At 39.4% G+C, this 72,089-nt stretch overlaps 3 protein-coding genes across 4 annotated transcripts in view; all 3 read left to right on the forward strand.

The window, feature by feature from the left end:
• The window catches only part of shprh (SNF2 histone linker PHD RING helicase), a 55,296-nt gene extending 50,452 nt beyond the window's left edge, over positions 1-4,844 (forward strand). For both annotated transcript variants that reach the window (XM_087289778.1, XM_087289779.1), the window contains exons 29-30: positions 367-447; positions 2,137-4,844. In XM_087289778.1, the coding sequence (XP_087145904.1) occupies positions 367-447; positions 2,137-2,233 (178 nt within the window). In that variant the 3' untranslated portion in view covers positions 2,234-4,844. The remainder of the gene's footprint in view (positions 1-366; positions 448-2,136) is intronic.
• A 6,000-nt stretch (positions 4,845-10,844) lies between these two features.
• Positions 10,845-35,382, forward strand: si:dkeyp-110a12.4. The gene is made up of 9 exons (XM_087290080.1): positions 10,845-11,117; positions 16,430-16,518; positions 18,070-18,174; positions 21,820-21,980; positions 22,281-22,416; positions 24,182-24,276; positions 30,492-30,660; positions 31,128-31,242; positions 35,083-35,382. The coding sequence occupies exons 1-9, from the start codon at positions 11,018-11,020 to the stop codon at positions 35,253-35,255; spliced, it is 1,143 nt and encodes a 380-aa protein (XP_087146206.1). The 5' UTR covers positions 10,845-11,017; the 3' UTR covers positions 35,256-35,382.
• A 2,555-nt stretch (positions 35,383-37,937) lies between these two features.
• Positions 37,938-46,130, forward strand: fbxo30a (F-box protein 30a). The gene is given in 3 exon segments (NM_201151.1): positions 37,938-38,000; positions 40,581-42,636; positions 45,797-46,130. Coding segments are annotated over 2 exon segments (2,223 nt in total). The 5' UTR covers positions 37,938-38,000; positions 40,581-40,617; the 3' UTR covers positions 46,001-46,130.
• Positions 46,131-72,089: the final 25,959 nt, after the last annotated feature.

The raw sequence follows: 72,089 nt of genomic DNA on the forward strand, positions 1-72,089 counted from the left end.
AGCTCCTTCACGGGACTCCACACTTGTAAACAATCGCTACATTGGGTTCGCGCCATTCGCGCGGCTTTCGGTCCCGCCCAGACTCGTCAGCGCTACCAAGCCGACCAATCACAGAGCTTGCGCTACGAGTTGTTGCGACGTGTAGTTACATTTTTTGAGAGGTGCACGTCAGTGACGGCGACAGCCACGGCGAAGGGCTATGCGTCAGCGCCGTAGCATACGCCGCTGTTTGACGCAAAAGTATAAATCAGCCTTAAGTCCTAAAGCCTTAAAACCACTAGAGGGTGAGTAAATAGTGTGAACTATCCTTTTAAACCTTGTCTCTGAAACTATGAGTTGACTTAATAATTCTTATCTATTTTGCAGACCCACATTTGTTCATCGGTTTCTGATTAAGTCCACCATTGAGGAACGGATGCAAGCCATGCTGAAAACAGCAGAAAAGAGGTGAGTCCCTGATGAACGAGGAGGCCATATTATAGTACATGAAATCAAAATGAAGGTCACAATGAAATCAAAAGTTTTGCACTGATTTGTTTGTGCACAGGCCCGGATTGGCTAATCGGGAGCACCGGGTGAATTCCCGGTGGGCCGCTCCGTTTTTTGGCCATGAGGGCCGGTGTCCCTAGCTGCTTGCACTCTCAGCAGTCACACTTTTTTTTCATCTATTTATTTATTTGACCATAGCTTCACTCTTTTTATTCATTATTTTGCCGCAGCGCCGCTCTTCTTATTTATTTTCTTGCAGCCTCCTGAGCAAAATGCAGCCTGCAGGTTAACTAACATAATGATGATGTAACGTTAACTATCATCATTCGACCCCAAACAGCGAATTCGAGAATTTGAATAATCAATATTAATGAATAATACACCTGCTCAATGAAAATCAGATGATTCACTACATTAAAAATCTGACATAACTTGATCAGAAATCTAAAAAGTGGAGAATAAGATTAAGCCATGAATAGAAAGTAATACCGTGTCTTGCGGGTCACAGTGAAATACTTATTTTTTATTCCTGCTGAAATAGCGCTATGGGGTATATGCTGAAGCATGCTAATGGGACTTTTAATTTGCCATTAACCTGGGTTAAGCGCTTCCGGCGAATTGAATGCCAATGCAAAATCCGGTGCGTTTAAGGTCTCCACTAGCTGAGTGATGTCCGATTTAAAGTGGATCTCAGATTGTACAAGAAGCACTGCGTTAAATTACATTTCCCCCGCCATGTCTTTATTTTATGAGCATTTATTTTACCCCAGTATATTCGATGGAGCTTCTGCGTTAGCCTGCCGATTCTGACGAGCGCGTGCGAGTAAACAGCTTTTTGTCTTGTTTTAAGCTTGAGCAACTAAATAAGTGCTAAAGTTTATTTAACTGAATGTATTTTAATGACATTACAACATCGATGCTGTAAAAGGAACCGTATAAAATGAGAAAAAGTTCACAATAACAGGTCACCGGAAGTGTATCAGCATAGGAACAGCACTAGCTCGGCATATACCCTATTGTGGACCAGTGGTAAAAACGTTGTAGTATGATGCTGCCGACCCGTGTTCGAATCTCACCTGGAATATATATATATATATATATATATTTTTTTTTTTCATTTTTATTGTTAAGACATATAATACTCTTAGGGCTTTTGAACATTTGAATTTCTAAAGCAGCTGTTTTCTTGAAAAAGACGTGACAGTGTCATTAGAAACTGAATTGGAAAGGACCTTATTTTAATATAGTCAGTCGTGAACTGAGGTGGGCCGGTCTGGCTTGAAACTCCAGGGCTGAAAATGAGTCCCACTCCGGCCCTGTTTGTGCACATTATTATTTTTAAAGATTGATGTGCCCTCTTACAATGAAACGGCTCCAAATGAGCATATTAAGTCATTTGGGGATTTTTTTAAAGGGGAGGTCGGGGGAATCCCTTGTTATGCTGGGCATATCCCTTATTTTCACATCCCAGTGTTGAAAGGTTGATAAAAGCTTCAGCCATTAATTGCAACAATACATTTTTACACCAACAGAAGCCTAAACTACTCTAATGTAGTTTAATAAGTAGCTAAGTCTTTGCCTTTATTTATTTTATTTTTTTCTTTGTTTGACCTTGACTAATATGTCTTAAACCACCATCTTTTTCAGTCACAGTTCCACGTCTATGAAGCATTCGGAGGCCTCTGTGTTTACAGTGGCAGACCTGGCGGATCTGTTCACCGAGGACAGCGAGACTCTTGAGTAAACGCATCTCCAGACCTGCCAGCCCAAAGGCCAGTAATGCGAACACCACACTAACACCAGCCAGGAGATCCTCTATGTTTGCATTGCACATTCCCCTTTCTATAGGGTCTGTCCCATAGTCTACTTTATCTATTCGGCTGGGTGTGAAAAAAGATGATTTGATGTACTGTACATTTTCTGTCCTGTTTATAGCTGGTGTCATTTTTTTTATTAATGCCTTGCTGCTGTTTTACTATGGTTTTAATGAATTGTATTGAAATTAGAATACCTTTCTAATGTTATACATCCTGTGCAGTGGACAGTTTTTAACATTAGCACTCATGTATATGTGACTCTGATGAAGCAAATGTTTTATAACCCATGGTAATCACTGTCAACCTGTACTGTGAAGCTGGTCAAAACACAGTATGTGGAAATTATTGGAGTTATGATGTTGCTCGGTTTTGTTTTTTATTGTAAATGTAACCCTGGATGACAAAACCAGTCTTATGTTTTATGGGTGTATTAATTTACAAAATTATGGGCTCTATTTTAATGATCTAAGCGCAAAGTCTAAAGCGCATGGTGCAAAATCATTAAGATTGTGTTGCCGAATGCACCTTTGCTATTATAAGGATGGAAAAATATAATCTAACAGGGTTGTGCTTATTCTCTTTATGAGTTATGGGTGTGTTTTGAGCATAACATTTATTAAACCAATCAGAGTCTCATCTTGGATTCTCTTTAAAAGTCAGCTACATCGCGCCATGGCACAATTACTATTTACATGGCGAATTTTGTAAGTGGAACAACTGAACGCTTCACTAGCGAGAAAACAGTTAAAGACCATCTGCAGCAGGAGGATAAAGAACGAGCCTCCTCCATTCGCCCTTTTTACTTTACTCCCTTACTTTACTCCTTTACTTTAGTGTAGTAAAGTATCGGTGGAAACTCACTCCACTGAAGACATCTATTAGCCCACATATTTAATTTTGTTTATTAAGCGCAAAGATTTGTTTCAAAACTATTTCTAAATTCGTTTCCAAACACACATCCTATTCTTATGCCCCATATGGTGATGCAGACGTCTCCAAAACCCGACAGGAGGACAAATCTAAACTTGTTTTTATTAAAAACAAAAACGAATATGCATATAATAAATAATACTGCTAATAATATTACCATTATACAAAAGCAAATTGTCATAAATTAAATGAAAAAACCTCCCCGGACATGAAAAGGGCAGTGGTTTTTAGATCTATGTAGTAAATAATAATTTTTGTAACATTTTAATCCTTTATTTTTTTCATATTTGTGTATTGCTGTACATCCTGTCTATATTAAGTGTTTAGACCTTACATAGGCACGTAACTAATTCTCTCTACGTTGGATTTAAGACCAGCTTTTAGTTGGTCAAAATAGCATTGCGCCATCAATGCGCCTTAACACACCTCCTTTATAGACCAACACACCCATGAGTCCACAAAGCGGTGGAAATGGATTTGCTATTTAAACACTAGGTGTGTTTACATGGACACCAATAATCCAATTTTAATACGTTTAAGACAATACTCTGATTAAGAGTCTACCATTTAAACAGTGATTTTTTTTGTTGTTGTTATTATTAATTTAATGGCCTTCCCAGTCACCAGGCCTAAATATTATTGAGCCACTGTTTGTGATTTGGAGGTCAGAGTCAGGAAACATTTTCCTCCACCAGCATCATGTAGTGACCTGGTCACTATTCTGCAAGATGAATGGCTCAAAATCCCTCTGGCCACTGTGCAGGACTTGTATCTGTCTTTCCCAAGATGAATTGATGCTGCAAAAGGAGGCCGTACACCATACTAATGAAGTATTGTGGTCTAAAACCAGGCAATTGTCCAACCGCTGTACATTTTATGGGTCAAAATTAAATCAGATATTTCTTTTATGCCAAACATCATTGGAATACTAAGTATAGATCATGTTTTGTGAAGATATTTTGTAAGTCACCTACTGTAAATACATTAATACTTAATTTTTGATTAGTAATGTGCATTGCTAAGCACTTCATTTGTTCAACTTTATATGTGCTTTTCTTAATACTTAAATTTTTTTACACCTTCAGATTCCAGTTGTTTCTCAGCCAAATATTATCCAATCCTAACAAACCATACATCAATAGAAAGCTTATTTATTTAGATATCAGGTCATGTATAGATCTAAGTTTAATAAAATGGACATTTAGGACTTGGTTTTGTGGTCCAGGGTCACAAACATGTTGTTTTCAATGATGTTTAGGAAGGCAATTATTGAACTTTACAGCACTGATTGTTGAATTGTTGAGAGTGTCTTCTGTTTAGACATATTGTCTGTGGGGTGTCAAAGCAAAGCATTTCGAGCATTTATCTGGTGCTATTTGCAAAACAAAAGACACGTGATTTCAGTGTCCGTAAAACTCGTCCAATAAAGAGCACTTGTAAAAAAAGCAAAAACAGAAAGGAAATAAAAGAGACTTTCTTTGGCCAAGAAGTACAACATACAAGGACACTCAGAGGAACTGAACTCTTTGTTAAGCTCTACTGAAAATGTTATCTCTTTCACATCCATTTGTGATAACCATAATACAGAATCGATTGGGAAAAAAACAAGGATTTGTCTGAATTAATTTTCTGTTTGCAAAAAAACAGCTTTTCACTGTATTTTCCATTGAGTAGTGTGCAGGCCTGTAGGGGGAGGGTGGGTTAAAAGACCCACCGCTCGCTGACAGAGGTCCAGAATTTGTCCCATACATGAGCTCATTTGTCCTATTTTGACTGCTATGCCATCATAAATAGTGAAAATAACCCATGGAAAAAGGTTTAAAACCAAGTGGAATCGTCTGTCACTATCAGTTTTGGCCAATGCAAACAATTATTTTTTATTATTTCAACATCCTACTGTGCAAGAAAACATACAATGTGATGTAAGTGAAGTCATTTTTCGCTACTGTATTGTTTTTAAATTGAGAAAACATTTTACAAGTAACTTTAATTCTAAATCTTGGACCTTGGAAACAAAAAATGACCAATAAAAAGGCGTGAACCACTAAAAGTGGCCCCTATTAAAAAGAATTGCAGTACTATTTTGGCTATTGTTGTTATCCAGGAATTTTCAAGTATACTTTTTTTGGTTATCATGACCATTCGACAATCTATTTCAGCTAAACTAGTGCTTAAAATCTCACTAAAAATGCAGTAATTAAATCTCATTATTAAGTGGTAGCCTAAATGAGGCCTATAACCGCAAAAAGCTCCACCCCATTTTGAGGAAGAAAAAAAGAACCACCCCTTTCACCAGGCAGGCTACGGGCCTGGGGCCTCATGTATCAACGCTGCGTACGCACAAAAACTTTTGCGTACGCCAGGTTTCACGCTCAGAATCGCTCACGTTTGGATTTACAAACAATGAACTGAACGTGGGATTGTGCGCAGCTTCACGGCAGCTTTCTGGCAGGCGTACGCACATTTTTTGTGCGTGTCTGTTTTATTTCCATTGGCGACTCCTAGAGGCAGTTGTGTTAAATTCCTCTCTACAAAGTGTCTGAGCCTTGCAATGGCAGCTGTATGAGACGGGTTCAGCAGGTATATAAGGTTTCCATACCATACATTTGACCAGCTAAACATTAAAGCATAATTTGCAGCGGTCGCCTGTTTTCCCAATGTAATCTGAGCGATCTACTGCACGCACATTGCTATAAAGACACTATCTGAAGATGAATTTGTATGCGTGAATCAGAAACATTTCCAGTCAATAAATGTGCAAATAAAATATGATGCACAAACTTATTAATGATTCCTACTTGTCTTTCTCGTGATAAATAGTGGGCAAAATCTGATATGTAGCGGGGGAAAAAAGAAGAAAGAGTTCATCAGACGCTGGATTCAAGCCGAGTTCATGCTCGAACGTATCAATACATGATCACATGCGTCTTACGAGCTGCGCCACTGAGACTGCTAAGCGTACTGCAACATTTTACAGATATAAACCACACTATTTCCTTTTTTAATGCACACAGTGCGATGTTCAGACCCAACTGTGTTGACCGCATCAGTTAAACTCTCCCACTCTATTTTTTTCTTTTGTTGTTAATCCCGGAGACCAAACTTGCAAATAACACCGCTTTTCTCCGGTCTACCTCCGAAAGCAGCACCTCCATTTCACATTCTGTTCAAAGTTTCTCTTTTTGCTTGATTTTGCTGTTGCTTTTTCGTTGGGTTTTGCCATTAGCATAGTCATTAGCATATTCATACGGGGGAGGAGGCAGGGAGGGGTTTTGTGCTCGTGCATGTTGCGCTCAGTTTCACGTTCATTCAGATGTACAAAAGAATATGCGTGAGATTCGGCGTACGCAGTGTTTCATACATCTGAAATTTTTTACGCGTACGCACATTTACAGCTTTGTGCGTACGCAATGTTTTAGTAAGATTTCCACGCAAGTCTTCGTACATGAGGCCCCTGGTGTGCATGTTGCAATGGTTATATGTTGGTAAAATAGATAATTAATTGCAAAATGAATATGATTTATTAATCCTCCGTTTGTTCCGAATCAGTTTGAAGTTTTTTGCACAGTTGAACACAAAAGAAGATATTTTGAAGTATGTTGGAAACCTGTAACCGTTAGCTATGTTTACATCCATAGATGCAAATTAGACTTGTGAGCAAAACTGAAATATAGCATAAAACATTTGTGAGTTAAAGAGAACAAAATCCTTACTTCTTTTTTTGTAACTCAGAATAAAAATTTAATTTGGCTGTAGTAGAAGAAGCCACTGTAGGTCTTGATTCCTATAAATAACTTGAAGACAAAACAACGTTCAGATGTTTAAAAAAAACGACATACAAAGTAGGAAAAATAAATAAATACTACACAAGTCAATAGCAATGTTTCCATCCACCTAAATTTATGCACATTACTTTTATCAAACTATTTATATGAAATGAGCAAAAACAACACAATTCTTGAAAATAACTTAATTATTTCACGTTTAATCCACTTAAATTTGTTAACTTAATCGATTTGGAGTTGTGAAAATGTGAATGAATTGTGTGGAAACAGCATGATCTTGTTGAAATTATTGCTTGGATAATTGAATAATTTCAAGAAATGTATTATTCAGATAAGCTTTTAAAGGGAATGTTCACAGACTATTCTGCTCTCCTTTGCTTACTCTTGACTGAAGTTTGAGTTCATAAAAGAAGATATTTTGAAGAATGTTGGAAAACTGTAACCACTGACATACATATTAGGAAAAACAAAAACTATGCAAGTCACTACACTGTAAAAAATGCAACTTTACACACAATTCATTTAGGTTTGATTAAGTTAACAGCAAATTTAAGTGGATTGAACATCAATCAGTTAAGTTGCCCCCCAAATAATCTCAAGAAATGTGTTGTTTCAGCTCATTTTATATAAGTCGTTTAAAAAATGTGCATAAAAATAGGTGGATGGAAACATTGCTATTGGCTTGAGTAGATTTAGTTATTTCTACTATGTATGTCAATGGTTACAGTTTTCCAACAGTTCCCCGCCCCCCAAAAAATTACAATTATTGTTTTGTTTCAGCTTATTTTATATAAGTCGTTTGAACAATGTGCATAAAAAATAGGTGGATGGAAATATTGACTACCATAGTTTTTGTTTTTCCTAATACATATATTAATGGTTACAGTTTTCCAACATTCTTCAAAATATCTTTCTCTCAAAACTGTTTTTTTTTTGGGGGAAAAAGTCAAGGGCATACAATGTCAGAATAGTCGTTTTTGCATGATCATTCCCTTTAAATGCTTGTCTGACTAATAATTTCAATAAAATTATTAACCTAGCCAAGCATTGATTTCATTGGCATCACAATGTAAAAAATGCAGAGTTCCACACAATTCATTTAAGTTTGATTAAGTTTACTTAAAAAATTTAAGTGGACTGAACATAAAACAATTCAGTTGTCCCAAAAAAGCTCAAGAATTGTGTTGCTTCATCTCATTTATAAGTCGTTTGTGCATAAATATAGGTGGATGGAAACATTGCTATTGACTTTCGTAGTTGAAGTTTTTCCTACAATGTATGTCAGTGGTTACAGTTTTCCAACATTCTTCAAAATATATTCTTTAATGAACTCAAACTTGTTTGGAACGAGTCAAGTGTGAGCAAAAGAGGACAGCATTGTGTTTTTGCTTATGCAGTTGCTTCAAATGCTTATGACTAATAATTTAATTGAAATAATTTAATTATCCAAGGACTGATTTTAATGGCTCACACTGTAAAACAATGCAAGTTTCCACACAATTCATTCATACTGCACAAATTGATTAAGTGAACTAAACAAATTTAAGTGAATTAATAAGATCATGCTATTAAACACACTTCATTCACATTTAAAAGTGTTGCAAGCAGAACTGTTGCAAACAATTTATTTGTGTTGAATTTAAACAAACAAATTAAATTGAATATTGTTCAACTTAATTTGTTCGTTTAAATTCAACACAATTAAATTGTTTACAACCACTTAACATAAAAAAACATTGAGTAAATCCAAGGAATCATCTTTAAAGATTTTTTTTCTGTGCAACTCAAATCAATTAAGTTAACAAATTTAAGTGGATTGAACATAAATCAATTAAGGTGCCCCTCAAATAGTATCAATAATTGTGTTGTTTTTGCTCATTTATATAAATAGTTTGATAAAGTAATGTGCATAAATATAGGTGGATGGAAACATTGCTGTTGACTTGCCCAGTATTTATTTATCCTACATTGTATGTCAGTTTTTCTTCCAAATCTTTTTTTATGTTTAACATAACTCATAAAGTTTTTTTGGAAAAAGTCAAGGGCAAGCAAAGGAGGGCAGAATATAACTTTTGTGTGTGTGTGTGTGTGTGTGTGTGTGTGTGTGTGTGTGTGTGTGTGTGTGTGTGTGTGTGTGTGTGTGTGTGTGTGTGTGTGTGTGTGTGTGTGTGTGTGTGTGTGTGTGTGTGATCGTTCCCTTTAAATGCTTATCTGACTAATAACTTCATTGAAATTATTCAACTAACCAAGCATTGATTTCAATGGCATCACAATGTAAAAAAATGCAGAGTTCCACACAATTCATTTAAGTTTGATTAAGTTTCAACAAATTTAAGTGGATTGGACGTAAAACAATTAAGTTGTCCCAAAAAAGCTCAAGAATTGTGTTGTTTCAGCTCATTTCAATTAAATTGTTTGTGCATGAAATTAGGTGGATGGAAACATTGCTATTGACTTGCGTAGTTTTAGTTTTTCCTACAATGTCTGGTGAGTTTTTCAACATTCTTCAAAATATTTTTTTATGTTCTTTTGAGTGGATTAAACAAAGCAAATAAGTTGTCCCCTAAAAGTCTCAAGAATTGTGTTGTTTCAGCTCATTTTATATAAGTAGTTTAAAAAATGTGCATAAAAATAGGTGGATGGAAACATTGCTATTGACTTGAGTAGATTTAGTTATTTCTACTATGTATGTCAATGGTTACAGTTTTCCAACAGTTCTCCGCCCCCCAAAAAAATTACAAGTATTGTTTTGTTTCAGCTCATTTTATATAAGTCGTTTGAACAATGTGCATAAAAAATAGGTGGATGGAAATATTGACTACCATAGTTTTTGTTTTTCCTAATACATATATTAATGGTTATAGTTTTCCAACATTCTTCAAAATATCTTTCTCTCAAAACTGTTTTTTTTATTTGGGGAAAAAGTCAAGGGCATACAAATGATGTCAGAATAGTCGTTTTTGCATTATCATTCCCTTTAAATGCTTGTCTGACTAATAATTTCAATAAAATTATTAACCTAGCTAAGCATTGATTTCATTGGCATCACAATGTAAAAAATGCAGAGTTCCACACAATTCATTTAAGTTTGATTAAGTTTCAACAAATTTAAGTGGACTGAACGTAAAACAATTAAGTAGTCCCAAAAAAGCTCAAGAATTGTGTTGTTTCAGCTCATTTCAAATAAATTGTTTGTGCATGAAATTAGGTGGATGGAAACATTGCTATTGACTTGCGTAGTTTTAGTTTTTCCTACAATGTCTGGTGAGTTTTTCAACATTTTTCAAAATATCTTTTTATGTTCTTTTGAGTGGATTAAACAAAGCAATTAAGTTGTCCCCTAAAAGTCTCAAGAATTGTGTTGTTTCAGCTCATTTTATATAAGTAGTTTAAACAAGCTGCAAAAATCAGTTTTTGAGTGCATCTGGTTTGAAAACACACAGACCTCTTCCCCTGTCCAAACAGTCCTAAAGGCATCAACTCCTTGGCGAAGGTGTCAGTGAACTGCCCTTGACTCAGTGTGACGGGATTTCTTTTCAAGCAAGTCGTTGGGGTTCCCGAAACCGTAAAGCGCTCTCCATGCCCTTTAAAAACCCACAGACAAAAGAGTGAGATAAAACAAGACACCACCCCGGTACCTCCATTCCCTTTACATGACAAACAAACTCCTTGTCGACCAACGCACTGAGACATACAGTGCGGTGTCTGCTAAGTGGGTTGTCAATTTTTTTTTTTCTTTCTCAGTTCAGCTTTTGCCTGAAATCTAGTTGGTCGGTGTTACCTTGGACTCCCCCCAGCTTGTCCTATTCATGTGTGGAATCTCATTGTTGGCGTGGACATCATTCAAGCTGGTGCTCCAAAGCAACTGGAGGTTCCCACTTCATTAGAGCTGTGTTTCGGCGGGCTGGAGAGAGCGCTAGCACTACGTCTGGCTCTGACAGCTAGTCGAGGTGATAAGCGAGAAGGTTTGGTGGAAAGGGAGAGGAGAAGACAGAAATGCAGTCGGTTTTGAGGATGACACCTGTTACTCTGGCGCTGACGTGGGTTTTGTTCTCGATGTGGACGGAAAGCTTTGCTGTGCAGATTGGAGAAGAGGGTAAGTTGATTTCAGATGTGTAGAGAGGAATATTCAAATGCCAAATTCAATTTTTATGTGCATATATAATTCAGAATTTGGAATATTCATGTTGGAAAATTGGAGTAAGACAAGAGCTTTTAGCATCTGCCATTGCATGCTGCAGTTGATATTCTGAATGGTGTTGTTTTTGACACTGAATTGTGTCTGAAATATCAGTAATTAAAGGGTTAGTTCACCCAAAAATTCAAATGTACTCATTATTAACTCACCCTCAAGTGGTTCCAAACTTTTAGGAGCTCATTTCTTCTGTTGTAAACACAAGAAGATATTTTAAAGAAAGCTTAAACCTGTAAACATTGATGTTCATAGTAGGACAAACAAATACTATGAAGGTCAATGGTTACAGGTTTTCTACTTTCTTCAAAGTATTTGTTTTGTGTGTTTTTGTGCGTTTAATACTTGTTAAGACCCCCTGCTTTAAATGATATGTTTATTAAAGAAATAATTCATTGTGAAACACACAAAACAGGTTTTTTGAAGAACGCTGAAAACCTGTAACCATTGACTTCCATAGTGTTTGTTTGTCCTACTTTAAAAATCAGTAGTTACAGGTTTTAAACTTTCTTTAAAATAACGTCTTGTGTTTTGAACAGAAGAAAGAAGCTAATAAAGGGTTGGATCCATTTGAGGGTGAGTAAATAATGAGTACATTTTAATTTTTTAGTGAACAAACCCCTAAATTACAACTATTTCAGCCTTGGTTACTGCAGCGTGACGTCAAAACTTGCAGGATTTTATCGACTTCATAAACGAACATATCAATATTCACAGATTAAATTAAGGTAAACGTCATCATACAACAATTACACAGAATTGAATACCTTGTAAAGCAGCATTTAAGACTTTTTAAGGGCATTAAATCTTTCTAAATTAATTTATCAGCTTTTAATACTTGTTAAGACCGCGCGAATACCCTGATTTAAATGATATATTTATTACCCTTTACAGGTTTCAAACCTTAAGGAGTTTCTTTTCTCTGTTAAACACTCAAAACGGATATTTTGAAGAAAGCTGGAAACCTGTAACCATTGACTTCCATCGTATTTGTTTGTCCTACTATGAAAATCAGTGTTTACAGGTTTCCAGCTTATTTCTTCAAAATATCTTCTTTGTTTTTAAGGTTTGGAACCACTTGCGGGTGAGTAAATAATGAGTAAATGTAATTTTTGAGTGAACTACCCCTTAAATGACAACTGTTTCAGCCTTGGTGACTGCAGTAAACAAAACAGGGTGACGTCAAATCTTGCAGGATTTTATCAACTTCATAAACTAACATCTCAATATTCACAGATTAAATTAAGGTAAACGTCATCATACAACAATTACACAGAATTGAATACCTTGTAAAGCAGCATTTAAGACTTTTTAATACTTTTTAAGGGCCTTAAATCTTTCTAAATTCATTTATCAACGTTTAATACTTGTTAAGAGCCCGCGGATACCCTGATTTAAATGATATATTTATTACCCTTTACAGGTTTCAAACCTTTAGGAAATTCTTTCCTCTGTTAAACACTCAAAACGGATATTTTGAAGAAAGCTGGAAACTCTAATTCTAAGTAACAAGTAAAGTAATGCATTACTTTTCAAATTTAAGGAATTATAATTGAGTTACTTTTTAAACACTGTAATTCGAGTTATTTTTTTAGTGTAATTAATTAGCTTTAAAAAAAAATAAATAGCTGAATTGAAATGACCGTAGTCCAGGCCCGGATTGGCTAATCGGGAGGACCGGGAGAATTCCCGGTGGGCCGGTCCGTTTTTTGGCCACGAGGGCCGGTGTCCCTAGCTCCAGAATCTGTTGCTCTCAGCAGTCACACTTTTTAAAAATTATTTAATTATTTACTTGACCACAGTCTTCTTATTCATTATTTTACGGCAGCTCTGCTCTTTTTATCTATTTTTTGAACTGAGGTGGGCCGGTCTAAGGCTTGAAACTCCAGGGCTGAAAAAGAGTCCCACTCCGGCCCTGCCGTAGTCACATTGAATCCCGCACTCAATGAGAGAATGCAGGAACAGACAGAAACATTGCAGAGCCTTACATTTCTGCGATGGAAGTATTCTCATTATTCTGAACGGCTCAAAGAAAGGGAAAAGGGGATTATAGCAAACACATTGCTTTAAACATTCATCTTTATATATGGCATGTACAGCTCTGGGGTCAGGAAGTTCTCAGAGGATAACATTATCCTACATCATTATTTTTTAGGTGTTTTTTTTAAAGTAAATGAAGGTGTAGGCTATACAGCACACTGTTAATTGCAGAGCTCCTTTATTAAAAAAAGAGAAGAAAAATATCCTGCAAGTTCTGAAACAGATCAAGCCTCAGCCAGCTCAGAAAAAGTAACGCAATAGTAACTGAAAAGTAACGTAATGCATTACCATAAAAAATAGCAATGCAACTAGTTACGCTTTTAAATCATTCATTTAAATTCAATCGACTTTAGGTCTACTAATGCATGTAGAATATTTGTGTGGGTCATTATGAAAGCGCAATTGTTAAAATGTACAAAAGCACGCACATCACTTTTACCTGGGTGATCAGCCAAATGCAAAAAGTCCAAATTATATATTTAAAAAGGGAGCGACACCAAAGCTCCAAAAATGCTAATTTATTAAATTAAAAAGGCTGACACAAAGCGTGAAACTTTTCGAGCACACGGCTCCTCATCAGACAGTGTTTATCACAGTAATGTGCTCCTCTTTGTACACTTCCGGATCACATGATCTCCTATTATCTCACAACAAGACAAAAAACGAAAAAAATACACAATTATAAATTATACAGCTTAAATAATCAAAGTGAAAACACAAAAACAAACCATAATATTACATCACAAACGATAGAAAACAGAATATAACAAGGAAATACAACAAAATATACAACAAAAATACCCGTTACACAAACACCTAAAGAATTATTAAAGAGCCGATGCAGTGGCGCAGTGCTGTCGCCTCACAGCAAGGAGGTCGCTGGGTTACTGGTTCGAACCTCGGCTCAGTTGGTGTTTCTGTTTGGAGTTTGCATGTTCTCCCTGTGTTTACGTGGGTTTCTTCCAGTGCTCCGGTTTCCCCCACAGTCCAAAGACATGCGGTACAGGTGAATTGGGTAGGCTTAATTGTGTGTGTGTGTGTGTGTGTGTGTGTGTGTGTGTGTGTGTGTGTGTGTGTGTGTGTGTGTGTGTGTGTGTGTGTGTGTGTGTGTGGGTGTGGGTGTGGGTGTGTGTTCCCCAGAGATGGGTTTTGGCTGGAAGGGCATCCGCTGCATAAAAACGCGCTGGATGAGTTGGCAGTTCATTCCGCTGTGGCGACCCTGGATAATCAAAGGGAATAAGCCGACAGGAAAACGAATCAATGAATTATTGAAGAAAAGGACGAATGTCAAACTCCGCATTTAAACCTTTTGGAGACGATGTGTTTGGAGGGAAAATCCAAAAGGCTTCATGTTGCAATTTGTATAGATCTACCCCCGATGTGGACACTTCACAACTTCAATCCCTATGTATTGTAGAGTGGAGACAGAATGTCTCGTAACAGAAATTCTATAGGACTTCTAGGATCATGATGTGGAATAACACATCAATGTTCAGAAATGCACATTTTTAAAGGTCTACTCGTCTTATCTACAGAACATAAACCACACGGGCACTGCAACATATAGATTACATTAGCGGTCTTGCACTAATTAGTGCCTTGAGGAACTTTTTGGCTGTATGAGGATGTGTAAAAGTTGACGTTTTGTATGTGAAGTTACATTGTAAACATTCATTCATTCGTTTTCTTGTCGGCTTAGTCCCTTTATTAATCCGGGGTCGCCACAGCGGAATGAACCGCCAACTTATCCAGCAAGTTTTTTACGCAGCGGATGCCCTTCCAGCTGCAACCCATCTCTGGGAAACATCCACACACACATTCACACACACATTCACTATGGACAATTTAGCCTACCCAAGTCACCTGTACCACATGTCTTTGGACTGTGGGGGAAACCAGAGCACTCGGAGGAAACCCACGTGAAGGCAGGGAGAACATGCAAACTCCACACAGAAACACCAACTGAGCCAGGGTTCGAACCAGCGACCTTCTTGCTGTGAGGCGACAGCACTACCTACTGCGCCACTGCCTCACCTACATTGTAAACAATTCCCAGATTTAAAATTACCGTGTGATATAGTACTTAAAAAATGCGGAGCAGGTTTTAGATCCAACACATTCCGAATATTAGATGTTCCATACAAATTGCTGTTACAATGTGAAGCCTTTTGAATTTTCACTCTAGATACATCGTCTCCAAATAGTTTAAGTGAGGAGTTTGACATTCGTCCTTTTCTTTAATAATTCTTTAATGTTTAATTAGGTGTTTGGTTAAAGGTTTTTTGGCTATATTTTGTTGTATTTCCTTGTTATATTCTGTTTTCTATCGTTTGTGATGTAATATTATGGTTTGTTTTTGTGTTTTCGCTTTGATTATCTAAGCTGCATAATTTATAATTGTGCATTTTATTTTTTGTTTTGTCTTATTTGTGAGGTAATAGGAGATCATGTGATCCGGAAGTGTACAAAAAGAAGCAACTTACTGTGATGAACAGTATCTGATGTAGAACTGTGTGCTCGAAACATTACACGCTTTGTGTCAGGCCTTTTAATTGAATAAATTAGCATTTTTGGAGCTTTGGTGTTGCGGCATTTTTGAATATAGAAAGTGCAATTGTTGCCATATGATAGAGCAGATAAAAACATTAGAGATTTTGCTGAAGCCCCACATATATTTTTTTCTACTGCTCTGATCATTGTTTTGTAGTTCTCTTTCTTCTCTGCATTATATGGGTAGTCGGGTAAATAAATTATTTTGTGTTTCATTAAACTGTAAGTTAAAATGTCGCCAACCGAAAGTGAGGTTTTGATGAGGTTTTAACGTGTATAGAAAGAGTCTTTAAAAATGTCTTAAAATGTATTGAATTTCACTCTCTAAATCCTGTATATACCCTGTAAATCATAGGTCTTAAACTCGATTCCTGGAGAGCCGCAGGTCTGCACAGTTTTGCTCTAACCCTAATCAACCACAGCTGATCCAACTAATCAAGACTACTAGAGACTATTATGCATGTGTGAGTTAGAGGTGGTTGGAGCTAAGCTATGCAGAGCTGCGGCCCTCGAGGAATTTGAGACCATTGCTGTGAATGATCAAATGTTGCAGTAATTTATCATTTAAAAATGTTTATTTTTAACACAACACTATTTAAACTTATTTTCTCTCTCTTTTCATCTAGAACTCAACGAGACCGTCATTTGCACCAATGATCAGATTCGAGTTATCATCCCAAGTGTGTTTTTCCTCAACAAGGAACCACCTGTTTATGTACGTATATCCCATTTATTTGACACATGATTCAACTTCAGAATTGCCTCGTGTGAAATATTAAATTGTGTATAATTATGATATCAAACTATTCTAAATATAATATATACTACAAATTAAGAGTTTCATTGCAAAACGAGATATATCCATTTTGAAAGAAATGTTGGTTATTTGACATTATTATTTAAGACATCAACAGTCAAGTACATTCAATTTTTGTACGTTAAACTATTACTTGAGCTCAGTGAAGGCCTGGATTTACAAATCCAGGATATTTTAAATTTAACTTTATGTCCATAAATAAGTCAAAAATCATGCCAAAATGCAACATATTTATCTTTACATTGTCAAACATCTTAAATTGGGTTAAAAAAAACTGTACATCATAAATATATGAAATAATATATACAAAGATTGATTAATAATAATAAGATTCTGAGTTAGATTTGGCCTGAATGTACACAAGATAACAAAAAGATAACTTTTTACTATTATTATTATTTTGCAAAACGCTATATCCACCTTAAGCTATATTTTACTACAGTAATACCATTAAGAAAAGCTAGTGAATCAATGTTTTGTTTGATAAGTAAGATTAAGTTAGTTAGTTAAACGACTTGTAGCTTGTTAAAAATAGTGAAGGGCGGCTCCTTCACTACGCTGCTTAAAAACCAAACCTGTATGATCAGAGTGGCCAGAGCCATGGTGTCACAGAGTCCGTGACACAAGCTCGCCTCGCCCTTTCATATTTAATGAATTGTTTCACTGTAATAATAATAATAATAATAATAGCTTATTTATTGGTTGTTGTGAAAAAGCAAAACTGTTTATTTTTCTGTTTACTCAGCTACATGTAAGAAATTATTTAAAAAACAATCTTACAAAGGACACTTAGAAATGTCGCCTTGCAGACCAGTATCTTGTAATGTGGAGAAGCGCAAGAAAAACAGCGCTCCCTAAATTGACATCAGCGGAGACTCGTTCCCTGCTGCATTTGCATATTGTTGACAGACGCAGAAGTGTTTTATTCTGGTCCACTTTTGTAGCGTTTTTATACATTTTTATGAAGTTGAAGGCTTCATCTTCTATCGCTAAATCAATGAGCAAACTCGGAGCACTTCACCGGCGGTGACTCTCTTCCCCTGAACGTTCTATAACCGTTATATCGCACTTTCTAAAGAAACTGGTCTGGCGGATATCGCGTTTTGTGACAGATTACATTTTGTAGTAGGCCTAAAATGTACATTCTTAAAAGTTATTAATGGCAGCAATTCACACATAGATTAAGGTACATCTGAACAGTGATTTCAAATAATGAAATCCAAATTTCGAAAAAATGGCTTTTTGCAACCAAACTATTCATATAGTGAAGCCTGAAATGATTCATACCCCTGGCTTATAGTTGCTTTTGTTCAACCAGAAAGTGTTTTTTGACCCAGACTTCTCTAAAAAGATAAGACAATGATTGAGAGGTGTCATTGTGGGAAAATAATATTTCAGTTGCAGTAAATCACGGCTAAAACCTAATATTATCCACCGTTCTCTATTCAGGTTTGGGATTTGCACCTGAATGATCCTGAATGTCGAGGTGTTGAGGTGGAGAATGACTACGTCTTCAGCATCAAGACCAACCTCACGGACTGCGGCACCATTATGGTAATCAACAGTAGGGTTGCCAAGGCATTTTGCATAATCATAAAACCACTTCAGACCATCACAAGGACTGGGGAAACGTCCTCAGCCAATTACAAATTGGTGTCAGAGCATTAAAGACTCTTAAAAAGGTTGTAAACACTTGTTGCATTGAGGCAAACTACAAAGCGGGCCTCTTTTTGCAGTTAGACTTAAAAATACAAACAATAAATTTTGGTATTTTACAATCCCTTCTTAGGTTGAAAGGTGACCGCGTGCTTCAATCATAGCGGAAACCATAGCATGGGTAGGTGTTTAGCTTGATTATAATAATGTGCGTTTAAAAATAAACAACAATTCTTTTTGTTTTATTTCTTTTTTTAAGGAATGTTAGTATTTGTTTCATTATTTTCTCCATTTTTAAATGCGCAGTGTTGTTCCTTTCCCTCCAAATTGTCTGGCTAGTCCTTTCAGAGCTCGGAGGGGAGGGCAAACAGCCATGCGGCTCTAAATTATCCTGATTTATATGGAAATGATTACTGTGTTTTCAAGCGTGGTGAATAGGCCGGCTATAATTCAGTGTCGTATTTTATAGTCCTTCTTTTATTCTGCCCTACAGCCAGCCTCAAACAGCGCTACCAACCAACCCAGAGGACAAGCTTCACTCTGGCACGGCATAAATCTGTACTTGAGACCACGAGTATCGTTGAGAGCCTCTCTCACGATTCACCAGAGTATTTCTTGTAAAGCCAGTAAAAGGTTAACGCAACTTTGAGAGGGGGCAAATTCCCTCCTTTTCCCCCTTCAGTGTTTTTACAGGCTTTTTTTTCATAATTGCTTGTCAAAATTAGGATGTCTTTTGGATTTGAGAAAGAAAGTAAGTTGAAATCTCCTGCTTTGGAGAATAAGTCTGGATTTCTGCTTCTTGTGCATCCAGGATTGATTTAAACTGAAAAATGTCAAACGCTAATAACACTAATGTTTGGTGCTAGACACCATTGAGAAGGTGATTGTTCAGTGAATCAGGGGGTGTGGTTGTAATGGCAGGGCTATAAAGTTTGTTTCACCGGATGTGGTTGGGGGGCAGTTCGGCCCTTCAATAGCACTTTGTTTCCTCATGTCGGCTTTTAACAGTTTACGTTTATTGGTCTGTGAAGGTCACTCAGATCATGTGATCCAATTCAAGAGTTGATATGAAACTTGAAGGAAGATGATACAAAATGTATTCAAATACAATGTTACCGAAAAATGAGTGTTCGTAAAAAATTATGTTTTAATGTTTGTTTGCTTGGTTTTATAGTTGGAACAGCTTGAGATCTGTGGTTGGTGTTTGGTTGGTTGGTTAGTTGGTTGTTTGGTTGGTGTTTAGTTTGTTTGTTTGTTTGTTTGTTTGTTTGTTTGTTTGTTTGTTTGTTTGTTTGTTTGTCTGTTTGTTTGTTTGTTTGTTTGTTGGTTGGTTGGTTTGTTGGTTGGTTTATTGTTTGGTTGGTTGGCTGGTTTGCTTTTTGGTTGGTTGGTTGGTTGGTTGGTTGGTTGATTGGTTGGTTGGTTGGTTGGTTGGCTGATTTGTTGTTTGATTGGTGGGTTGGTTGGTTTGTTGGTTGGTTGGTGGGTTGGTTGGGGGGTTGGCTGGTTGGTTGATTTGTTGTTTGGTTGGTGGGTTGGTTGGTTTGTTGTTTGGTTGGTGGGTGGGTTGCTTGGCTGGTTTGCTGTTTAGTGGGTTGGTTGGTGGGTTGGTTGGTTGTCTGGTTTGCTTTTTGGTTTATTGGTTGGTGGGTTGGTTGGTTGATTTGTTGTTTGGTTGGTGGGTTGGTTGGTTTTTTGTTTGTTTGTTTGGTTGGTTGGTTGGTTGGTTGGTTGGGTTGTTTGTTTGTTTGTTTGTTTGTTTGTTTGTTTGTTTGTTTGTTTGTTTGTTTGTTGTTTGGTTGGTTTTTTGTTTGTTTGTTTGTTTGTTTGTTTGTTTGTTTGTTTGGTTGGTTGGGTTGTTTGTTTGTTTGTTTGTTTGTTTGGTTGGTTGGGTTGTTTGTTTGGTTGGTTGGTTGGTTGGTTGGTTGGTTGGGTTGTTTGTTTGTTTGTTTGTTTGTTTGTTTGTTTGTTTGTTTGTTTGTTTGTTTGTTTGGTTGGTTGGTTGGTTGGGTTGGTTGGTTGGTTGGTTGGTTGGTTGGTTGGTTGGTTGGATGGTTTGTTGTTTGGTTGGTTGGTTGGTTGGTGGGTTTAGTTTGGTGTTTGGTTGGTTGGTTGGTGGGTTTGGTTTGGTGTTTGTTTGTTTGTTTGTTTGTTTGTTTGTTTGTTTGTTTGTTTGTTTGTTTGTTTGTTTGTTTGTTTGTTTGTTTGTTTGTTTGTTTGGTTGTTTGGTTGGTTGGATGGTTTGTTGTTCGGTTGGTTGGTTGGTTGGTTGGTTGGTTGGTTGGTTGGTTGGTTGGTTGGTTGGTTGGTTGGTGAGTTTGGTTTGGTGTTTGGTTGGTTGGTTGGTTGGTTGGTTGGTTGGTGAGTTTGGTTTGGTGTTTGGTTGGTTGGTTGGTTAGTTGGCTGGTTGGTTTGTTGTTTGGTTGGTGGATTTGTTGTTTTGTTTGTTGGTTTGTTGGTTGGTTGGTTGGTTGGTTGGTTGGTTGGTTGGTTGGTTTGTTGGTCGGTTGGTTGGTTGTTTGGTTGGTTGGTTGGTTGGTTGTTTGGTTTGTTGGTTGGTTGGTTGGTTGGTTGGTTTGGTGTTTGGTTGGTTGGTTAGTTGGCTGGTTGGTTTGTTGTTTGGTTGGTGGGTTTGTTGGTTGGTTGGTTGGTTTGTTGTTTGGTTGGTTGGTTTGGTGTTTGGTTGGTTGGTTAGTTGGCTGGTTGGTTTGTTGTTTGGTTGTTGGGTTGATTGGTTTGTTTGTTGGTTGGTTGGTTGGTTGGTTGGTTTGGTTGGTTTGGTTAATTGGTTGGTTGGCTGGTTGGTTTGTTGTTTGGTTGGTGGGTTTGTTTGTTTGTTGGTTGGTTGGTTGGTTGGGTTGTTGTTTGGTTGGTTGGTTTGGTGTTTGGTTGGTTGGTTAGTTGGCTGGTTGGTTTGTTGTTTGGTTGGTGGGTTTGTTGGTTTGTTTGTTGGTTGGTTGGTTGGTTGGTTGGTTGGTTGGTTGGTTGGTTGGTTGGTTGGTTGGTTGGTTGGTTGGTTGTTTGGTTGGTTGGTTGGTTTGGTGTTTGGTTGGTTGGTTAGTTGGCTGGTTGGTTTGTTGTTTGGTTGTTGGGTTGATTGGTTTGTTGGTTGGTTGGTTGGTTGGTTGGTTGGTTGGTTGGTTGGTTGGTTGGTTGGTTGGTTGGTTTGGTTGATTGGTTGGTTGGCTGGTTGGTTGGTTTGTTGTTTGGTTGGTGGGTCGGTTGGTTAGTTTGTTTGTTGTTTGTTTGGTTGGTTGGTTTGTTGTTTGTTTGGTTGGTTGGTTTGCTGTTTAGTTGGTTGGTTTGTTGGTTGGTTGGTTGCTTGTTTGGTTGGTTTTTTGGTTGGTTGGTTGATCAGTTAGTTGGTTGATTGGTTGGTTGGTTTATCAGTTAGTTGGTTGATTGGTTGGTTGGTTTGTTGGTTGGTTGATCAGTTAGTTAGTTGATTGGTTGGTTGATTTGTTGGTTCGCTGGTTGGTTTGTTGGTTCATTCATTCATAAATGCTCCTAAAAATCATGTTCTTTTGCATTGTTTTTCCCCAGGCATCGGATGACACTCACATCATGTTCACAAACTCGATTCGTAACAATGAAACTGATGTCATCACCAGAAGCTACATCAACATCACATTTGGCTGTCGGTATCCCGTAAACTACATGGTCCAACAGGAAAACGGGGAGAATCTGATCCGTGTGGATGTCAGGTAAGCTTCTGCCAGTCATGACATCAACAGTTAATTAAATCTGCGGCTCCTCCTGGTTCAAAGCTCAGTCTGGGACTCCAGCACTCCATATGTAGCAAATGGCTTTAATTATCACAATTTGTCCAAGCTTTAAAAAGGTAGAGCCCCTCACTAATTGTTTTATTTGTATGTAAACACAATAAAGTAAGCTAATTGTAACAAAAGGCTGCCCTGAGGTCCAACTCGAGAGCTTCATTCAATATTCATCGAGTAAACCTTTCAGTCTCTTCAATGAGCCTTTTAACATCCTCTGCCCCACAGGACAATCACTCTGAACACAGAAGAGGGAAATTTCTCCGTCTCCATGCTGCTCTACAAAGATGAAGAGTTTCAGGATAAATGGACCACTGTTCCTTCCCTCACACTTGAGGACAACATCTATGTCAAAGTTTACATGGTGTGTGTCGTGCTGAATAGGTGACATTACACTCTACAAACTGCTTAGAGCTTTCGTGAAAGCAGCCGTGCATGTCTTTATGCTGAGAACCGTTTGCTGCTTTGTTGTCAAGTAAAGACAGCTTTGCTTTCAATAGTCACAACGGTTTTTATCCGTCCATCCATCTGTCTGTCTATCTGTCTGTCTATCCACCTATTCATCCATCCCTCTCTCTCTATTATCTATCATTATATCATTCTTTCTATTGTTCTGTATAGTTTTGTGTATCATTATATCTTTCTATTGTGCTCTATCATTCTATCTTTCATTCTCTATATTCTTCTGTAATATTAACTTTTTATCATTCTTTTGTTCTATCTACTGTTTATCATTCTGTCTATCATTCTTTTTATTATCCATCCATCCATACATTTATCCATCCATCCATCCATCCATCCATCCTATTTATTGTTCAAGCTATTATGTCTGATGCTATCTGTCTGTGCGTCCGTCCTTCCATCCATCCATCCATCCATCCATCCATCCATCCATCCATCCATCTATCTACAATACATCCACAAAAAGTTCATAGCGCTTCACTTTTTCCACATTTGTTTATGTTACAGCCTTATTCCAAAATGGATTAAATTCATTAATTTCCTCAACATTCTACACACAATACCCCATAATGGCAATGTGAAAAAAGATTTTTTTAAATTGTTGCAAATTTATTAAAAATAAAAAACCTGAAAAATCACATGTACAGAAGTAAATTGAGTCCAGATCAAAAACTCTCTTGTCTGATGAGACTAAAATTAAACTTTTTGGTGTGAATGCCAGTCGTTACGTTTGGAGAAAACCAGGCACCGCTCTTTACCAGGCTAATATCATCCCTACAGTGAAGCATGGTGGTGGCAGCATCATGCTGTGGGGATGTTTTTCAGCAGCAGGAACTGGAGGACTAGTCAGGATAAAGGTAAAGTTGAATGCAGCAATGTACAGAGACATCCTGAATGAAAACCTGCTGCAGAGTGCTCTTGACCTCAGACTGGGGCGACGGTTCATCTTCCAGCAGGACAATGATCCAAAGCACACCCCCAAAATATCAATGGAGTGGCTTCACAACAACTCTGTGAATGTCCCTGAGTGGCCCAGCCAGAGCCCAGACCTAAATCCTATTGAACATCTCTGAAGAGATCTGAAAATGGTTGTACACTGTTGCTTTTTATCCAACCTGATAGAGCTTGAGAGGTACTGTAAAGTGGATTAGGCAAACGTTCCCAGAGACAGGTGTGCCAAGCTTGTGGCATCATATTCAAAAAGGCGCATCAACAAAGTATTAAGCAAAGGCTGTGAATACTTCTGTACATGTGATTTTTCAGGTTTTTTATTTTGAATAAATTTGCAACAATTTCAAAAACTCTTTTTTCACATTCTTATTATGGGGGATTTTGTGTCGAATTTTGAGGAAATAAATGAATTTAATCCATTTTGGAATAAGACTGTAACATCAAAAATGTGGAAAAAGTGAAGCGCTATGAATACTTTCCGGATGCACTGTGTATATCCATCCATGTCAAATTGTTCTATCTATTAAAATGTATTGATTATATATCACAAGGATTTAATATAACAGGAAAACATGCAAATGGCTTTACATTACAGTTAACACATGCCAATCAGAATTTCCTTATTAAAACACTATTGCTAAGCTCCATCTATGCACCGTTTTTGTTTTTGGAGTTGCTTCTTTAAATGTGTTAATGAAACTTTCTTTATCTTGAAGATTCCAGCGAATATGTTTCTGCGAGTGGACAGATGTTGGGCCACACCAAACAATGACCCTTACAGCAACATCCAATACACCTTCATCAAGGACAGGTCTGTGACATAACCCACATTACTAATGGAGCCATGATGATAGTATATATTTGGTAACTTCATTGACATTGATTACTATAAATACATTCATTCATTTATTTATTTTCCTTCGGCTTAGTCCATTATTTATCAGGGGTCGCCACAGCGAAATGAACCGCCTATTATAAATACAGTTAAAGGCAAAATTTTTAGCCCTCCTCTGAAATTTTAATTCTTTTTTAAATATTTCCCAAGTGATGATTACCGGATCGAGATTCTTTCCAATACATATTTAAATGCTTAAGAACTTTTTAGTCTCTGCCATGATGACAGTACTATTTGTACTAGTTTGCAAGATGCTATTATTTAGCTTAAATTGCAATTAAAAGACTTAACTATGTTAATTAGGTTAACTGGCCAATTTATGCTAATTAGCTAAGTCATTGGATAACAGTGGTTTGTTCTGTAGCCAATCAAAAAAAAAAGATTTCTTGTAATAAGTCAAGCTCTGACACCCGGGAAGAGCTCGGAGTAGAGGCGCTGCTCCTCCACACCGAGAGAAGTCAGCTGAGGTGGCTCGGGCATCATTCCTCCTGGACGCCTACCTAGGAAGGTGTTCCAGGCATGTCCCAACGGGAGGAGGCTTTGGGGAAGGACACGCTAGAGCAGGGGTTTTCAAACTGGGGGCCGCCAGATGGCGCTAGGGGGGCCGCAAAAATTTTTAGATAAGGGGTAATCAATGGGCCCACATGGTTGAATTTTGTGTCCCGCATCATTCTGAAGGTTAATATATTTTTTATAATAATTTGAGCTCAAAAGGACTGCAAAAATGAAGCTTTATGCTTATGTCATTTAAATGCAGTTGACACTTTCGTGAAACAGGAAAAGAAGCGCAGCGGCCCGCCTCTGTGCACGGGGACTTTTATTGAATAAGCGCTTCTGGCCGGGCACTTCCTGTGATTTTTGGCGCTTGTCTGCTGCACGTGACGGTGTTTACCTTTCACTTACGCTTACCTCTTTTACGCTAAACAACTAAATGAATGCTCAGGTCTATTTACTGACAATAAATTTACTGACAATAAATTTACTGACAATATTTCAGTTAAAATACATGATCAATAAGAACGTTATCGGAGGCTGGAAGCACTTCCCTGTATTTGGCTTGCGTTCCTAAGTAAGCGATCAGCTGGGTGCTGCGGAGCGCGCGCCTCTCTGCGCAGGCTTCACTCATGGGGAACAAATAGCATTTTAAAGACACGGCACAACATTGCACCTCGTCCAAAGTGCGACAGGCTTTACACTTTGCATTGTACAAATATCAGACGGTCCTCTTTGCAGCATGGCAAACAAACATATTAAATTTGTAAAGCAAAAAGTGCTGCAATAACAATGAATGGAGCTGTCATCACATCAGCGAGTGCTCAGAGTTTCACCCCTGTTACACTAATGACAGCTGGATGAGCTCTGCAGTGGACCTCTTACATTGGTTCATAACTGGATGATTAAAAAAACTAAATTGTATAAACCCTGAATAAAACCACTATAGCCTATAAAAATTATAATGTATCTATTTGTGTTATGTTATAGGGCTAATTAATTATTAAAAATTAAAATGTATTAGTGCTCTGTATTTAGTGGAGCTCAACATATCTGATCAAATTTTAATACTCTGAATATAAATGCATTTTTTTAAAGATGTTCCACTTTTTCCCATATTTATTTGTGTAAATAATTTAAATGTAATGTTCAGTATTATTAATAGAACACACTGGTATGGACATTTTAAAGTCAGCAAAGTTTCTAAAATTATGCAAAGTAAAATTTGTGGCTCTTTGAACTTGAATACCCAATTCTAGATTGCATTTAGGAAATTATTTTTTTATCAGTGTAAGTCAGGATTGTCGACCTGAGTAAATTATGATGTGCACAAAAAAAAAGGAATAAAAATAAACAACACACTGAACCACTACAGCCTCTATTGTAGTATTGCTAGTTACAACAGTTCAGTTAACTGTTAACAGGCTGATGAATGACAAAACTCTTTAAAACTTTAAAGCTTTAAATCTTTAGATACATTTAGAGTCTCAGCTGTAAGGGTAAATACAGAAGAGTCTAGCTGTGCATAGGCAGAAAAAAAGCATAAAAATGGCATAAAAAACTGTGTAAACGTGATGACTCGAACACAAAATATGGCTTGATGGAATCCAGTGAGAGAAGACCACAATGAACACTGCGCATGAAGATTTGATCAATAGATTGAAGCACTGAAACCATGTCAACTCAACTAACATCTTACAAAAATTAATGCAGAAAGTGAATAATATAAAGTTATTGAATAATATATGATAATATAAATGTATTGAATAATACAATTTAAAAAAATTAAGTACAGTTGTTAATTTGAGGGGGTGGCGTGAAATTTATTTTTTGGGGGTCCCCGAAAGAATTCGCCCTACACAAAGGGGCCCTCAGCTGAAAAAGTTTGAAAACCCCTGCGCTAGAGGGACTATGTCTCTCGGCTGGGCTGGGAAGGCCTCTGGATCCCCCCAGAGGAGCTAAAGGAAGTGTCTGGGGAGAGGGAAGTCTGAGGTTCTCTCCTAAGACTGCTGCCTCCGCGGCTCCGAAAAAGCTGTAGAAAACGAATGAATGAATGAATAAATAATAAGTCATTGAAGTTCAAAAGTCTTTTAATAACTCTCAGTAACACTGCATGTTTTTTTTTCAAAAAGTATTTCAATGAGTGCCCTATAAAGGGTTTTTTTTTTGGAATAAACTTTTGATTAAATCAAGCATTTCATACTAGTGATTTAAAGGGGACCTATTATGGTCCCCTTTATTAGGGTCCTCTGATGTCCTTGGAGTGTGTAAATAAAGTTTCAGCTCAAAATACCACACAGGTAATGTTTTTTAACTCTTTGAAGCTGACCCTTTTAGGCATTGATTTTAATTGTGCTGTTTTGGTGACTGTCGCTTTACAGTCAAATGAGATTGTGCTCTTTTCAGAAGAGGGCGGAGCTACAAATGTGTCAGCATAGTGGCAGATTCAAAAACAAGACTAATGTCCTATGCTAATGAGGGAGAGATGGTCACTAATGGGCGGGGCTTTCCCGCTCTGATGACACGCACAAAGGGAGAATGTCAATCAAAGTGTTTTTGCAGACTGCTTTTATCAAGTGTGATTACAAACAAGAATTAATACATTTTACCTTTATCTCTTTAAAGCTTTTGTTTATTATCTGACTTCTGTTTCTCCTCTGTGTGAATGCCCACAGCTTCATTAGTCTTGTGCTCATGTTTTAATAGCATCATTCAGCCACAATTATCACCAGTGGTGTGAAAGGATGTTGTTGAGACATGCTGTTGAAACTGTTGCTAAAACAGCTGATGACAAAACAAAGTATGCTTTAATGCTTTTTAATTTGACAGCTGTTCTTGTCCATAACCACATGGAGAGATCTTTTACAAGAAGAACATCTATAAAGCGTGTGGTTTCGTGAATGATAGGTTTAATTTAGGTATCATTCCCCTAATTCAAAATGTCACTATGTTTACATCCAAAGATGCTAATTAGATTTATGCACAAAACTGAAATATTGCAAAAACATTTGGAAATAAAGCAGCATTTCCATTTGACGAGTCAAAGAGACAAATTTGTCACTTTCTGATCAACTGGTGGCAAATATTTAAAAAAATTGTAAGCTTTTTTTCTTATGTAATATATTACATGCGCCACAGAAGACAAAAACGAAGTGCAATGTACACACAGTGACTTTTTGAGTAGTGAGATATTCTTTGGGAGTGCAGATGCTCAAGACTGGAGTCTAAGGGGGGCTCTATTTTAACAATCTAGGCGCAAAGTCTGAAGCGCAGAGCGAAAAGCGCTATTTTAAGGACGGGAAAATACGCTCTGTGCCATGGCACATGGTCTAACAGGGTTGAGCTTATTCTCTTAATAAGTTATGGGTGTGTTTTGAGAATAAACCAATCAGAGCCTCATCTCCTATTCCCTTTAAGAGAGAGTTGCGTCGTGCCATCGCGCATTTGCTATTTACATGGCGGACTTTGTAAGTGGAAAAACTAAAAGCTTAACTAGCGAGAAAACAGTTAAACAGACCATTTGTTCTAAAACTGTTTCTAAATTAAATTCTAATTTCCAGCAAACGAATAATGAACAATAATAATGAAGTGTGGTCATATCCAAATACACATGCTATGCCCCATATGGTCCAAAACCTGACAGGTGGACAAATCTAAACTTGTTTTTACCTAAACAAATATAAATATGCATATAATAAATAATAATAATGATAATAATAACATTATACAAAAGCAAGTTGTCATGAATAGACAAAAAAAGCCTCCCGAGATAAGGTCATGGAGGCAGTGGTTTTTATATTTATAGTAAATAAGCCTTTTTGTTATATTTTAATCCTTTAATTCTTTTTCATTTGTAAAGATTTGTAAAGCCAACAGGTTTTGAGAAATCACAGACAAATGCCTGAAATCACAGGCAAATCGGTGCTCGTTCACGCGAGTAACGTTCACACAGTATGAACTATCAAGGACGCCATCTGAGAGAATCGCCAATGAGTCGCCGAGGCCTGTGACATATTTGGCATGCTAAACATCTGGAGCTTTCAGCAGTTCAAATCATGCTGTGTGAAATCAGTTTTGACTGAAAATAACATGGGTGATCACCTACAGCCAATGAGAGAGCAGCATCCACTAGACTAGTGTGAGTGTGTGTGTGTGTGTACCTGCAGGCCAGCTGGAGTTTAGAGGAGAAGTTAAAAGCGCTCCTTTTGAGTTTATTTGGAACCAAGAAATGGAGGGAAAAACCAGTGATAATTTGGCTGGAGCACCCGTGTCTGTTTGACGTGTCATGTGAGCAATATCACAACCGGGTCAAAAGAGAAAGTTTACATTTACACTTATTCATTTAGCAGACGCTTTTATCCTATAAGCGACTTACAAATGAGGACAAGGAAGCAATTTACACAACTATAAGAGCAACAATGAATAAGTTCTGTAGGCAAGTTTCAGGTGTGTAAAGAAAGTGTAAGAAGCAAAACATTAGACATTTTTTCTTTTTTTTTCTTTGATGAGAGTTGATGAGAAATTGCTAATTCCCTTCAAACCCAGGTGAGCAAATATGTACATTTTATACCCTATTAAAGGCTTCTTTTTCGTTATGTAGTTAACAACAAAAGATATACGACATGTTTTTGGCTGTGAGACGTAGTTTGGACGAAGTTGTCGGCAATTCTTCCTATTATAAAGACGTGCAATGTGAAAGCCCCTGTCGCCGATCCATCTTGCACTGTAAACAAAGCAGCGACAAAACGCTAGCCCAGATTGTCAGGCAGTGTGAAAACAGCTGAGACACGACTACTTTGAAAATCATGCAGTCTGAACTCAGCATTAAGCAATGTTTAAGCGAAGTGCACAACTGACATGCTCTGCACTGGTTTTTAGACCTGCTTTCAGCTGGTATATTGAGTGGTCTATTTTAGTGCCTCAAAATAGCAATGCGCCTTAACACACCTCTTTTCCAGACCAGAACATCCATGAGTCCACAAAGTGGTGCAAATGAATTTGCTATTTAAACAAGGTGGTGGAAGACGGAAAAATTCAGGTTGCGTTGGTCTGAAAATAGCAACACGTCATGGAAACACGTCTTGCAGGATAGGGCCCTAAAACTAAAACTGATAATATAATAATAATACTGAATCAACATTTGGGATTTTAGAAATGACCAAAACAACATGTCAGATGTTTTATAATGTGGTCGGTCTGCTGTTTGTCTATTATTGTTGTCCCATCACATTCATTTTTATCAGAAAGCCTCATTTGTTTTATTTCAGCTAGAATAAAAGCAGTGTTTAATTTTTAAAACCATTTTAAGGTCTACAGAACACACAACTGTTATGCAATGACTTGCCTAATTACTCTAACTTGCCTTATTAACTTAATTAAGCCTTTAAATTGCACTTTAGGCTGAATTCTAGTGTCTTAAAAAAATATCTAGTCAAATAATCTGTGCTGTCATCATAGCAAAGATTAAAATTTATTAGAAATGAGTTATTAAAACTATTATGATTAGAAATGTGTTGAAAAAAAATCTTCTTTCCATCAAACAAATAATGGGGAAAAAATAAACAGGGGGCTAATAATCCAGGGGGCTAATAACTCTGACTTCAACTGTAGCTAATGACAAACATTTCTCTCTGCATCAGCTGTCCAGTGTTGTGGAATGACCAGACACTGGCCGTGATGAAGAACGGGCAAGGACCAGAAGCTCTGTTCAGGATACAAATGTTCAAGTTTGTTGGCAGCTCCTACACGGATGTGTTCCTGCACTGCAATGTCCAGATTTGTCACAATACAGGAGGAGCGTGTCAACCTGTAAGTCACCTATCACACCTACAATACATTCACTTTCCTTAGGCTTAGATCCTTATTTATCAGGGGTCGCCACAGTGGAATGAATCGCCAATTATTCCAGCATATGTTTAACGCTGTGGATGCTCTTCCAGCTGCAACCCAGTACTGGCAAACCCATACACTCACCCATTCACAATTGGCCAATTTTGTTTTCCCAATTCGCCTATAGCAAATATCTTTGGACTGTGGGGGAAACCGGATCATCCGGAGGAAACCCTCGCAAACACGGGGAAAACATGCAAACTCCACACAGAAACTCCAACTAGTCCAGCTGGGACTCGAACCAGCGACCTGCTTGCTGTGTGGCAACAGTGCTAACTACTGTGCCACCGTGCCACCCACTTTGAATCACCAGTATGCATCAGTATGAATAAACTGATTTGTTTGTAAGGTTTTCGTCATAACTCTGAACTCCTGGTACTTTACAGAACTGCTCTGCTGATGATGCATCGGCACGCACACGCAGAGATGTTGGATCATCTCATACTGTCTCGTATGGACCAATCAGAAGGCTCAAAGATAACATGGAGAATAATGGTCTGAGTAAGTGTTATAAAGTCTCACCATAGTGTTCTCCATGCTATTTTAAATGAACACTCTTCCATTTAAGTCACCTAGAGTTAAACACTTGTGTTTTAAGTACAGATGAAATCAAAACTAACCATATGGATTGTGCTATCTCACATTGCTAGTTTTGTGGTGAACAATTCATCTGTGCATGTCATTAAGAAAATGAAATAGTATGCTCTGTAATCTTTAATTGAAATCTGTAAATGCACTTTGCTGTTTGTTTTCAGTTCAATTCTCAGATTACATCAGTCTGAGGTATTGGGTGGGGCTAACATACTTAACCACACCCCTAAACTGTCAGTTTTGACTGCAAACAGAAATGGTGAGGAGGAGGAGTCTGCTAGGTTGTAATAACTCTCCACAAGCCACTGAGCATTCTGAATAAAATGCCTACTTTACTACATCCAATCAGCTTGCAAGTGAACAAAACAAGCCACGCCCACTGTTTTCTCATTTAATATTCCATTTCTCTTGGAGCTTCGTCACGATACCAAAAAAATGGTCGCAGCTTCTAGTTCATGCGGACTTTAACATTTTTAAATGCATTTAGCTAATCTCTATGTCTAACCGTACGTTCACACTGAAAGCGGCGAGAGCGTCCTAGGTCGCTCTGGCCGCCCTGGCGACAACGCTCTCTACCTTCAGCTCCGGCAGCGAGAGCGTCAAAACTGGCTACATTGATCTCATATTTAAAGGAGCCGTTGCAGCATATCAGTTACATTCCTGCATAAAACATGTTTCTAGCGTGAAAATGTTGCGCACTTCTTATCAAATTCATACAACAATGGAAGATCAAGTTGCGTGTGGTGTGGCTTTGCTCTATTTATCCAATATGTGTCCATATGTCTGAAATATCCTGAAGCAGCAGTAACGTTACTGTTTTGTACTGTCACATCGCGTGAGATTCCCGCTTTTTTAAGATAAATTTATATAACATTAATGAACATCAGTAACTCGCCAGTAACTTATTTAATGTATGTTCCTGTAAGAAAACATTGTAAATAATTGGAAATCCGGCGACCGCAATAATCAAACCCTTGGGAACAACTGTGGTCGGAACCAAAGTTCACTGGTCTGTGTTCTCTGAACTGCTATCAAGCGATGGACGTCTTCATACTGATTGCTTGCCGCCGAACCGCGTCATAGCTCATTACCATAAAGTTGACTTCATTTCAACTCTCCTCGACGCTCACGCTGGCGAAGACGCGCCGCGCTGCTCCATCGCCGCCGGCTCTCATTGAAAATGAATGACTTCCGGCTACTTTGACGCTCTCGCCGCTTTCGGTGTGAACGTACGGTAACGGTGGCAGTTTCAGCTTAGCTTAAAAGGTCACAAAACGCCCCCTGCCTCAGCAGGGTGTTTTCACACCTGTAGTTTTAAAAAGTCTGGAAAGTGGGTCTGAAAGTGAGTCCAGCTTTGTTTAGGTGGGAGTGTTGCATAAAAATAGGAGTTTCAGTACGAGCATTCGCTGATTGTCACAGATGCAAAACAACACACAGACGCAGGGGAGAAAGACAGTGCCGATGTTTACATGGACATCAGTAATCGAATTATTTGCCAAGTTCTTAATTTGTGGACTTTAACTGCAGTTTGGCACTTTCACTTTCATTCAGGAGCATTTCCTGCATGCCCTCCATCACAAACGAGATATTGGATGTGAAGAACTGCTAAAAGAGTGTAGTTTTAATGGAATGTTTGATATTATTGCATGGCGTATAAGCAAAAAAAAAACCTCAGCATTTCTCTGTAACTTAGATGCACTCGGTAGGTAGTGTCAGTTGTGTGTATAAACTATCCTGTCATAAAATGCTGCGAAAATCCTACACGACAGTGATAGTTTGATTGCATTTACAGCAGATCTTTCAGTCCATAATATTGTAGTGTCATTAATGCACTGTAAACTTAGTAACTAAATAATTTGGCAGAGGTCTGTCTTTAAACACTGAAAGAAAACTGCTGATGATATGAACTAACTTTGCCTCTAAATAAACAAACAAAGACACTGATCACACACTTACCAAATCTATAGAGACAGGACAATCAACACCAACTGGAGCCGCGTCTTTATTAAAAGGAGACGAGCAGCAAATCGGGATTTCACCATTTCCAGACGAGAAAAGCTCTTGGGTAAAAAATGTTCCTTACAAATGTATTTCTGCCGCATGTCACGTGCACTGTAATCCACACATGAGTCTGGCTGAGGTCTCATAGAGCGAAAATGAAAACAAAACCTTCGTTGCAGCACATTTATAAACACAACACTGACGACCTGTGTCTCCAAACAATTCTTCTTCTCCCACTGTTCGCCAACACAACGTGGCTTCTCTCTGCCGTCTGAACATTGTAACAGGTAAAAACAGTCTTGGAAGCAATCATGCCTATTAATAAAGTTGCATCTCATTCACAATGGAGCGGCTGATTGGTTTGAGCCAAGTCTTTCTCATGAATTATTGCTGCTCACTCAAACGCGTCACGTTGTACTCACCAGTGCAGACAGCCAATCTACACGCTGGAATAACCACAAGAATCTAATCGCCATTACACAGCTTTTAAAATTTGTTTCAAAGTGGAAGAATGAATTTGCTTGAAATAAAGCAAAAACAACCAAAAGGGTGAAACATATATATGACTGTCAACAGCTCAAATAAATGTGACCCTTTCATGACCCTTTAAAGCAGTGGTCACCAAACTTGTTCCTGGAGGTCCAGTGTCCAGCAGATTTTAGATCCAGCCCTAATCAAACACACCTGAACAAGCTAATCAAGTTCTTACTAGGTATACTTGAAACATCCAGGCAGGTGTGTTGAGGCAAGTTGGAGCTAAACCCTGTAGGGACACCAGCCCTCCAGGACCGAGATTGATGACCCCTGCTTTAAAGCTAAAAGAAGAAGGTCTTTAGGGGCTTAAGCCCCTGATCTTTTAGAATATGTTACACAAAAAAAGGTTGTATAACATTTATTTTGTTATCGAAGTACTTAAAATTACCACATACATCACGCGCATATCACTTAACGCAGCGATTGTGTCAAGTATTTAAATAAACAGCTGTTCGGGCAGGTGAGAGTGGGACTATTGTCACACGACAAGTGTTAAAAAATCCTGTTACTACTCTGTCGTCATTCATTCATTATTTTGAGGAGCTGAAGCTAATGAGGTAATAATAGAACGGTTTCTATACTGATGAAGCTTAATATGTGTTTCACAGTATAAAATGTGTGTAGTTTGGAGTGAAATAAAATAACTGTAATTAATAAAATGTGCATCATATTAATGTAAATACATGTGAATTATCAAAAAAAAAAACGTAAATTGTACTAGTTTTCTAAATATGATACAGACATATTTATCTTGATACAATATAGCCCACTTAGACCATTTTTAGACCGTTTATCAAGGTGCATTTGAACTTCTTTTGGGGGTAAGTTGTGGATGGGGGGTTGGGTGGAGGGGTGGGGGGTGTAGGGTCACTTTCGACCCTAGCAACGCCCGTGCGCAGTGCCTAAAAATAAACTTATAAGGTAACATTGCTGCATAATATTAACGTGCAGACATGGTACGGCAACAAAGTTTGTTGATTATTAGACCAGAATAGTTTCTAGCTATATTTACTTAAGCATATTTCATAGTCTGTCGGTTATAGTACATGATAAAATACAAAAGTGTCAAGCTTTAAATAGGAAAATGATCAAAACCCTTATTTTAAATCACTTTAGCGAGGTGCTAATGGTCTAATTTGATTCAGTGGTGCTAAGCTAAGCTAAAAGTGCTAAAGAATTTGGAGTGTTTGTTAATAATCTCTATATCTCTTCCAGATTCACAAATCCCACCAGTGGAAACCTTTGTGTTAGGTGGTCTGCTGTTTATACTGATTGTCATCACAGGAGTGTTTGGTAAACTGTGGCTACAGAGCAGAAACTCGTATCCGGCCCAGGAGGCCCAGCTCACCCTCTCCAACATCCACCATCTCTCAGAGGTGGCCAGCTAAATTGACATCAACATCAGATATGTTCGGTCTGAAAGATTTTTCTGCTAACCTGTAGTGCATTTTATTGTAGTTTTTGTCATTTATTGTGAAATAAATAAGTAAATAAAGTTTTTTGAGTTCCTAACAACCTGTTTGCTACAAATGAAGTACTTGTCTGGCTTTGAAATGTAATTCAACACAAAATCTCAAGATTGTATGCATTTTTTAAAGTGTACAAATATTTATTTTAAAGTTCAGTGTCATTTCTGGATGTACTGAAACAAGTGCTGCTTACTAAATTAGACAGGTTTTTTACATCTACTGACACCAACGGGTTTTTGTATGAGAATGTAAGTGTTAGGAGAAATTTAAATATTAATATTTGAAATGTTTATAAAAACCAGTAGTAGTAGTAAGTGTGTGAATTGTAAAATAAAAATTTAAAAAGCAGGACATTGCTACGGTTTCTTGGTATTAGTGGCACCATATGATGGTAAATAAAAAAATAAATAAACAACACTTTGTTGGTATCTACACTCTCCGGCCGCTTTATTAGGTACGCCTTACTAGAACCAGGTTGAATCCACTTTTGCCTTAAGAACTACCTTAATCTTTTGTGGCATCGATTCAACAAGGCACTGGAAATATTCCTCAGAGATTTTGCTCCATATTAACATGATAGCATCACGCAGTTGCTGCAGATTTGTCTGCTGCACATCCATGATGCCAATATCCCGTTCCACCAATATAAAGGTGCTCTATTGGATTTAGATCTGGTGACTGTGTAGGGGCATTTGAGTAAAGTGAACTCATTGTCATGTTTAAGAAATCAGTCTGAGATGATTCACGCTTTGTGACATGGTGTGTTGTCCTGCTGGAAGTATAGCCATCAGAAGATACTGTGGTCATAAAGGGATGTCCACATGGTTACCAACAATACTCAGGTAGGCTGTGGCATTGACACGATGCTCAACTGGTATTAATAGAAAAAAGTGTGCCAAGAAAATATCCCCCACACCATTACACCACCACCAGCAGCCTGAACTGTTGATACAAAACAGGATGGATCCATGCTCTCATGTTGTTGACGTCAAATCCTGAACCTACAATCCAAATGTCGCAGCAGAAATTGAGACTCATTAGACCAGGTAATGTTTCTCCAATCTTCTATTGGCCAATTTTAGTGAGCCTGTGCCAATTGTAGCCTCAGTTCCCTGTTCTTAGCTGACAGGAATGGCACCCGATGTGGTCTTCTGCTGCTGTAGCCTATCCGCCTCAAGGTTGGACATGTGCATTTAGAGATACCTCGGTCGTAACAATAGGTTATTTTAGTTACTGTTGCCTTTCTTTCAGCTGGAACCAGTCTGGCCAGGCCCGGATTGGCTAATCAGGAGGACCGGAAAAATTCCCGGTGGGCCGGTCCGTTATTTGGCCGCGAGGGCCGGTGTCCCTAGCTCCAGAATCTGTTGCTCTCAGCAGTCACACTTTTTAAGTTAATTTATTTATTTACTTGACCACAGTCTTCTTATTCATTATTTTACCGCAGCTCTGCTCTTTTTATATATAACCAGCCTGCAGGTAAATGATGATATAACTCAGATGTGTCAATTCTCAACATGGAGCTGTAGTGGGCTAGTGGTTAGCAAGTAAAATTACGACACCGCCGACCCAGGATTGATCCTCGTCTGAGTATGTTTTTTTTTTTTTTTTTCATTTTTATTGTTAAGACATAAAATACTGTTAGGGTTGTTGAACATTTAAAGTTCTAAATCAGCTGTTTTCTCAAAAAAAAAAAAAAAAAAAGACGTGATAGTGTCATTAGAAACTGAATTGGAAATGACCTTATTTGAATATAGTCAGTCGTGAACTGAGGTGGGCCGGTCTGAGGCTTGAAACTCCAGGGCTGAAAAAGAGTCCCACTCCGATCCTGAGTCTGGCCATTCTCCTCTGACCTCTGGCATCAACACAGCATTTGCTCACTGGATATTTTCTCTGTTTCAGACCACTCTCTGTAAACCCTAGAGATGGTTGTGTGAAAATCCAAGTAGATCAGCAGTTTCTAAAATACTCTGACCAGCTCTGGCACTTACAACCATACCAACCCTGCTGAAAAATCCAGCTTAAACCAGCTTGACCAGCCTAGACAAGCTGGGAGTCCAGCTAAAACCAGCTATATCCAGCTTAAACCAGGCTGGTCAAGCTGGTTTTAGTTGGATTTGGCTGGTCATTTTCCAGCCTGACCAGCTAAGACCAGGCTGGAAATGGCTGGAAACCAGCCTGGAAATGGCCAAAACCCCTCTAAAACCAGGCTGGTCAACCAGCTAAAACCAGCCAACCAACCTAGGCTGGTTTAAGCTGGGTTTTTCTGCAGGGACGTTCAAAGTCACTTTCTTTCTCATTCTGATGCTGAGTTTGAACTGCAGCAGATTATCTTGATTATGTCTACTTTTCTAAATGCATTGAGCTGCAATTATGTGATTGGCTGTTTAGAAATGTGCGTTAACGAGTAGCTGGTCAGGTGTACCTAATAAAGTGGCCGGTGAGTAAAAACAGCATGGTGTGTGTGTCTCTCTCTCTTTAGTCTCCGCCCATTAATGGGCCTCAGTTCAGTGTATCAGTACAGTGACACACAGATTTCTACAGAAACACAGACAGCATTGAAAACATAATCACTGTCATCATTGTTCTAGATTAAATATATATTAATTATTGATTACAGAAGGCCCTGTCCACATTTAACCACTGAAGACTCGTCACAGATAGACGGTAAGATACTTTTATGTGTGTTTTGCCTAGTTTTATCACCGGCTCTTATCAAATACACCCGGTATTTGATAATATATCAAAATACTTATTTGACCTTTCTCCAACATGATATATGTTCGTCAGACTATATTGTTTATATATTTGTATATGTGTCGTTTATTATTTTATCCTGCTCTTCGCGGCTAGCTTGCTAATGCTAAATGCTTTGTGTTCGTGCCTATAACGAATTAAAACACAAACCTGGCACACTATGAGCATACATATGTTTGCGGATGGTTACTTGGGGTTCAATAATTGATTATCTGCCGTTATTTGATCGTGATACTGTCATGTTCATGCTGTCAATCGTTTTACTTCAGTTAGAAAGAACAACAAAAGCTGCATCAGGTTACATTTTCAGGAGTTTGACTGGATTGAGGGCACCGGTGAAATGCGTTGGCTTCATGTCAAATTTAGGAAACATTTCACGTTTAGTGTAAGATTATATTTAGGATCATATCTTGTTCATGATTATTAGGATCATCGTAGGACGTTTACGAGCATATCATGTTTTGGATGATAGGAGTCGTGCCATATTTGGGATCAAGTCGTTATTATGATCAGTAGGATCTACGGGTTGTAGACCCTTGAAGAGTAAAGCAGCTGTCAGCCATCAATTTTGGCAAACTTTGTAATTAACATTAAAATAAATACTTGAATTGATACGGTTTTACTATTTATCTGTTTTATCAATGTAATTTACACTTAATGCACATCACATACAGAAATGGCATGGGATGATGTGAATAATACGTTTGTTAATAAAGTATTGTTATTAAAAAGGCCAAAAATAAATCTAAAAAAAATGAAAGAAATAGTAGTTTTATAATATTTTATAAATATATAATATTTTATAATATTGAAATTCTACGGAAGTATCATATTTGGAGAATAAAATATGACATGAATATGATATGATATATGACATGAATATGATATGAAGTTTCCAATCTGTATGATATTAAATGTTTTTTATGTTTTATAATAAGCTCACAAAGATTTGATTTGTTTTATGGAAAATACAGTAAAGCTGTGAGATTGGGTTATATTGCAGTATTTAATAACTGTGTTTTATTGAATATAGTATAACCTTGTACTTTTGTGGTTTAAAGCTGAATTTTAAGCATGAATAATCTTCAGTGTTGCATAATCCTTCAAATATTCAAACATTTGTTGTTGTTGTTGTTGTTGTTGTTGTCATTGTCAGTTTGGAAAACTGATACACCAGTACCAAAAGCACCATTAAAAATGTATTTACTGTTCTTCATAATAATAAATTCTTTAAGAGTAAAAGTAAATGCATTTATAAGGAAATAATAAATAATTCTAAAAGTAAAAGTATCACAGTTTCCACAATACTATGAAGCAAGTAAAAAAATCAGTACTTATAAGAATCATTATTAGTGATTTTGTACCAGTAATGACATGATCACAGTAGAAGAGCAAGTCATTGTATTATAATGGTGTATGAAGAATCACTGCTGTATGGAGTAAGGATGATTATCACAGTAATAAGTTTGAAACTACATTCAAAAAGTCATGTAGTAAATTTTATTAACTCTATTAAAGTTTATACATTATGAATCGTTGTATATTATTAACTTTTTTATTGTTATTATTATAAATGAACCTATTACATTCCATACAGGACTGAGTTGCACTGCATAGTTTTTGTAGAGCATGGCTAAAAATCATCAGCTAAATATCATCTGCTCAACTTTGAACCCCACTGAAACCCACACTAATCCTTGAGTTCTTGCTTACATGCCTGACTGTCATGTTTTGGTTCTTACTGACACACCATATACATGCTGCATGTTGTAATCACTTATAAGTGATTGCTTGTGCAACTATGCCATATTGCATATGAACATTAAATTCCAAACACCTATGTGTTGAAAACATCCTCAGATGTGTTTTGCTGTTTCAAAAGAAGCCATCACAAGACATGTAGAAGGCAGACACTCTGGCATTGTACACAAACATTTTGCAATGTTTATGCCCAGCTGGTATTACTAGGGTTATGTTGAAAGTCAGCTTGATAATTCGAAGCTTACACCACAGCATGACTGACCCCCCGCCTTTGCCCAACTGACTCAGACAGTTTGCATTTAGGTCATGCCGGCTGGATCTAACTGCACATGTCCAGCCAAGCCCTGTCATGTTGGAGAGAAGCTTCTTGAATGACTCTGCAAGATCCAAATGGTGGTGTTTCTTTTGAGTGGAAGCCATGATTGATTCCTGTAACATACCGTTCACAAACAAGGGGTCATGTTCCATCTTAGTCTTCGAAGAACTGGCGTGACCGTGCAACTCAAGTAGAGTTGTGAAATGGCAATAAAACAGCTTAGTAATTTGGTAAACATACTGCAAGAGAGGGCTGTGTGGTCTGATTTATACTTATCTCTTTTAGGGAATGGCGGGACTCTCCACATGAATGGAAGAGATTTAAGCCATGCAATGTTGTAGACAGACACCCCACATGTGTGACTACAATAGAAAATATAGGTCTAATGATCTGTTTTCTTTTTTTTTCCACAGTGGGAAACATCTTTTAGTTAATTGACTATTAACTGCAATGGAGGAGCTTCATATCCATTGCCTGAAATGTGTCAACCGGCGATGTATGATAAGACCTGAAGCTAGCGTTTCCTGTGACCTCATGGGTTGCCCTCTGGTATGTGGGGCAGTTTTCCACTCATGCAAACTGAATGAACACCGCTTACTGTGTCCGTACGAAAGAGTCCCGTGTCTGAACCGCGGATTTGGATGTCCATTTACCCTTGCCAGGGTCAAAATGGCACAGCATCTTGAGACATGCCCAGCCAGCGTTGTGTGTTGCACAATGGAATGGAACCGATGGCCAGTAAGTTACGCAGATCGCAAATCCTATGAGAACCTGAGCAAAGAAGTTTGTGATGTGGAGCAGCTCGATATGGCCTTGGCCCTTCAGGATCAGCGTATGTTGCTGGAGTCACTTAAAGTGGCGACCACTGTGACAAAAGCTCTGGAAGAACAAAATCTGGACAATTCCAGCCCACAAGAGTCAGATCGTGAAAATGATTTGGTGATTGATGATTTGAATGAAGTGGTTGAGGGAACATATAATGAACCTTTCCAGGATTCAGTGGAAGATAGAAGCTTCAATGCCAATTTAGATATTCTCAATAGTCCAAGTAATATTGACTTGATTGTGGACCATATCAGTGGTGAGGAACAGAATGAAGCTTGCAGTAGTGTCAGAGATGTGAATGGAGACTTAAGGAATGACACGACAAAGGAAAGTGACACTGATTCGGATTCTGATCTGGGAGCAGTAGGTGGAGCTGACTGTGCTTTCCCAGTGGACCTTGAGGAAGGAGATGATTGGTTGGAGACCAGCGGATGCAGTGAATCTTCTGAAGAGGAAGGTGAACTGACTGACGGGATAGAACTCAATGGGCTTCATAATGAAATGATTGGTGACAACCACCAGGTCAGACTTGAAAGCGTCAATCGTTCCTCAAACATTAGGCAGGTTTTACCTGATCATTCCATACCAGTTCCAGAAGTGGCACAGTTGCCCCAACGATCTCTTCCATTGCCTATCCCACTGCCTAACCTGATGCACAACAATCTTCTGCACCCTTTGCCTTTTAGATATGAGGACCGATGGCTGGAGCGCAAGTTGGAGAATCTCCAGCTACTGCGAAGCATGGGCTTGTTTACAATCAATGGGCGAAGGACTCTGTTTTCAGATCCTTATTTTTTTAAATCCAAAATGGAGGACAAAGCAGTAGACACGTCAGACCTTGATGTGGCAGATGATCCAATGGGTCTCCACGGCATTGACCTGATCACTGCTGCCCTGCTCTTCTGTTTGGGGGACTCACCTGGAGGTAGGGGCATCTCGGACAGTCGCTTTGTAGATGGATATCGCATAGACTTTGGTACACAGACCTTCTCCCTCCCTTCTGCCATATTGGCTACCAGCACCATGGTAGGCGACATAGCCTCAGCATCAGCCTGTGACCATGCAAGTCCGCAGCTGTCCAACCCAAGTCCATTTCACACACTCAGGTTAGACCTCGTTCTGGAGTGTGTGGCTCGCTATCAAACTAAACAGCGCTCGATGTTCACTTTCGTATGTGGACAGCTGTTTCGCAGGGATGAATTCTCCTCTCATTTCAAGAACGTCCATGGGGACATCCATGCTGGTCTTAATGGGTGGATGGAGCAAAGGTGCCCTTTGGCGTATTACGGCTGCACCTACTCACAAAGAAGGTTCTGTCCATCAGTACAAGGTTTCAGAATTATTCATGACAGACACTTAGGCTCTTTTGGAGTACAACCTGGGTTAGCAGAAGGTGAACCTTTATCCAAAATCAACATTTGTCAATCTAAGTCCCACTGTGACCACCTTAGCGACTTGCCCTTTGAGTTACTTCAGCACATTGCAAGCTTCTTGGATGGCTTCAGCCTTTGTCAACTCTCTCGAGTGTCTCGCAATATGAGGGATGTGTGTGCCAGTTTACTTCAATCCCGTGGCATGGTGGTCCTGATCTGGGAAAAGATAAAGCAAGCTGATGGAAACTCATCCTGGCAGATACAAGACAAGGTAAATCAGAGAGTATTCATCTTTTCTGTTCAGAATCAGCCCCTAATACCCTCATTCACTATTCCCAACATTAGTTCACTAATATAGTTCACTTAAAGGAGTGAATGAAAGCGAGAGAGTGATTTGGAGCACCAGAAGGGATGCCTTTTGTTTGTGCTTTGCTGGTTGATAAATTTTCAACTACTTTGTCAGACCGTGTGACAGTTATTTAATACTTAGCAGGGCTCGAAATTAACTTTTTTACTTGGTAGCACCGGTGCTCCCAACTTCAAAAATTTAGGAGCACCAGAAAAATTAGGAGCACCAGAAAAAAATTAGTAGCACCAGAAAAGATTTAGGAGCACCCTCCAAAAATGAATGAGTACCGCTGCAAATTGTATATTAAGGGATTTAATGTATTTTAATACAACATCAATTAGGACTAACTAAAAACAGAAAGAACTATCTAACTAATGCTGAGATTACATTGTTATTTGTGTCCAATAATTCCAAAATGAATGTCGAATAATTATAAAATATTAATGATGATGAAAATGACAATAATAATAACACTGAATTACATTTCTTAACATCATGCTGTCTTGAATGTGCTTGAATGCAAGTTATCCGCTATAAAAAGTCTGTTACTTTATGAAAAAAATTGTATAGTTTGCATCAAACAAAAATGAAGCATTGCAGTAAGAAATATATATTTTGTACTGCAGTTTATGTATGCATGTCAGTTTAATAAATAATATTTCTGCTACAAAACAAACAAAAGATTATAATAAATAATTAAATTCAAGGCTGAAAGCTGCAAAACAGTCATCAGAAACCAAATAAAAAAATAATAATATACACCTCAAGAAAGAATAGACAATAGAAAGTAAGTAAAGTCTCACTTCTATCACTCTTAAAAAGTTTTGGTTTCAGTTTGTGTCAATTTAAAGGTTCAGTCTGAGCTGATTTTCATTTTTCTGTGTTTGTGGAAAGCAGGCGAGTCAGCCGACCCAATTTTTGAGCAGGTTGAGCAGGATTCTTGCGATGACCACCGGCGCAATACCGCTGTTTGTTATGAGCCGCAGTTTCAGTGTAAACTTAGTAAAGGCGAGCTTCTTTGGCGATGATATGTACAGTATTAGATTTGACTTTTAGCGGGCATTTGCGCTGAACACGCAGTGAATGCAAGGCATCGAGATTCGGGCGCCTTCTCCGAAAAGCACGTACTCGATTGATCTCAGCTGGCGGATCAATATTCACCACGTCATGATCACTCTCATCTGCGCCTCAACTTTAGGTGGGGTTTGCAAACCTGTGTGCTTTAAGTTTTCACTCTTCAGCCGTTTGCATTTCCCGTGGTCATAAAAGCTCCTTCCCTGTCATCTGACAGCGCAATACCGTGAGTGATTGACAGCTAATATATACCAATATAGCGGCAGGGAAGAGTGATTCAGCACGTTTTTAGAAAAAATCAAAACAGGTCGCACTACAACTATTATCTGCAGTCGCACTAATGCTCCCAAGTATATTATGAGGTCGCATAGATTAATTTTTGGGCGCATATGCGACCAAAATAGTCGCAATTTCGATTCCTGCTTAGCTAGCTGTCTATTACTAAACAAAGTATTTCGATTCCTGTCATGTATTCAAACATTACTTTTTATATTTAAATCTACACTGATAGGATTCTGCTCTGTTTTCCATCTTGTGGTGAGATACGGAAATTAATTTGCCACTTGAACTCTCACTGTGTATTTTGGGTATTCTATAGCTTTTGAATGTGCATGGGTACTGCACTGTTATTGCGTTGCATTATAGGATCAAGTGAGTGACCATCCAAACACCCCACTCCCCCCGTCTCAGCAGGGTGTTTTCACACCTCTAGTTAGGGAAAAAAAATCAGAAAAGTTGGTGAGTCCAGCTTTGTTTAGGTGTGAGTGGCGAAATAGGGACAGGTTTGCATGAAAAGGGGAGTTTCAGTACGAGCATGAGCTGATTTTCACAAAGGCAAAACAAACGCAGACGCAGGAAAGAAATCAGTGCCTATGTTTACATGGACAACAGTAATTGAATTATTTGCCAAATTATTAAAACATTTTCTGCATGCCCCCTGTAACAATCAAGCTATTGGATGCTAGGAACTGCTGGGAGAGTGTAGTTTTAATGGAATGTTTAATACCGCATGCGATATGAGAGAAAAAAAAACCCTCAAAATTTCTTGGTAACTTAGATGCACTCGGTAGGTAATGTCAGAAAGCCGTGTGTGTGTATAGACTATCCTGTCACAAAATGCGGCGAATATCCTACTCGACGGTAATAGTTAGATTAAGGTGTTTACATGTTTACACTTAGAGAGCAGCATTTACAGCTAAACTTTCAGCCCATAATATTTTAGTGATATTAACATATTGTAAACTTTGCCTCTGAATAAACATAAATAAAGAACACTGATCGCACATTTACCAAATCTGTAGAGAGGACAACCAACACCAACTGGAACTGCGTCTTTTTTTAAATGGAGATGAGTGGCAAATCTGCATTTCACCATTTCCAGATGTGAAAAGCTCTCGGGTAAATAATGTTTCTTACAAACATAAGTTTGTCGCATGTTAGCAGACCACTGTAATCCCGTGAGGACTACACGCGAGTCCAACTGTACTCTCATAGCAGGGAAATGAAAACAAAATCTTCGCTGCAGCACATTTACAAACGTAACATTGATGACCCATGTCTCCAAACTATTCTTCTTTTACTTGTTATACGTTTGGCAACACAACGTGGCATCTCTCTGCCGTCTCAACATCGTAACAGGTAAAAACAGTCTACGAAGCTATATCATGCATATAAGGAAGTTGCACATCATACACAACAGAGCGCGCTGATTGGTTCGAACCAAGTCTATCTCTTGAATTAATGATGAAAAATCAAAGACGTCATGTTGTACCTGTTAGTACAGACAGCCAATCTACATGCTGGAATTTACACAATGATCCAATCACTGTGCTTCTAATTTTCTTTTCAAACTGGAAGAACGAATTTGCCGGAAATAACTTAAAAAAAACAATTTTCACTTTTTTTGTGAAATATATGTGTCCTAATAGTTTTTATAGCAACATGTGACACATATATGACTGTCAACATCTCAAAAGTGTTTCATAATGTTGTTTGTTGTTTGTTTTAGGTGTGGAGGTTCAGTACAGCGTTTGACACTGTGAACGAGTGGAAGTTTGCCAACATTTCCAGCATGGCCGACCACCTCAAGACATGCAAGTTTAACACAATAGCGCGGCGAGAAGAGGCAATCCCGCTCCCATGCATGAGTTTCACAAGAGAACTTACGAAAGAGGGACGCTCGCTACGTTCTGTTCTTAAACCAGTGATATAGACTATAGTCGGATTTTGTTTTATAATACAACATGCCTTATGTGTTTGAGTGAGTGGTAGGATTTTTTTGTTTCAACAGTCATTAACACAAGCCTCAACTTAATAAACTACTTTTGGAAGATGTTTTTTTATGAACGATATCAACCTGTTGACGTGTTATCTACCTGTACTCATTGATGAAGGTTGTGCTGAGTTTTTTGATACAGTATATTCAGTTATATTCATTAGTTGCGATATGTAGCTTCAAAATTGAAACATTGAATTGTTAAATGGCGATGACCAAATGGAAAACCATTGTCTATTTTGGTAATGCACGAAGACACGATGGATGTGTTTCTTGTAGATCAGTGGTTCTCAACTAGATTTACTTTTGGACCTTAATTTACATGAACTCATGACCATACTCTAAGCATGTCCAAACTCGGTCCTGGAGGGCTGGTGTTCTGCAACGTTTAGTTCCAACCCCAATCAGACACACCTGGGTTAGCTAATCAAGCTCTTACTAGGCTTTCTAGAAACATCTTTGCAGGTGTGTCGAGGCAAGTAGGAGCTAAAATCTGCAGGACGCTGGCGCTCCAGGACTGAGTTTAGACACCCCTGCCATACACAATACTGAGTATGACCCATATTTACTGTTGCCTTGTTCATGTTTTTTTTATACCTTTGGCATTTAATTTGATAGATGAATTTACTTTAAAATGCAGAGTTGGATATATTGGATATACAGCAATATAAGATACGTTTATAATTATAATAATATTCATTTAACCATCCCACCAATGCCCATCTATATGCTTAATTAGATTTGTTGGTATCACTTTATTTTGATGGTCCCTTTAATTTAAGTTACTGCATCTACAAGCCAACTAATTCTCAGTAGATTATAAGTAGACTGTTAGGTTGGGGTTATGGTAAGTGTAAATTGACATGTTCATGCAGTCTCTTATAGTCAGTTAAATATGCTGAAGGAGCAGTATCAACAGATATTAAGCAGACAGTCTAATAATAGTCAAGTAAAAAGAAGTAATTGGCATGTGGTTCAATGCAACTTTTAGTCAATAAATTATGCAATAGGGCTGCTCGATTTTGGGAAAAATCATAATCACGATTATTCAAAACAATTATCAATTGAAGTCAAAATTATTAGCGCTCCTGAGATTTTTTTTTAAATAACTATTTCCATAATTACGTTTAACACAGAGCAAGGAATTTTAACAGTATTTCCTCTAATATTTTTTCTTCTAGTCTTATTTGTTTTATTTTAGCTAGAATAAAAGCAGGTTTAAATATTTTGAAACCCATTTTAAGGTCAATGTTATTAGCCCCCTTAAGCAATATATTTTTGATTGTCTGCAGAAGAATCTTCTGTTATACAGTGACTTGCCTAATTACTCTAATTAAGCCTTTGAACTGCACTTTAATCTGAATGCTTTTATTTAGAAAAATATCTAGTAAAATATTATGTACTGTCATCATGGCAACCATAAAAGAAATCAGTAATTAGAAATGAGATATCAATACTATTATGTTCAGAAATAATTTCTGGAAAAAAATAACTTCTTTCCATTAAACAGAAATTGGACAGGAAAAGGGTTGCTAATATTCAGGAGGGCTAATTATTCTGACTTTAACTTCATATATACAGTCATTTTCCACCCTGCAGAGGAAAGAGAAATAAATACAATAGAATAGAAATATGAAACAAAATGTGCTTTCAGCATCTTCCACCTAAGAAAAACACTTTAGCTACAAAAAATCTTCAGTCAAGAGCAGTGAGGGGTTTTCTCCTTGTTGTTTGGTTAATGATAAAAACAGTCTGCAGCAGGGATATTTCGCGCGGTCACTTGAATGGTTTCTCTTTCACGTCTTTTGATCCTCAACTCGTTTGTTTATTACACAAATGAGGGTTAATATGAATAATCACCAAACACTGCAATTTGACACCTATTTGACCATTAAAGCGATCACGTAAAGATGACTTTAGATGTCTGCGCTCCTCTGCTCGTCTCAGTGTGCGAATGAGACCGAATGCTGACCGGCCGCATGCTTCTGTGTGTGCGCACTGCACACACACATAAGCACGTGGTCTTTCGCGCTTTTAAAAGCAACAAATATGTACAGCTGGAAAGGGGACGGTATATGATGCAATAATCGTTTATCTCGATTCATGCTTTTTCATAATCGATTTAAAGCCGAAATCGAAATCGGATTTTCGATTAATTGCACAGCCCTAGCAAAAGGGACCATCAAAATAATGCTACCGATTTGTGAATTCACATTTAGCATAGTTTTTCCCCTTCTGTCACAGAACGGACCTGCAATCCACCAGTTAAGCACCACTGATGTAGACACGCTCCTGATTTTGCACAGGTATATAAATAACAGTCTTAGGTATTTTCCTTTTTACCAGTTTGTCAACGCATAACAGATGTATCATGATTTCCAGTTGTTAGCTAAATACAACATTGTTCATGATCACTTCCAGTGGTTATTCTTTCTGTCTTCTGTAAAATACACATTTATGTAAATGTACTGTATCTGTGTCAATAGCTTTAACCTTCTTTGCTTTTTACAATCTTCCTGATCATAAGTCACTGCACAAAACCTGCAGGACAGGTACAAAAACTGCAGCTGTAGGGTTCACTCAATGCACATGGTGCATGTGCAGATCTACATCTCTGTTTCTCAGGGGTTAAAGCGTATGCCATTACAGATCGTTTATGTGTGAGAAACTTGATTTGAACTTGTGATTCTCTTCAACTTTTAAAGGTTAAAACAGTTTACACTTCCTAAAGAGTTTGATTTTACTGTATCTTTACAGGTGTGCAATTCCAGTGTTTTGAGTTTGCTGACGTTCTGAAGGGTTGCAATATTTTTTACCTGCCAAGAAAGCAGTTTTTACCCAGCGAGATTTGATTGATTTTAATGTTTAAAAGCAGGGCCGGACTGGGACAAAAATTCAGCCCTGGCACTGTTGCCAAACCAGCCCACATTACCACACCGACACAGCCCCATCCACGGACACGCACATTCACTATTTATTTTGGTGTGAAGATGGTAAAATAATATGACATTCTTGCCAGATTTTGATTATGTCCGGGTAACCTTGGATTGGGTCGGCCCATTTTGAAAGGAGGCGGCAGTTGCCGATTGGGCCAAATGCTTAACATTTATTATTATTATTTTTATTATCATCTCATCTTTATTATCAATTATCATCTTTATCATCTTTATTATCAATATCACATCTAGCAAGAGATAAATGGTGCCTGCACTTAAAAACAATACATACTAAATAAAAAACTGACCGGCCCAGATTTCAAAATTGGTCCGGCCCTTCTGGCATTTGCCAGAATTGTCAGATGGCCAGTCAGACCCTGTTTAAAAGATGTCTAACAGATGTCCAAAGATAAATGTCTTCGCAGTAATAAATGTGTGCTGTCAGTGAAAATCTAATAGAGGTCTTACAATAATCCAAAAATAGACTAGTCATCAAATAGACAGGAATGAATTGCACTATTGTTAGAGCTCTGACAGGACAGATTGTGTTTTAACCAAGACATTTATGTTTGGACGTCTTTAATAAACAAAATTGCTTGTCAGGAATTAGCTGGGATATTTTACTCTGTGTGCTTTTCTGTGAAGTATGACAGCTCTGATATTTAAGTGACAAAACTAGAGCAATTTTCAGAAACTTGGGAGTTTCTGAATAATCTATTTCTAGCATCTTTGAAAAACCAGCTTATTACTTCAGAGATTACATCAGTCGATGTCTTTTTCTGCAGTGAGGTTTTCCCCCTAAGGATCAAAATGCTTTCATATGTTGGCGTAAACTGTGTGGGAGCCATATTCTGTGTTTGAATTTATTTAAGTCTATTTACTCTATAGGTTTTCCAGCTATGTATGCATTTGCGTATGAGGGGACTCAGGGTATTCGAAGAAGAGCTGAGGACAAGTTTAGATTGGTTTGTGTTTACTATGTGGTTGCCATTTTATTTCCATTTGATCAATTTATGTCATCTCCATTTGTAATCGAGTTTTGTGGTTTTGTATAACCCCATGCATGTTAACACCCCCTTTTTATTGTAAATAATTAAAGCGTTTGTCAATCTGGTTTAACTAACCTAAACATTTGTTTCATATGTATCATCATTTGCATTTTTATATATTATTTAATAAAGTGTGAAGAAACCAATGTTGCCTGTGTGCTGTTTTTATGCAGACATGCAGTGTCAAAAATGTAAAAATCATTATGTAAATTCACCATTGTGATGTTAGTGCTGTAATGAGTGGATAATGCTTTGCTTAACTGATCACTTTAAGGCATTGAAATATAAAAATCACACTCTAATGTGTAACAAGTCCACATTTATCACAAAATTACATGATGGGGCTTTGATTTTGCAGATATGTCATGATAAAAGCTCTCTAAAACTAAGTAACAATTCACACCATTTACAACAGGCTTATGACCAGCCTAAAATTAAGATATAGCACTTATAAAGTATGATCTTATTTTACATCCCTACCTAACACCTAAACCCAACTACTGCCTTATAACTATTAATAAGCTGCTAATTAGTAGTTTGATGAAGAAAACAATGTTGGCTGTGTGCTGTTTTTGTTAAAAATGTAAAAATCATTACACAAATTCGCTATTGTGAGGTCAATCATGTAATGGGTGGATAATGCTTTGCTTAACTAATTACTTTAAAGCGTTGAAATATTAAAAGCACTGTCTAATAGGTAACAAATCCACATTTATCACTAAATTACATGATTGGGCTTGATTTTACATGGCCAGCCTAAAATTAAGATAACTATTTAGCACTTATGCTAAAATACGTATGATGTTATATTACATCCCTACACAATAACCCGACTACTATCTTAACTATTAATAAGCAGCTTAGTAGTTTGTTGAGGTGATTTCAAGAGTTCACACTTAGCTGATGATTGATAGTAAAGCTAGTTTGGTGTGCTGTCCCGGGAAAGAGCCCTGAGCTTATAAGATCCTCGAGGCCTGGGCTCCCTCCCGTTGCAAGGCGAGAGGGGAGTTTGAGCTCAGGTAGATCTTGATGACTCTCCCTCTTGCTTGTTGTAGCTAAGTGTCAGATATGGATGCTGAAAGGTGCACACAGAGGTTAGCTAATGTATTTTGATTAATTATTTAGAATGCTTGTTTTTGAACTGTGGGAGGAAACCGGAGGCCCCTTGGAAAACCCACGCGACCACGGGGAGAACAAGCAAACTCCGCACAGAAATGCCATCTGGTTTGGAAAGGAATTAAACCAGGGGCATTCTTGCTGTGAGGCAACAGCGCTAATCGCTGGCCACCGTGACGCCTGTTTGAAAGGAGGGAAGTAGGGTTGGGTGGGGGGGGTTTCTTCAAGATGAAGATATTGAGATGAGAAAAGTCTGGTTATTTATAGTGAGTTAAGGATCGTCTGATAGGATAATCAGTCATTAGCTAAAGTTGGAACAGCTGTGAACAATCATAAGCACGTGATCCTCTCGAAATTTGTTTATGAATAAACTTCACTTAAGTCTTGGTTTGATAAACCAAGTGTCAAAAATTTTAAAATAAGTATGCAAATTTGGGGTATTAAAAGTTGAGGAATTAAAAGTACTCATTTATCACTAAATTACACGATGGGTCTTTGATTTTTACAGATATTTCATTATAAAAGCTATCTGTAACACTTTAACAATTTACATCATGTACAACTGGCTTATCCCTGCTAAAAAAAAACTATTTAAACCAGCCTAAGCTGGCTGGCTGGTTATAGCTGGTTGACCAGCCTGGTTTTAGAGTAATTCTGGGCATTTCCATGGTGGTTTTCAGCTGGTCAGGCTGGAAAATTACCAGCTAAAGTCAGCTTGATCAGCCTGGTTTACGCTTGAAATAGCTGGTTTTGGCTCGGCTCCCAACCTAGTCTTGTCAAACTGGTTTTAGCTGATCATCTGCCAACCTAGCCAGCTAAGACCAGGCTGGAAATGGCTAGAAACCAGCCTTGAATGGCCAAAACCCCTCTAAAACCAGGCTGGTCGACCAGCTAAAACCAGCCTAAGCTGGTTTTTTCAGCTGGGATATTAAAGGCGGTCTCTAATATTTATCGAATTTACATTTATCACTCAATTACATTATGGGGCTTTGATTTTACAGATAAAATTTCAAAATAAAAGAGATCGGTGACGCTTTTTAAATAACTATTCACACCATTTACAACTGGTTTATAGTCAGCCTAATATGAATTGTTTATCAAGACTTATGAAGTGAAATATGCTCCGGTTTTCACAACGGTCCAAAGACATGCACTAAAGGTGAATTGGGCAAGTTAAATTGTCCGTAGTGTATGTGTGTGAATGAGAGTGTATGGGTGTTTCCCAGTGATGGGTTGCAGCTGGAAGGGCATCCGCTGCGTAAAACATATGCTGGCGATTAATAAAGGTACTAAGACGAAAAGAAAATGAATGAAGTTAAAATAATAAAAGCACTTTCTAATATTTAACGAATCTACATTTCTCACTAAATTACATGATGGGGCTTTGATTTTACTGATTATATTTTATAATAAAATCTATCAGAGACACTTTTTAAGTAACAATTCACACCATTTACAACTGGTTTATGGGCAACCTAAAATTAAGATATTGACTGTTTATTAGCACTTATAAAGTAGGATCTTAATTTACATCCCCAAACCCAACTACTTATAAATATTAATAAGCAGCTAATTAGTAGTTTGATGAAGAAACCAATGTTGCCTGTGTGCTGTTTTAATGCAGACAACCAAGTGTAAAAAATGTATCAAAAAAATACAAATAAAAAAAATCATTACACAAATTCGCCATTGTATCATTAAAGCATTGAAATATTAAAATCACTCTCTAATATATAACAAATTCACATTTATCACTAAATTACATGACAGGCTTTGATTTTACATGGCCAGCCTAAAAACAAAAAAAAAAAAAAACTGTTTATTAGCACTTAACATCCTATTTTACATCCCTAAGCAATATTTACCCTGATGAAAAAAGCAGCATAGGCTGGTTGGCTGATTTTAGCTGGATGACCAGCCTAGATTTAGCCATTTCCAGGCTTTTTTTCAGCCGGGTCTTAGGTAGTCAGGCTGAGAGATGATCAGATGAAATCAGCTATGTCCAAACCAGGCTGGTCAAGCTGGCTTTAGCTTGTTTTTGCTGCTCATTTTCCACCCTGACCAGCTAAAACCAGGCAGGAAATGGCTGAAACCAGCCTGGAAATGGCCAAAACCCCTCTTAAACCAGGTTGGTCAACCAGCCTATAGGCTGGATTAAATTGTTTTTTTTTCCAGCAGGGTAACTATGTTATATTAGTACTTTGTTGAGGTAAATAAGTCTACCTGGTTTGAAAAATGAAGTGTCAAAAATGTAAAAATCCTAATGCAAGTTTGACATTGTGAAGTCAAAAATGCTGTGGATGTATAATGCTTTGCTATAACTACATTTGAGTATTGAGATATTATTTTATAATAAAGCTATTGGTAACAAGTAACAATTCACAGCTTTACCATGGCTTATGGCCAGCCTTTGAACTGTTTATTCAACTGTTTATTACCACTTATAAAGTATTACATACCTGCACAATACCTCAACCCAGCTAGGCTACTACCTTAACTTTAGTGGACTAGTTGCTAAACATCCTAGCTAATGGTTTGCTATTAGCGTGAATTGTACGTAAAATAATAAAATGTTACCAACCTATATTTCACCACCAGATGGCCCTGTTGCAATTTAGAAATCCAAAAAATAGACGTTGCATTTACTCTAATGATCTTAGTCCGAAGACTTTTAACGTTCATTAAAGTTATTTTGATTGAGTAGGCAATATCACTCATGAGGCGATACGCGGGAAAACACGATGAGTCTGCTATTTTCAGCCTCTATCTCAGGATAATTTCACCTCTGCACAGAAATACTCACCATGACAAATGTCCTGAAGGGATACAGGGCTGATGGGGGCTCATCTGCTTCAGTAACCCTAATGGAAATTGGCTTCTCAGGAGAGGTTTCGACAGACAGGTAATATAACCTCAACATCACCCGAATCCTTTAGCAAAACAAAGAAAAATTGCATTTTGGGAGCAACAGTGTTCTTCAATTATTGATGCGTGATTTCTATCTTTAAAGAGAGAATTTAATCCCATTTTTGAAGCTGTTACACCACGAAAGAGTTTACACATCTATTGTCTGATCTGCATTAATTTGGCTATTATGTAATACCATAATTAGGAATTATATAACGAATGAGGGGGATTCCTTAATTAAACACGCATTAAAGAAACGTTTTTATCATCTAAATCAAAAAGAGGAAAATGAAAAGTCTTTAGTTTTGTATGGTCAGATTTAATGGCATCCTGGTTTTAGCACAGCATTATGTGAGAAAAACAGCAGTGTAGCTGAGACAATAAATGACATCCTGCACAATTAATTAATCAGGCCTTGTTGTTTGAGACAGTTCATGAGTAATCATTTAATTAAATAATGTAAGCATTAAAATATCAATATATACAGAAGGAACGTTTGAGACAAAAATGCTAAGTTTAAGGATGATGTTTTTCACAACAGCAGCATGAGCAAACTAGTAAAGGGACAGTTTTGATAAAGAAAAACATTGATGTATGTAAATATATAAGTTTTATATGGACTAAATTTACATACACTTACCAACCACTTTATTAGGTACACCTTACTAGTACCGAGTTGGACCCGCTTTTACCTTCAGAACTACCTTAATCTTTTGTGGCATGGATTCGACAAGGTACTGGAAATATTCCTCAGAGTTTTAGCTCCATATTGACATGATAGCATCACGCAGTGGAAGCAGTTTTGTCGGCTGCACATCCATGTGAATCTCCCATTTCACCACATCCAAAAGGTGCTCTATTGGATTGACATCTGGTGACTGTGGAGGCCATTTGAGTACAGTGAACTCATTGTCATATTTAAGAAACCAGTCTGAGATGATTCGCGCTTTATGATGTGGTGCATTATCCTGCTGGAAGTAGCCATCAGAAGATGGGCACACTGTGGTCATAAAGAAATGAAAATGGTCAGCAACAATACTCAAGTAGGCTGTAGCGTTGACACGATGCGCAATTGGTATCAATGGGCCCAAAGTGTGCCAAGAAAATATCCCCCACACCATTACACCATTGATACAAGGCAGGATGAATCCATGCTTTCATGTTGTTGGCGCCAAATTCTGACCCTACCATCTGAATGTCACAGCAGAAATCGAGACTCATCAGACCAGGCAAAGTTTCTCCAATCTTCTATTATTCAATTTTGGTGAGGCTGTGCGAATTTTAGCCTCAGTTTCTTGTTTTTAGCTGACAGGAGTGGCACTCGGTGTGGTCTTCTGCTGCTGTAGCCCATCCGTCTCAAGCTTGTACATTCAGAGAGGCTTATGCTCATGCTCTTGATGCCACAGCCTACCTGAGTATTGTTGCTAACCATGTCCATCCCCTTGTGACCACAGTGTGCCCATCTTCTGATGGCTACTTCCAGTAGGATAATGGCCCATATCATAAAGTGTGAATCATCTCAGACTGGTTTCTTAAACATGACAATGAGTTCACTGTACTCAAATGGCCTCCACAGTCACCAGATGTCAATCCAATAAAGCACCTTTTGGATGTGGTGGAATGGGAGATTCACATCATGGATGTGCAGCCGACAAATCTGCTGCAACCGCCTGATGCTATCATGTCAATATAGAGCTAAATCTCTGAGGTTTATGTCCTGTATCTTGTTGAATCTGTGTTTTGAAGGATTAAGGCAGTTCTGAGGGCAAAAGAGGGTCCAACTAAGTACTAGTAAGGTGTTCCTAAAAAACTGGCTGGTGAGTGTATATTGTTTCAGAAATCATATTATAAATAAAAATGTAGGAAACACCCACAATTTCCAAATAATAATAATAGTAAAGACTTTCCTCATATATATTTTTTTAAACTCTTGTTGCTTACGCCTTATATGCAAAACAGTGCAAAATCAAAATTGAAGGGTGCACACATTACAGCAGACTCTGCATTGCTCTGAACTGATTGTCATGGTGAGTTCAGGTTTGTGTAGATTTCTATCAGCGTTGTTATTAAAGCATGACGGCAGTGGCGTGGGGGTTTGATCGGCGAGCGATCTGTCTTTATGGTCATCCTCGAGCGAACAAACACATCTGCGCTGAGCTCTTATCAGCTTGAGGAGCAGAAGACGGAGATGATGAAAGTCCTGTCACACTAAAACTACATCAGTCATCTTGGTGTGGGGTCTGAGATGCTCTAACACGGACTTTGTAGAAGAAAATGTTATGCACAAACTTCCCAGGCCTCCGCTGTCTCGTCTGATTGAAGAAGAGAATCATGTGAAGTCGCCAAGAACATCCTCAGACCTAAAAGAGAAAGATACTAGATTAAATCTTACAGTTTTGAAAGTGTTCAGTGAAATATCCTGCTTAATATTTTCCTGTCTGTAAGTTTAATCTGCAATTGCCAGAGGTATTTTTACAACACAGGCTCATTCTGAAAATGTAGTCCTGTAGACGTTTCTGGAGACCGCGAATTATGTAGCCGGAGGTACGTATGGCTGCACTGAATTTTTTTAAGCGAACGCTATAGAGCGGCATGACGCCGTTCCTTTTGCCGCTTAAAGGCCGGCTGACCGCTTACCTCCATGTGGGGGGCTTTCCCGCCGCAACCAGTTTGTCCAGTTAGCTCATCGTGTACATCGGCAGACTTGAGATGCAGAGAGGAGTTGACCACTACGACGACAATGACAACTAGATTCGAGTCCGTAGAAGAACGGATCCAGAAATCAGGTAAGACAATAATAGAATCTAAAAAATAAAATGAACAAATAAACAACAGGGTGGGAATGTGGTAAAATCTGAAAACGTGGTAAAAATCAGACGAGGGCTTTTCTTTTTCTGGACGGCTTTTGTAAACCATCGGTTGAGTTTAGGGAAGTAAGCAGGTGGGCGGGTCAATTGGTAAAATTGGGTTTAGGAAAAGAGGAGGGTGGATCGGTTGATTGGCCGGTCGCCCAGTCAATAATTCACTCGGTCGACAGCGGCCTTTGGTGGGTTCACGCGAGAACAGCGCGGACACAAACGGCACTTGCTAGAGACATTCGAGATACGTAAAAGCGCACACATCGGCCTCTCGCGGATTTGCAAAAACAAAAACTGCAAAAATACGTACCTCCTATCTTGAGAACACAAAATGTGATACTTTAGATGAAATCCTGGAGCTCTCTGAACCCAAAAAGTGACCCTTTTAACTGGTTTTGTGTTCAAGGATCACAATTGAGCCATACTTAAATAAAGTATGAATGTGTTATTTAGTGGTTGTTATCTCTGAATAACATAGGTTAAAATGTCTGACTGATCAGAATCAAGCATAACAGACAGCTGTGTAATAATAATAAATAAAAGTTCATTGTTTGGACACCTGAAAAGACCTTTTCGTCTTTGAGCAAGTTCCCCTAATAATTCTCAGGATTTCTAAGATTAAGCATGGTGTTATGTGCCTGCACTGAATTACTTCAGATAGATGAAGCAGGTTTATTTTGTGAGGTCAAATATGAAGCGATCTGTTAGTTCTGGTGTCGGCGAGTGACAGGATGATAAACCGTAATGCACATGAGTGAAACCAATCAGCTGCAACTCACATTTGACCTTTTGACAGGTGTGATTCTGGGACAGGTGAGATGGCGCTCGATTCTCCGTCTCTCAGTGTTGATCTGAAAACGGACAGTTGTGTGAAAGTTCAGGAAAAAGTGATGCAGGAATCCAACTGTACAATAGTGTGAGGAAGTATTGGGTAAGTTACTTCATAAACGTGATTAGTCTTATTCATATATTCATTTTTCCTCAGCTTAGTCCATGATTTATCAGGGCCCACCGCAGAGGAATGAACCGCAAACTACTCTGTCATTTACGCACCAGATGCCCTTCCAGCCACGACCAAGCATTGGGAATGTGAATAATTTCTAATTACATAATTAAATTGTATGTATATTACTTTTCTAATGACTTTCTTCGTTACTCAGTAATTTAATTACTTTACTAAATAGTAAAAATCTTCATTTTAACACATAGAAAATAAAATTAAACTCTTTACATTTTAAATTCTTTACATTTGAGTCAAACAGGACCTTTTAGTTTTGTATTTTAAAAAAATTTAATAATTATATATTTGAAACTATTTAACAACTATGTAAGAATGTGTAACAAATATATGCATATTATAAACAATATACACTCACCAGCCACTTTATTAGGTACACCTTACTAGTACCAGGTTGGACCCCCTTTTGCCCTCGGAACTGCCTTAATCCTTCGTGGCATAGATTCAATATTCCTCAGAAATCACGCAGTTGCTGCAGATTTGTCAGCTGCACATCCATAATGTGAATCTCCCATTCCACCACATCCCAAAGGTGCCCTATTGGATTCACACTTTATGACATGGCGTGTTATCCTGCTGCAAGTAGCCCTCAGAAGATGGGCACACTGTGGTCATAAAGGGATGGACATGGTCAGCAACAATACTCAGGTAGGCTGTGGCGTTGACACGATGCTCAATTGGTACTAATGGGCCCAAAGTGTGCCAAGAAAATATTCCCCACACCATTACACCATGACCACTAGCCTGAATCGTTGATAAAAGGCAGGATGGATCCATGTTTTCATGCTGTTGATGCCAAATTCTGACCCTACCATCCGAATGTCACAGCAGAAATCGAGACTCATCAGACCAGGCAACATTTCTCCAATCTTCTATTGTCCAATTTTGTTGAGCCTGTGTGAATTGTATCCTCAGTTTCCTGTTCATAGCTGACAGGAGTGGCACCCGATGTGGTCTTCTGCTGCTGTAGCCCATCCGCCTCAAGCTTGGATGTGTTGTGCATTCAGAGATGCTCTTCTGCAGACCTCGGTTGTAACGAGTGCTTATTTGAGTTACTGTTGCCTTTCTATCAGCTCCAACCAGTCTGGCCATTCTCCTCTGACCTCTGGCATCAACAAGGCATTTGTGTCCACAGAACTGCCGCTCACTGGATATTTGCTCTTTTCCGGATCATTCTCTGTAAACCCTAAATATGGTTGTGTGTAAAAATCCCAGTAGATCAGCAGTTTCTGAAATACTCTGACCAGCCTGTCTGGCACCAACAACCATGCCACGCTCAAAGTCACTTAAATCACCTTTCTTCCCCATTCTGATTTTCAGTTTGAACTGCAGCAGATCGTCTTTTTGAGTTGCTTCCATGTGATTGGCTGATTAGAAATTTGCATTATTGAGCAGTTGGACAGGTGTACCTAATAAAGTGGCCAGCAAGTGTATGTACCAATATATGCATATTTTAAACAATATATTTACCAAAACACATTAAATTGTTTAATCCGTATCGATATTCATATTTCAAAACTTGTGCAATTGCCAGGAAAATGTAATTCATTCATTTTCTTTTTGGCTTAGTCCCTTTATTAATCAAGGGTCGCCACAGCGGAATCAACCGCCAACTTATCCAGCATATGTTTCATGCAGTGGATGCCCTTCCAGGGCACACCCATTCACACTCATACACTACAGACAATTTAGTTTATTCAGTTCACCTATAGGCTAGCACATGTCTTTGGACTGTGGGGTAAACTTGAGCACCCGGAGGAAACCCACACCAACATGGGAAGAGCATGCAAACTCCACACGGAAATGCTAACAGACGCAGCCGGGGCTCGAACCAGTGACCATCTTGCTGTGAGGTGATCGTGCTACCCACTGCACCACCGTGACCTATTCAAGAGCTATTCATTCATTTTCTTTTCAGCTTAGTCCCCTTTATTAATCCGGGGTCCACAGCAGAATGAACCGCCAACTTATCCAGCATATATTTTGCGCAGCAAATGCCCTTCCAGCCGCAACCCATCTATGGGAAACTTCCAAACACACTCATCCACACTCCTACACTACAGACAATTTAGCCTACCCAATTCACCTGTCCCGCATGTCTTTGGATTTTGAAACCGGAGCAGGGAGAACATGCAAACTCCACAAAGAAACGCCAACTGACCCAGCCGAGGCTCGGACCAGCGACCTTCTTGCTTTGAGGCGACAGCACTACCTACTGCGTCGTCTGTATAAGAGCTAAAAAAAAAAAAACGCAACTAAGCTCGTAGCTGTGGTGCTCATAGTTAGCAACTCCCGGATACTGTCAAAGTGAAATAATCAACTCATGTAAAACAGCTTGTTAGAGGAAAACATTTCAGTTTAAAACAAAACACTTTAAGCCTTTTTTAGACACTCGCATTAGGGAGAGAAAAACGGGTGCTTTACATTATTAAAATCCTGCTCATTAGTGAAAGCAGACAGCAACGGAAACCTTTTCAATGTCACCTATTAAGAAAACCTTTCCACTGTTTCGGCTTCTAGTGAGTCACTATATAAGCCACCATTAAAAATGCCACTGCATTAGTTCAAATATCACAGCGAGTGGCATTTATTTAAAAGTAAGTTAGTATAAGCACACCTCTCACAGCTTGAAAAGGAGGGCTGACATTATGCATCCACTAAAATGGCAAAAGCTCTTGAGCGTTTCTGCTATATTATCAGAGTAAAGCTGCTAATTGGTTTGATATTTTGTCTGCAATCTAAAAACATTCGTGCTTTTTTGTGTGCCGCTGGATTCTGGATACAGCTTGATTTCCCTGAGGTTGTTTAAAGGCTCTGAACGAGAAAAAGTGATTCGTGGAGAAGCTGGAGATACTCACTCATAATCCTCTGGACACATGCTCACAAACGCAACTGGGCTGAAAAACAAAAGACAGAAAATATCATAATGTCGACAGAAGGAGCGAAGGATATTTTAGTAATTATTGGCACTTTTAAAATCATTTCTCTGTACAAATGCTGGGTTCCACAAAATTCCTTCATGTTGTTGATTAAGTTAACTTCAATTTATGTAATAAAAAATGTAAATAATCAAATAAATAACAGCAAATAAATAAATGTTAAAGTCTGAAAGATAAAATTGTCTGTCGGTGACAGCTAAAACTAAAATGATAAATTAAACCATAACAAACACATTTATTTATTTGAATAAATTTCCAACATAACTGCTTGTAATTTTTCATTTTTAATTATTTGTTTTATTATTTTATTTATTTATATAATTTATTTTATTACTTTTTTATTTATTTTATTTAAATTTTTATTTATTTATTTATTTAGCTATTTACTTGAGGAAATAATTAATACTTTTTAAATTTTTTTCACAGATTTTTTTTTGTTTTCCTTAAACATAATTGCATGTCACTTTTCATTTTTATTTTATTTATTTATCTATTTATTTATTTATAATTTATTTGTTTGTATTTTATTTATTTTATTTATTATTTTTTTATTTATATATTTATTCTATTTATTATTTATTTATTTGTTTATTTCTGCTATTTACTGAGAAAATAATTCTCTTTTTTATTAAATTTTTATTAGTTTTCCTTAAACATAATTGCATGTCATTTTTTTACTTAATTTTATTTATTGATTTATTGATTTTTGTTATTATTTTTAATTACTTTATTTACTTATTTATTAATTCTGCTATTTACTTGAGGAAATAAGTCTCATTTTGATATTTTTTTTCTACTGATTCTTATTTGTTTTCCTCAAACATAATTGCATGTCACTTTTCATTTTTATTTATTTATTTATTAAATTGATTTATTTTTATTTAATTTATTTTTGCTATTTACTGAGAAAATAATTTTCATATTCATTAAAATTTTATTTGTTTTCCTCAAACATAATTGCATCTCATCTTCCATTTTTATTTACATTATTTTATTTATTTATTTTTATTTTATTCATTCATTTATTCTGCTGTATACTGAGAAAATAATTCTCATTTTCATTCAGTTTTTCCACAGATTTTTATTTGTTTTCCTCAAACATAATGATTGCATGTCTTGTTTAATCTAAAGCATTTCAGAGCACTTTATCAAAAGTGCACTTTACTACTGGCAAAACTATTTATACACAGTATATAGGACACAGTATAACAGGAAGAGTAATTGGTAACCAGCCCAATTACAGGCACGAGTCACTGACCGAAAAATGCCTCCGGGTCCCCGACCCTCTAATCGATATCAACGCGACCAGCAGAGCTGTCTTCAGGGACAGAAAGATACTGAGTCGAGGATCCAAGGGATCTGACGCGGCTTGTGTAGCGAGGGCGAGATCCTAAGAGGGCATGAGAGGGGGCGGGGTGGATTAATTCGCTTAACGCCCCTGAGGAACCGGATGATGAGGTTATGCGTTCCCACGGTGCTGCCAGCCACCGCGTTATGAGAGCGGAGATGGCAGCCACGTAACCTTGAGTGTGGAGGGCGACAGCCTGCTCTCCAACTTCTCTCGGCGTAAAGAAAGCACAACGCTGATCTGGCAAATTACGGGGGTCTTCTCAGCGAGAGACACACCATTCAGTGAATAGACTCCACGTCAGGGCATAGGCGCGCTCGGGGAGGGGGCTCTAGCCCGAGTGACGGTATTAGCCACCGCGATCGGAGGTTACCTAAGTCTTCCTCGCGTCTAAAATCTCTTCAAAGATCGGCGAGGGTGCCAGGTGGTGCCCTGTCCCTGAGAGAGTAGGTGCTCTCTCGAAGGGACTGCCAGGGGAGGGCTATCGCGAGGGAGAGCTCTGACATCCAGGTCCGGTTGAGCCAGAGGGGCGCAACCAGCAACCTGTTCCTCGTCCTCTTCCTGACCTTGCACAGTAACTGCGCGAGCAGGCTCACTGGGGGAAACGCGTATTTGCGCGTGCCCCGAGGCCAGCTGTAAGCCAGTGCATCCGTGCCGAGAGCACTCGGTCAGGGAAAGAACAACTGGCAATGAGCGATCTCGGGGGAAGCAACAGATCGATCTGGGCTTCCCCGAATCGCGCCCATATCAGCTGAACAGACTCGGGGTGGAGTCTCCATTCTCCAGGACGCAAGGCTGCCGTGAGAGTGCATCGGCTGCACGGTTGAGCTTGCCTGAATATGAATGGCGTGCAGCGATTTCAGCCGCGGATGACTCCAGAGGAGCAGACAGCGGGCGAGCTGAGACATGCGGCGAGAGCGCATACCCCCTATACGGCTGATATACGCCACCGCCGCCGTACTGTCCGTCCTGACCAGCACGTGTTGCCGCTCCAGCACCGGAAAAAAACGGTGGAGAGCGAGGAACACTGCCAACAGCTCCAGGCGATATGCCAATGCAACTGGGTACCTTCCCACAGGTCCGCAGCCGCATGCCCGCAACGCACAGCCCCCCAGCCCGTGTTGGAAGTGTCTGCTGAAACGACAACAAGACTGGACGCCTGTTCTAGAGACACCCAGGCCTGTAGGAACGAGGGGTCGCTCCAAGGGCTGAGGGCGCGGCGACACAGCGCAGTAACAGAGACTCGGTGTGCGCGCGCGTGCCATGCGCGTCTGGGGACTCGATCGTGAAGCCAGTGCTGAAGTGGTCTCATATAGAATAATCCGAGCGACATGAAGCGGCTGCGGATGCCATATGCCCCAGGAGCCTCTGAAATAGTTTCAGTGGGACCACTATTTTACTGTCGAGCTCTCTCAGACAGTACAGCATCAGCTGAGCACGCTCTCCGGAGAGGCGCGCTGCCATGGTGACCGAGTCAAGCTCCAGCCCGAGAGAAGAGATCCTCTGCACGGAGGCGAGTTTGCTCTTTTCTCGGTTGACCTGAAACCCCCACAGGTGGAAGTGCCAGAGAACTTTGTCTCTGTGCATAATCAACTGCTCCGAGAGAGGGCAAAAATCAGCCAGTCGTAAAGAATTGAGTATGCAGATGCCCGCGAGCCGAAGGGGCGCTGAGGCACCCTCCGCGGGCTTGGTGAGGACCCGCGGAGACAGAGAGAGCCCGAAGGGGAGGGCTTTGTATTGCCAAGCTAGACCTTTAAACGCAACCGCAGAAACTGTCGGTGGCGAGGAAGAGTGGAGACATGGAAATACGCGTCCATCAGGTCTAATGCTGCAGACCAACCCAGAGGACGAACGCACCGGAGGATGCGCTTCTGCGTGAGCATTCTGAACGGCAGCTTGTGCAGGCAGCGGTTCAAAACGCGCAGATCTAGGATTGGCCGTGACCCACCGCTCTTTTTGGGCACGATGAAGCGTGGGCTGTAAAACCCGCTCTCCATCTCGGCTGGAGGGAGCGGCTCGATTGCATCCTTCGCCAGGAGGACAGCAATCTCCTCTCGCAAGACAGGGGCGGACAGGGGGCTAACCCTGGTGAATACACACCCGTGACTTGGGGGGGCCGTTTCGCGAACTGAATCGCATAGCCGAGTCTGATTGTGCGTATGAGCCACCGCGAAGAGCTGGCCCGCGCTAACCAGGCAGGCAGAGCTCTCGCTAATGGACTCATCGCTACAATCGCTGACGTACCAGCAGTGGGGCAGCGCGGAGTGGGTGTGCTGATCCGGGAAGCTCGCGGGTCCCACGGAAAAGCTGGAGGTGAGATATTTGCTCTCACTCCAAACCCGAGCTCCGGAGGGGAGGCTCGAGGGGTGGGAGAAAGGAGACCGTCCTCCCAGCGCTCGTGAGCCACTGGCGAAACGCACCGAATCTGCAAGCTAGAAAGCATAGCGTCCCAGACTGGCAGATTTCGGGCTGTCACATCTGGGGAAGTGAAAAGTGCCCTTTCATAATGTTTTCATGGCAGTAAAAAGTGCCGTTGGAAATAGGGCCCCGCCCTCCAGCGGGGAAAGAGCAAGTTCCCTCTTCTCCAGATGGCCTGTCCCAGGGGCGCTTCGCGGTCCGTTGCCGGACTTAGCGGCGTTCTGGGCAGGGGGGCTGCCTGCTTCCGAGGTGCCCGACGCGCTCGCTTCGCCGGAGGCGTGTGCGGGGGCGGAGCAGCTCTCGTAGGCGGGCGCCTTCGGCGAGGAGCAGGTATGAATGGCACGGCGGGCGGAGCGGGCTACGGACCGCCGATAAGACATCACCCACCAACTGCTCTCTCACCGCCTTGAATTCCTGGGTGAATTCACAGACAGTGTCGCCGAACCTGGCTGGGGATATGGGGAAGTCAAGAAAGCGGACTTTGTCGACTTTGCGCATATCAGCCAGGGGTGGCGCTCCTGGACCACTAATGTGGACATCGTCCTCCCCAACGCACACGCAGCGGACTCAGTAGTCCGAAGAGCTAAGTCGGCGGCGGTGCGAAGCTCGTAAGCCTGGGTTGGACCCACCCTCGTGCAGCTCGGCCAGCGCCTGCGCTTGGTAGCGCTGGTAGGTGGCTATCGCATGCAAGGCGGAAGCAGCCTGGCCCGCAGCTATGTAAGCTCTAGCTCCGAGGGAGGTAGATAACTAACAGGCTTTGGATGGGAGACGAGGCGGACCCCGCCAAGAAGAGGCGCCGCGCGGATTTACCGCCATCGCGCACTCAACCTGAGGAATCGCCACATACCCCCTGGCTGTTTCACCGTCAAGAGTGGTTAGGGTGGAGGAACACGCAGCACGAGCAGAAAAAAGTGCTTTACAAGACCGCGTGAGCCTACTGTGCACCTCCGGGAAGAAGGGAACGCCCCTCTAGTCGGTCCGGCCGCGGAGCTGGGGGATAAACCATCTCCAACCCATGGCCGAAGCAGCCCGGGAAAGCACGGCTAACATGTCCGTTTCAGGATCCGTAGTGACAGCGCTCACCAGCCCGAAGGGGGCGAGCGGGTCTGGATCATCATCGGACAATGAAAGCCCACCCTCCGATGCCGCGGTGGACATCTGGTCTCCGGTGTCATCGGGCGTAAGGGCTACCATCTGTTAGACGGATCGCTTCCCCCGCCCGAAGCTTGGATGGAGCGCTTAGAGGAGCGGGAGGTCCGCGGGCCCGTGGGCGACGGATTATCTCTCGCTGAAACCCTCAGATCTGCCCGAGTGCCCGCTGCAGAGCAGGGGACAACTGGGGTGGTTCGCCCTTTTGCAAAGGCTAACCGCGATCTTGCGCAACAGTCATGGCATCGCAATGACGACATGAACTGCCCGCGAGCAGCGCATTAACATGCTGGACCCCCAGACATGTAACACAGTGCCCGCGCCCATCATCCGAGGACAGGAAACCACCGCATCCAGAAACGCACAGTCGGAGCGCCGTCCTGATAAGGACGTGCTGCACGACTGTGTTGCTCTTTCTGTGAAGTTTGCAACTTTATACGCACCGCTCTGGAGGACCAGACCCAAAGAACGCCAGGCAAGGGAGAAACCCAGCTCGACCGTCTGCCACTGCGTGTACACACTCTGGACCGGGAGAATGCTCTCGTTCGCTCAGAATCGCTGGTCACAGCAGGAGGAACCCTCATCGACTCGATCAGAAAGTCTCTGAAGCGAAAAGGATAGCGTCTGCTGGCGCCAGGTGAGCTTATATACTCAGTTGATTGCTCATGCCGCTCACCTGCGCAGGCTTGCGCTGCCAATTCATTCTTAATTGGCCCGTTCAATACTCTTTCAGACGAGTAGCTTCTGAACCGAACCTCCCAATGCGTGGATTTTACAATCAAATCCACTTATAGTGCTGAAGTTCCCCCCGAAGGGGAACAGTAGTTCCTCAGTGCTACTCAATATAACACTGGTTGATAAACCCCCAAAACATCCTTTGAGCTGTACAGTGAAGAGATATAATGAATCCAGACACTTAATAATGACTACGAACACAAAAACTGCTCTCGTTCTCCATGTTGTGACATTACGGCAGCCAGCAACAACAGCTGCTTTATTTCAATACTAAAGACTGCCGTGAACATGATAAATGTCCTGTCTCTTCATTTCCCCCACGATCCCGCTAAACAGAGACATGATTGCTTTTGTAATTAAATTCACATCTACGAGAGGAAAGCAGCATTTGTGTGTTGATTTTAAAGCGGCAGATTCGGATTTAAATGAATGAATTAGTTCTGGCACGAAAACGACACATGAATAGACTGTCAATAATGCAGGAGCTCAGAGAAACAGAAGTAGGTTTCCCATGAGAAGGGATGCCATTATTATAATGCAATCTTTTAGTCAACATTACCCAGATGTGAATCTAGGAAGTATGAATATAAATCCAGAGTGTATGCATGCATTGTTTAAATCAGGGGTGCCCAAACTCTTTCTTATGAAGGGCCAAAAAACTAACTCGATTGAGGCTAGTGGGTCGAAGGTAAATATAGTTGCCATGGGTAATTTCCTAATTTTCCTTCAGCTTAGTCTCTTTAATCATCAGTGGTCATCACAGCGGAATGAACCGCCAACTTATCTAGCATATGTTTTACAGTGGGTTCCCTTCCAGCCGCAATCCAGTACTAAGAAACACCTATACCAGGGGTCGGCAACCCAAAATGTTGAAAGAGCCATATTGGACAAAAAAAAACAAAAACAAATATGTCTGGAGCCGCAAAAAATTAAAAGCTTTATATAAGCCTTATAATGATGGCAACACATGCTATATGTATTTATATTAGCTATATTAGCCTACTAAAAAATGACTTTGTTGGCTACAAATACATACTGAGCCTTCATGATTAAATGTTCATTTCCCTGCAGTGCATCCTGTAGAGAATGACGCGCCACGTGACTACTCTGTTGTACGATGCCGTCTCAAGTTTAACTTAATTACAGTATATTAATGAATTATGTTTAATGTTCAAGTTTAACTTCATTACAATATTAATGCATTATGTTTAATTATCAAGTTTAACTTCATTAAAATATTAATGAAATATGTTTAATGACCAAGTTTAACTTCATTACAATATTAATGAAGTATGTTTAATGTTCAAGTTTAACTTCATTACAATATTACTGCATTATGTTTAATTATCAAGTTTAACTTGATAGTTTTAGCTTTGATGAAATTAAAGAAATGCAATAAAGAAATCAGATTTTTTAATGTTTTTTTTTTATTTTGAGGATTCAAAAAAACAACATCAAAATGAACGTGCACAACGTGCCCCTTATCTGGACAACAAACAGTGCAATAAAACGCAGCCTGCCATTTCCATTTCAAGATCAGCTCGAGTCATTCCTGGGAATGTGCTCAACAAGGAAGGGTCAATCTCCAAGGGTGTGTGTCAAGGAAAGACAGTCTCGTTTTTTCCTTTCGCAACTCACAAAATCTGCTCCCAAATGCAGTTTGCATATCAACGATCGCACCTTGAAAATAATCACCGTTGAGTTAGTGATCGGGATGGGCTTCTTTGAATTCTCTCAGGGAGGGAAAATGAGAAAGCGTGCCCCGCTGTACATCTTTGGCAAAGACAGCTTGCGCTCCATGGCGCATCACACAGCCGCCGGTTTGTTTACAACAGCTACCTGCCTGGCATCCCGCCCTGCTGATAGAAACGTGTGTCGCAGGCTATGACGCAAATCTTCGTTGACAGAAATGTTGAAATTAAATATTCTACACACTTTTACAGCATTGGAAAACGTTAAGAAACCATATTAAAACAAAAAATATATTTACCTTCCTCATCGTTTTCCATTTTCAAACATTTTTTGAAAAAGTTCCAGGAAGCCACTAGGGCAGCGCTAAAGAGCCGCATGCGGCTCTAGAGCCGCGGGTTGCCGACCCCTGACCTATACACACTCATTCACACATACAGTACGGCCAATTTAGTTTATTCAATTCACCTATATCATCGCTGTGGTGCAGTGGGTAGCACGGTCGCCTCACAGCAAGAAAGCCCCTGGTTCTAGCGCTATAACATGCGGTGTAGGTGAATTGGGTAAGCTAAATTGGCCGTAGTGTATGAGTGTGTTTGTGAATGAGAGTGTATGGGTGTTTCCCAGTGATTGCAGCTGGAAGGGCATTCGCCGCCTAAAACTTACGCTGGATAAGTTGGCGGTTTATTCCACTGTGGTGACCCCTGATTATTAAAGGGACTTAGGCGAAAAGAGTAAACCCCCACCAACACAGCCTAGCTGGGACTCGAACCGGCAGCGAACATCTTGCTGTGAGGCAACAGTGCTAACCACTGAGCCACCGTCACACTGCAATCATTTAAAATAAAGATCTCACACAGAAAGACGCATCCGGAGTCTGGGAACTCACGTGTCTGAATGCTCTTCCTCCAGGATGGTCTGCACGGGCAGGTAACCCAGCCGCGGGTGTTTGGTGAAATATTTCTTTGAGCGAAACTTGTTTTTCAGCACCTTGGTGAAGTCACGCACATCTTCTCCAGAGGTCGTCTGGAACAGAAAGGATGCTGGGAAACGTTCTCATGTGCATAAGGAATTACAGTGGCTTGGACTGAAGGGATTATGTTTTAGAGAATTTGCGAAAAGAAATTAAATAAATAAATAAAATTACAAACATATACAATTAAAGGAAAAACTATGAGCCCTCCTGTGAAATTCTTTTTCAAATATTTTTCCACCAATGTTTAACAGAACATTTTATATTTATACTTTCTAGTTTCCTGGATTAAGAGCAATTTTAATTTAAAATATTTTTAAGATTAATATTATTATTCCTGAGATGGCACGGTGGCTCAGTGGTTAGCACTGTCGCCTCACAGCAAGAAGGTTGCTAGTTCGAGTCCCGGCTGGGCCAGTTGGCATTTCTGTGTGGAGATGTGCTACAGGTGAATTGAATAAACTAAATTGGTCGTAGTGTATGATTGTGTGTGTGAATGAGTGTGTATGGGTGTTTCCAGAGCTTAATTTGTGCTGGAACACATCAGATCCAGATCTGAAACCTCTGAAATCTGATCCGGCACCTTATTTTACTGATCCCTTCCTCAACCGCCCTCCTCCCCAGTCCGCTGTTAACTTTCATTTTATTCCGCGACTCCCCAACCCTCTCCACTCAATCCGCCGCTTTTCACTTCCGTCCTGCGTCCGAGACTCACCTCTGCCACCTTTGCCATCCAACCCCAAACCCCCATTGGCTACAGAACAAACCACTGTTGTCCAACGACTTGCCTAATTAACCTGACTTACTTATGCCGAGTTCAGACTGCACGATTTTAACCCTGATTTTGACTCGCCGACAAGTGTTAAGAAATCGCCGACAAATGCCTGAAATCACAGGCAAATTGGTGCTCATTCACGCGAGTAACGTTCACACAGTGTGAACTATCAAAGACGCGATATGAGAGAATCGCCAATGAGTCGCCGAGGCCTGTGAGATATTTGGCATGCTAAACATCTGGAGCTGTCAGCGGTTCAAATCATGCTGTGTGAAATCAGTTTTGACTGAAAATAACATCAGCGATCGCCTACAGCCAATGAGAGAGCAGCATCCACTAGACTAGTGTATGGTGTGTACCTGCAGGCCAGCAGGAGGTTGGAGGAGAAGGTTAAAGCGCTCCTTTTGAGTTTATTTGGAACCAAGAAATGAATGAAAAACCAGTGATAATTTGGCTGGAGCACCCGTGTCTGTTGGACGTGTCATGTGAGCAATATCACAACCGGGTCAAAAGAGAAACAAAAGCTGAGGAGAAATTACTAATCTACTTCAAACCCAGGTGAGCAAATATGTACATTTTCTACCCCATTAAAGGCTTCTTTTTCGTTATGTAGTTAACAACAAAAAATACTACATGTTTTTGGTTGTGAGACATAGTTTGGATGAAGTTTTTGTAAAGCCATGCAATGTGAAAGCCCCTGTGGCCGATTTATCTTGCAGTGTAAACAAAGCAGCGACAAAATGCTAGCTGATAGTCATGCAGTGTGAAAACATCTCTGACACATGACTACTTTGAAAATCATGCAGTCTAAACTCGACATTAGTCAACCAAATTACTAGTTATACCTTTATATTGCACTGAATACTGTAGAAATTAGTTATTAAAACTCTAAAAGAGAGTGGCGCAGTAAGTAGCGATGTCGCCTTCAAGCAAGAAGGTTGCTGGTTCGATGAAAATGTCCTGTGTGGACATTTCTGTGTGGAGTTTGCATGTTCTCCCTGTTTCCTTTGGGTGCTCCGGTTTTCCCCACAGTCCAAAGACATGCGGTACAGGTGAATTGGATAGGGTAAATTGTCTGTAGTGTATGTGTGTGAACGAGTGTGTATGAAAGGGGTTTCCCAGAGATGGGTTGCAGCTGGAAGGGTATCCGCTGCGTAAAACATGTGCTGGGTAAGTTGGCGGTTCATTCCACTGTGGTGACCCTGGATTAATAAATGGACTATGTTTTGGTGGAGGACGCGTGGCACTTGTATACTGGTAACACCATTGATCAATCAACAAAATGAAGGTAGGAATATTTAAAAATTATAGACTAGAGATTGTCTGTGAAGTAGTGGGTAGTAACGGAACGCTGTTGGTTTCTCATTCAGACGTAAGTGAAAGTGTTGGTTTCTCATTCAGACGTGAATGAAAGGCACCGGTGGATTCACAGAAATTTGTGGTAGATTTGTGTGGAATCCCTTAGCGAGCTGGTGCATTTTTGCGTTACACCTATAGTGATAAGTGATAAGTGTAACAGTAGTTGAGAGGTGTACCTCCTCCTTCACCCAGAGTTAAAATACTCAGTTGATGGGTGTGTTTTAAGACATTCTCGGGGATAAAACTTGGACTGGTTTTTATTCAGTAGTGGACTAAATTAACCCGAGATAGTAATAAAGTTCCACCACTGCTATCTAACTACATCACAGACAAAAGGCATGCCATAAGAATAGTGTAGGTCAGATTATTAGGGAAAGAAATAATTGAATAAAAATAACAAATAACATTATAATAGGGATCCAATAGATAGTAGTGGCCACAAAAGTCAGACAAGATACCTAGAAATATCAGGGCGAGGTCGATTGATCAATGATGCACCAGGAGCAATCCCGAGAAAAATATGACCCTTACTGGATTGGACCGGTCTGGCCGGATCTTCTTCATCAACATGACTGGTCATTCTTTGGGTCAATCTGTAAAATATCCCTACAGATTTGGAATGAATAAATATTGTAGAAATTAGTTATTAAAACTTTAAAAGAGGGTAGCGCAGTGGGTAGCAATGTCGCCTCACAGCAAGAAGGTTGCTGGTTCGAGCATCGGCTGAGTAAGTTGGCATTTCTGTGTGGACATTTCT

This window comes from Danio rerio, chromosome 17 (genome assembly GCF_052040795.2).
Source record: "Danio rerio strain M-AB ecotype USA chromosome 17, GRCz13ab, whole genome shotgun sequence".
Lineage (NCBI taxonomy): Eukaryota > Metazoa > Chordata > Actinopteri > Cypriniformes > Danionidae > Danio > Danio rerio.

Coding starts and splice junctions, on each gene's coding strand:
- si:dkeyp-110a12.4 (XM_087290080.1), top strand. CDS start 11,018: ATGCAGTCGGTTTTGAGGATGACACCTGTTACTCTGGCGCTGACGTGG. Junction 21,981..22,280: donor CTGATCCGTGTGGATGTCAG/GTAAGCTTCTGC, acceptor TCTGCCCCACAG/GACAATCACTCTGAACACAG. Junction 22,417..24,181: donor TCTATGTCAAAGTTTACATG/GTGTGTGTCGTG, acceptor TTTATCTTGAAG/ATTCCAGCGAATATGTTTCT.